General features: G+C 56.3%; 1 protein-coding gene across 1 annotated transcript; it reads left to right on the top strand.

Moving 5' to 3' along the window:
* Window positions 1-48,384: 48,384 nt before the first annotated feature.
* Window positions 48,385-60,398, top strand: LOC119114554 (homeobox protein DLX-1; the record flags this gene model as incomplete). Its single annotated transcript, XM_037238647.1, is given in 3 exon segments — window positions 48,385-48,405; window positions 48,800-49,187; window positions 60,220-60,398. Coding segments are annotated over 3 exon segments (588 nt in total), but the record flags the coding sequence as incomplete, so codon positions are not given.
* Window positions 60,399-67,044: the final 6,646 nt, after the last annotated feature.

Genomic DNA, 67,044 nt, shown 5'->3' with positions numbered 1-67,044 from the left:
ACCCCGGACCAGACCGAACCGAATGGACCGGACTGGACCGGATCGGACCGGACCAGCGCCGTCGCTGCGCGCAGTCGCGGTCCGCGGCTGTGTCGGCCGGTCGGGTTTGGTCAGAGCGTGGAATGGGTCGTGTTCATGGAACGTTTCATTGAACCGGACCGTACATGGCTATTACCTCGGAGCGCTGGACCGGTCCCAGCTGATCTGGAGCGCGCTGCCAATGAGCTTGTCCAAACCACCCGGTAACGGACCGATCACCAGACTAGCGGACAACCGAACCGGCAATCGGAGCGAACGCGAGGCTTGGAGCAAACAGTCTGCTTCACTGCAAGGTCAAGGACGATAGACGGAATACCTTCAGTACAATGTTTTGGGCGGCGTTGCACCACGGCCACCCAATTACAGCCACACATCACATATGTCGGTTCTAACGCTCAAAATGGGTTGCAAAATACAAGCTCAAAAGAGCACTGTCAGGTGCACGTTTTTCTCACCAGAACACGTGACGAGAAAACCCGGCGATTAGTTTTGTTTGTCAGCGCTTGCTGGTAAGTAGCAACTTTACTTGTTGCTTTGCCTGACATGGAGCTCATCGGCGACGGGGGGAGGGGGGGGGGGCGGTCGGCGATCGAGCCCCGGTCCCACGGGGTTATGAGAGACCAGCTCGGCTCCGCGCGGCCCGGGAGCTTCCAGCTCGCTTCCGCGCGGTCCCGGAAGCCCCCAGCCTGTCTGCTCGGTCCTGGGAGCCCCCAGTCTGTCTCCGCGCGGTCCTGGGAGCTCCCAGTATGTCTGCTCGGTCCTGGGAGCCCAGTGTCTCCGCGCGGTCCTGGGAGCCCCAGCCTGTCTGATCGGTCCTGGGAGCCCCCAGTCTGTCTCCGCGCGGTCCTGGGAACCCCCAGCCTGTCTCTGCGCGGTCGCGGGAGACACAAGCCCGGCTTCCTGGGGTGCCGGCTGCAGGCTCGGCAGAACAGATGATGTCTCACACTGATGTGGCCAGGAGGGCGAGGACGAGCCCAGACCTGGACGTGGTCAGGAAGGCGAGGGCGAGCCCAGACCTGGACGCGGGACGGATCATCGGTCTCCAATTGCTTCCAGTTGTGCGTAAATAGGGACACGCAGCTGGAGACAGACTCTTTCTAATCCCCGGTAGAATCTGACGCAAGATCTGTGTGAGAGCAATTTATAGGCACTGAATCGCAGTGGGCATCAAATGACTTGCAAGATTTGTCCACAAAAACTTCCTCAACACAAAAGAAAGCCCCCAAGCCCTGTACGCCCCTGTGTGAGGAGTGCCTACATGCACCTTCCTCTGACGTCAGCTGGTGGTGCTTGGCCGCACGGACCTGGGAGGAGGGGAGGAGGCAGCCCCGCCCAGCACCGGCGAAAGGGCACGGTCGTGCGGGGGCGGGGCCTGACCTCGTGACGACCAGAGCCCGGCTCGCTGTACCTGCCCGCACCCACCCCGCCCCGCCCCCTCGCACGGGCAGGTGCACTCCCCGAGCCGCATTCAGGCCTAAGAGGAGCTCCTTTGTTCGGGCTGCATGGACACATCTAGCTGGAGCAGCAGCTGTGAGTGGGCGAGCCGCGGGGTACGTCCCGGTGTGCCGTCTCAGATGGCAGAACCGTCCGCCTTCTGCCCGCGCTCACCCTCGACGGACGGAGTCATCACCCTCCGGACCCTCCGAAGGGTGACCCTCCGGACCCTCTGAAGAGTGACCCTCCGGACCCTCTGAATGGTGACCCTCCGGACCCTCTGAAGGGCGACCCTCCGGATCCTCCGGACCCTCCGAAGGATGACCCTCCGGACCCTCCGAAGGATGACCCTCCGGACCCTCCGAAGGGCGACCCACCAAACTCTCCGGACCCTCCGGATCCTCCGAAGGGTGACCCTCAGAACCCTCCGGATCCTCCGAAGGGTGACCCACCGAACTATCCGGACCTCCGGATCCTCCGAAGGATGACCCTCCGAACCCTCCGGAACCTCCAAAGCGGTGACCCTCCGAACCCTGCGAAGGTTGACCCCTCCGGGACCCTCCAGACCCTCCGAAAGGTGACCCCCAGACCCTCCGGACCCTCGGAAAACGATTACGCGCCAGGGGCGGACCAGTGCCAGGGGCGGACCAGTGCCAGGGGCGGACCAGTGCCCGTGATGTTGCGGTAGGTCACCTCGCTGACGCCTCGCTTACGTTGCATACGCTAGGGTCGAAAGATTCAGACACTCGGGTTGTCAGATAATCTTGTTTTCCAGGAATGCAACAGGTCAGATGTTATCTGCTACTACCAGTTGTAAGAAAGCTCATTGAAAGGAAATTCCCACCACCTCTCGACAAGCAACAGTAGATTGAATATTTTTTCGTTAGCCACATCTCCCATTTAAGTTGCCATGTTTCTATCATTGGAACATGCTCTGGAAAATTGCTTGGTACATGTCTGCCATTTGTATTTATCCATCTTTTATTTGTCATATTTAAAGCGTTTGCCAGTGAAACACTTAGAATACTCAGGTGTGTGATGCCTGTACCTGCTGCGCATACATTAGAGCTATAACTATCCAGTCTCCGCACAGAGCATCACGTCTTACAGAGGCATAAATCGTCATGGGTAAACGAAGAGTAGAAATCTGCGCACCAATCTACGGGAGTGACGTGTGATGGGCGGGAGCTGTATGATTGGCCCGTGGGAAACATCTCAACGCGAACGGTCCGCTCGCAGCCACGTCGTCGGCTTCTTTCTTCTGGACTCCTGTCCCCATTACACAGGCCGTATGCGAATCATCTTCCGGCAGGATGCCTCGTCGCAGGTCAGTGTGCAGTGTTCTCATCCACCTGGCGGCGGTCATGTCGTGAGCTCGGCCCGGCGCGGGTCGCGGCTCTGGCGGCGCCCATCCGCTCTCACAATACGGCGGCCATCTCAAGACGAGACTCTCACAAGACGGCGGCCATCCCGAGACGAGACTCTCACAAGACAGCAGCCATTCCAAGACGAGACTCTCACAAGACAACGGCCATTCCAAGACGAGACTCTCACAAGACGGCGGCCATCCCAAGACGAGACTCTCACAAGACAGCAGCAATTCCAAGACGAGACTCTCACATGACAGCGGCCATCACGAGACGAGACCCTCACTTGACAGCGGCCATCCCAAGACGAGGCTCTCACCAGACACCGTTTATTTTGGAGCGGTCCCGGGAGGCGACGGCCTCCCGCTGAACCCGACAGCACGGGCCCTCTGAGCCTAACATTTAGAGCGGGTGGGCGGAGCCATGGGGCATCCGCGATGTCTTCAGTGACTGAATTAGTTTCATAGGCGTTTCATCCGGCGCCGTGTCAGTGGCACCGCCACCCGAGAAAATGGCCGAAATACGAGCCACAGGATATCGAGCTCGGCGTCTGCGCGGTCTGCCACCCAGCTGCGAGCGTTCTTGGAATTTGAGAAGACGCTGTGGCATCGGGCTGGTTACCGCGCGACGGATCTGCAAACGGACTGGTCGGGTCAGCCGCCTGCGGCATCGTCTGCAGGGCGGCGCGACTCCTATGAGCGCAAGCTAAAAAGTAGGAGAGATCACTGGCCCTTTGGCGAAATGAATGGCGGGGAATCAGCAAGGCGGTGCCTACCCAAATCGCCTTGAGAAAAATACACAGAAGTTTCTCGCATCGCGCCGATGAAAATGTACTTCCGCGTAGATGGAACAAGAGATTGATGGTCTCCCACTGCATTATGTCTGTCAGCATTTGTGCCCACCCATCCTTTCACACAGCGCAATGCATGTCTTGAGCTACATGATTACAATGCAGGTTGTAAATGAAAAAAACACGTAAGAGTAAATGTTCGTGAGTTCTTAACTGGTAAGCATCCAATTGATGATAACCACCAGCGCACGACAGATCGTTATGAGGGATGCTCCGGAAAATGATCGTGGGGGACACTCCGCCAAGCAGCGCGACTAATAACTCGATTCCCTTTAATCTCTTTTCGGATTTCAGGGTGGGTGAATATCAGAGTTTAGGAAGATGAGCCATGTGTGCATTGGTGCGACCTGTCTGTAGATTTCGCAATTCCAGTGGGGCTCCTCAGTTGCATTCTATCTACCCCTTACACAGCACAACTCAGCATCTAACAAAGCTGTGCGGCTGATGTCATATCTCTTCATGGCTCCTGCAGCACCTTCATGGTAGCTGTTGGCTGCAAGTGAGCAGAGGGGCGCGCCTGAATCTAACGCAGATCACAATATCTTCCAAGCGGCGCTCGCTGCAGCCGGCTCTCCGCGGCTGTGACTCCATACCCTCGCCGTCCTCTTCACGCCCTGCGCCCGGCCGGCGGCTGCTGGTGCCGCGGGTCTCAGAGCGCGGTCCGTGCCGGCGCCGGCGCGTCGGGCCTCGTCGCTTGTCCGGTGCGCCGCCGACGGCTGGCGCCACCGTCCGACGCTGGCCGCCGCTGATGATACCCCTGTCAGCTGGCGCGGCCGCCGCCAACGCCTTAATGCCAGCGGAGCGGCGACGGCCGGCCGGGCCGGCGGCTGCGCGCGGCGGTTACCCTGTGATTGGCCGGCCGTCCCCTCCGATCGACGCATCCGGCCACTTCCTGCCTGCGCTCCGCGAAAAAAACCGCCATCGACCGGGCTTTTTAGCATGTGCGTACTGCGTCGCTTGCGGATGGGCCCGCCAGTGGGGTAATTGGGCAGGGCCGCGGTCGGGGCAGAATGGGCCGGCACACCGGAAGTGGAGCGGAGCGGCCCCTGACGAACCGGAGCTTGCTGAGTGGCAGAGCTGACGGCTTAAATCGCCGTACGCAACTGCGGCAATCATGGCACCTCGTGTAATTGGATCAGCACACACCACCGTTTCGCTCACGGCTGCAGGCCCCAAACGGGGCGAGCCGATGACCGCTGGCAGACTGCTCGTGCCTACTACGGCTCCGGGCAGCGTTCGTCCTGTGAGCCCCGGGGAACTCAGCGGAATATCGTGTGCAAGAAAAAGCGGCGCGGTAACGTGAGCTGCCGCCGATGCTGACGGTTGCTGTCGTTCAATACTCACGGTTTGCAGCTTCCTGTAATCGCGGCGTTGGCTTAGGACTTTTAACATTTTCCACAGCGCAAACTCTGAGGACACATATTTATTTCGCTCTTTCCATGATGCATACTTATGGGTTCGTGAAAAACGGTCTCCAAGCACATGATCACATGAGTGCCGAAGCTTATTTAGTATGCGGTGTGTCACATGCCTTGCCAGCCCAAGGACTTCATATAGGCTGCATTTGTTTTCGCGTGTGATGCCACACGGTCAGTGACACACGAAGGGGGGGGGGGGGCACATGGTCACGTGCTACGGCCCTAACTCACAAGTTAAGTCACAAGTGACTGGAGGCTGAATGACGGGTCCCGGCCCTGCGGGCTGGCCCTCAAATGCCAGTCAGAGGGTCGTTTTGCGCCGGTCGGGGGTCGTAAGTCGATGAGGGACTCTGCGTCGGTCAGGCACCATGAGTACCGAACATCCGACTCCGTGACAGTTTGGGCCTGAGAGACCATTCTCCAAGCAGGGACGAGGTTGGGGCCCGCGATATACACTGGTCGGAGCCCCTGAGTCAATGGGGGCCCTGTGTCAGGCAGGGGTCCCTGCTACCTCGCAGGACGTCCTGTGTTGGCAAAGTGCCTCGAGTTGTCCAAGGGCAGTGTTCGAGGGGGGCCCAAAGAGGGGCCCGGTTGGCTCCTAGGGATGGACGATCATTGGCTCGATTGGAAGGGCCGACGGGCCCTAAGTGACCGAAGGGGCTGGCTTACTCACATTAAGGGTCCTGGCCCGCAGGGCCGTGGCCCCAGATATCAGCCAGAGGTCTTCTTGCAACCGATTGAGAACACCCTATAATAATGTGGACCTATATTTCGGCCAGAGACTACCAAAACGGAACAGCTGACTCCGTACTGGTCTGAGCCTGGCGGGTCCATTTTCTGACAACGAACAGGACCGAAAGCCGTGATTTGTATTGATCGAAGTCCCTGCAACAATGCGTGGTCCGTTTTCGGTCAATGGTCTGCAGTGAGGAACAGGGACCCTGTATCGGCAAGGGACCCTGAGTCAGCTGGAGATCGTGTTTGAAAAGACTCTAAGGAGCGGAGTAAAAAGGGTCCGAAGGGCCACTCGGGACCAAAGAGCAAGGGCCGATTGGGATGTTAAAGGCCCGGAGGGCTGGCTGTAGGTCACATTAAAAACTTCCGCCGTAGGGTCGTGACCTCAAAGGCCAGTCAGAAAAATACTTACACCTATAGGAGACCGCTGGGACAATGCGGGCCCTTACAGCGGCCAGAGAGCACCAACACCGAACAGTCGGCTCCGTGTTTGCCTGAGTCTGAGACCAACGCAAGAGCTCCCAATGCCAGGGGCCTTTTGCGTTGATCGCGGCCCTCTGGCCATGAAAGGAGATATGAGAGCTTGTGATGAGTCCACAATGAAGAAGTGTATCAGCTAGGGCCTCCAGAACGGAACGGGGCACATCCACCCTATTTCAGCCAAGGATCCGGTAAGCCAAACTGGAATATCTGTGCCAGTTATCGGACCCCCTGCAGCGATAGGGCGCCAATGCCAGTGTTGCGCCAATGAGGGTTCCGGCATCGATCTGGGGCCAACTGTCCGAGTCAGAGAGCCTCCCGCGTCAGGGAGGGGACCAACGTAAGACGCATCCCTCTGAGGGCCTCCGGATTGACCAAGGATCCTGCGCCCGTATCGCAAGAATAGCAATCGGTAAGCAGCCCGCGCTGGGACGGAATGGCCCTTCAGCGTTTGGCCGAGAGCGATTATGGGTCTCCAAGTGCTCCACCTACGAGGCGCTTCGTCCGGGAAAAGGTAAGAGATCTCATCCATACTGATGAAGTGGATCGAAATGAGGTAAGAAATGAAAAAGCTACCTCATGTTCCCCTGAGAACGTCCATCCCTTGGCAGAATTTAGTCGCAACAAAATTACAAAGAGAGTTTTGATGCTGCGAACCAACAGCCTTAGGGAAAATGTCAGCTATGTCCGGGGTTGCAGTTTCCATAAAACCGAACGCCGTTGGCCGCTGCGGATAGCAACATGCGGCGGGCGCCAGGCGCGTGAGAACGATCATCGTGAAATGATGCTTATGAAAGCTTTTCAAAATTAATCCGTACTTCCCAAAGACTGTATCGGGTGCACGTTAAATCTTTATGATTTTGAGGATATGCTTCGAACAGATGAACAGTCACAGCAGCACAAAAACCGAGATTTTGCCTGTTCTCTTCCAGTGCTACCAATAAATTCCAGCACTAGTTCCCTGCGCTGGAAATTATAATATCTTCCGATTATCAATCTAAACATCGCGCTGGTGAAATACCCGCCAGGAAACTGGCAGAAAGGAATGCCCAACACTGCTGAAACTTGTAACGGGGACGTTGAAAGTAGGGACAAAAAGGAAATCAGCGGGGTGGTGATCAGACAAAAAACACAAACAGGAAAATCAAGGAATTAGGCATCAGTCCAAGCCTGGCAACAATGGAGGGTGAGGGTGTAGCCCTACCAAATGGCTCAAGTGCGAGCAGAAGCAACTCTAAGAAAGATCAAGATCTCGGTGGAACATTCTACAGCCGGAGATGTAGCCACTGACTTTAAACAAGCTGCTGAAGTTGCGAGCACGATCGCCAAATGTCATCATGCAGCTGGCAATGCCGACAGACCTACCGGACCCGCCGGTGAGGAGCAGAGCGAAGATTCAACCGCCGCTGCCCCCCGCCTCTGCCAGCCGGCGAATGCTCTTCAGCACCCTTCGATGACTTTACATCAGCACAGCATTCAGCTACTTCAGCGTCCAGCAGCGACTTCATTTCGGATGGCGAGGGCGAGCCGCCGCCGTGGCTGCCAGCCGACGGACGCTCTTCAGCCCAGGGGTAGGCCTCGGCGTCCCCCGAGGAGGATTCGCTGTGCGCCTACCTCAAGCCGTGCGCGGAGCGTGCGTCGTGGCTGCCGAAGGTCTGTGCCCAGTTTGCCGTCGGCGTCAAGTGTCCCTGGAAACCATGTGGCCTCCTGCACGTCTGCGCCAACTTCTCGGCCGGCTCGTGTCCACGGCGCAAGTTTAAGCGACCCGCACACGCTGCACTCTCGGTCGGCTCGTGTCCACGGCGCAAGTGTAAGCGACCGCACACGCTGCTTTCTCGGCCGGCTCGTGTCCACGACTCAAGTGTAAGCGACCGCACACGCTGCACTCTCGGCCGGCTCGTGTCCACGGCGCAAATGTAAGCGGCCGCACGCACTGCGCGCGGCGCACGACAGCATGCTGCTGGCTTCGCTCGGCTGGCGGCTCGACGACGCTGAAGATGCGCTCCGGTGGGTGGACGTTCACCGCCGCTGCCGCTCCCTCCCGCCGGCTGGCCTGCCGTTAGTCTGGTTGGACGGCATGCGCGGGTTTGCGTGAGACCCCCCCCCCCTGCAAAGAGCTCCTTGAAAGGTGCCTGCCGCATCGATGGCTGTCCTGATGGGCGCCTGCCGCATCGGTTGCAGTTGTTCTGTTGGAACAACTGCAACCGATGTGGTAGTAACCGTAAAGGAGACACTGGCTGTTTCAAGGGACAAAGAGTTGTCATGTTGCAATCACGACTTATTGCGAAATAGCCCATCTAAGCGGATTTGATCTACATGTAATGCGTTCAGCTTGCTCGCGATGCAGCACACTTTATGATAAAAACACATAAGCACAACTCCTCACTATGCGACACAACTGGTGGGGGGGGGGGGGGGGGGGGAGGGGGATACATGATGGGACAGGCTGTCTCATTTGAAACAAGTTCTTCAGAAGTCCTTTACCAAAAAAGCCGAACACGTGCTCTCTAAGAGCTTGCATGTACACATGAAGGTGAAGGTTATGGCTGTCTGCATACGTAATAATTTTTGTCCATCCTCAGCATTTATAGTAGGACGGAGCTCAGAGTATAAACTGATACAGCTTTTCCTGATCTTCCGTACTTGGCTAGTTCCACCACTAAATCTCTGCATTTGTTGACTAATGCGTGCTTATGATAGATATAAAAATAGCACACGTGAAATATGCTCACGGACTATCTTCTAATCATCCGAACTGACATCCAAAAGCGTTTCAACGTAAATCTCTCAGGAACGATGTCGCCTTCGTCCGCCCACTTTTTAATGTTCGCCACAGAGCCGACGTTGAGCGGCCTAGAGACTGCAACGCCGGGCGTCAGGATTTTTGTTCTTAAGACTTGCGAGCGCGCGGGTCAAAGGTATGTTATGTAATTCTTCCATCACTCGATTCTGGAAAAGGCAGAACATTCCCACATCTGGAAACAAGGCGCCGAATCATCGCGAATGCACAGCAGATGCACTCTTCTAAATGGTGTCTGAGAGGCACTCTGTGTCGGCGCTTGGAGCACTGTTCCCAAATCTACGCGTCGCCTTCACCCACACTTTGTCATGACTCCAGCACTATTTTTCAGCAGCCCAGGGAAACCTCGAGGGCGACTTGTGAGTGGCTTTTAGTCACATCCCTGACGATTCGCGCGGTCAAGCGGCCATCTTGCGTTGCAGCTTGTTGATCGCTACATCGCCGCTGCCGGCCTTGATGATGACGTACGGGTTCCAAAAACCTCTCCCAGCTCGCGCCCGCGAGGACAGCCAACGATGCGGCAGGCGCCCACCTGGACAGCCAACGATGCGGCAGGCGCCCATCAGGACAGCCAACGATGCGGCAGGTGCCCATCAAGACAGCCAACGATGCGGCAGGCGCCCATCAGGACAGCCAACGATGCGGCAGGTGTCCATCAAGACAGCCACCGATGCGGCAGGCGTCCATCAGGACAGCCAACGATGCGGCAGGTGCCCATCAGGACAGCCAACGATGCAGCAGGCGCCCATCAGGACAGCCAACGATGCAGCAGACGCCCATCAGGACAGCCAACGATGCGGCAGGTGCCCATCAGGACAGCCACCGATGCGGCAGGCGTCCATCAGGACAGCCAACGATGCGGCAGGCCCGCACCGCTGGAAATTATGGATTTAGATAGGTAATACAAACGTCGACGTGCTGTCATGACGGGAATAAGCCATGACAATTATGTCAGTCAACCAGTAAAATCAGTAACATATCTTCGATTCATTGTGTCGCTGGCACATCATGCCTCATACACAGCTGATAGAACACGCACCAACCAATATCTTGGTGGAAAATTCACGCCATCCGAAATCCTTAGTTAGCAAATGCTAAATCATGTACCACACAAGAGCTTTCCCACTACTTAGCATGGGATTCAAGATGGTCTAGCTATGCCTTAAGCCGCTAAACGCACATTGACAGCGGTCTGTCTCGTTTTCAAGGATAACTAAAAACAGACTCTTCGCGCTCACCCCGAGACGGTTGCACGTTTGCGGCCGGAAGCACGCTGAAAAGTAGAGGGAGCCACTGAGCTCAGCCCATAAAATGGCGGTTGAGGCCCGCGTGACCGTCATGCCTTCCTGAGGTGACCGTAGGGAGCCTTCATTTCCGTTTCGGCAGATCAAATATTAAAACGTCTTAATCTTTTATATTATGGGTTGTTAATCTGTCAACGAAGGGGGGGGGGGCATTATTTGTGCACTCGTGCGCCTACATATGCCCCGTGGTTTACAGCCACTGCGGCCACCTTACCCAGCCATGCTTAGGCTGCTGAACCGTCACACTACCGGGACCCAATACTGTCAAAGCTTGTTGCTATTTTACGCTCTTCGGAGCAGTAATTATCTTACATCAAATTATTAAAAAGCATGTCTAAATGTCGTTGAGTATTTGATTGCGATCATAGCGTATGCAACATATGTGATTTAACACGTTACACGACAAACATATTATTGGCGAGAAAAGAAGTAAAAGATCTTGGAGAGTATAAACACGCCGTACGCTGCAGTCCTACACAGCACGAACACCATTGTTAGGAAACTCATTACGCGTTCGAGAGCCAGTGGTGGCCCGCGGCAGGCAGCTCCGTGACGAGGTTGTGTGGAAAGAAAACACAGCGGCTCAAATACGTGCCAAAGCTGCCCGAGTGGTGCGCTTTAACGTAGCAACTCGTGTGATGAACGAAGAGCAGATTGTCTCAGGAGCCTCAGCGCCCTGAACATGCCGACAAGGTCACAGTGAGTGACCACGTCACGTACACCGTACCAGCCCTGCGCATCCACTGTCAGCAAGGTGCAATCAACGCCTGCCCCAAACCAACTCCGGACCCGAAGGATTTGTTTGTCCGTTGTTTGTTTCCAGATGACGAAAGCGTGCATCGGGAACTATGAGGAGAGAAAAACATGCTGCCGGACTATTTATGCCACAGAAATGTGTAGTTAAATTTGGAGCGGCTCGCGGTTGCTAACCCCAAGAATTCAGCAAGTCTGAAGAACGGCAGCTCAAAATCGCCATGGTAGTTATGGAGTAAAGCACGTCATCTTTTACTTTTGCATACGCCATGGGCATAAATGTCACACCTTCAGCTATAAACTAAGAATTGAATCTAACAAGTGGTTAATGCACACCGCATCTTGAAAAGACGCTTTAAACCGCAAGGCACGCGCAAGACTGGGCCACGCATTATCATCTTTCCTAAACGCGACAAAAGCGCTCAAGTTTAACTGCATCCAAAGATATGGAAAAAATAAGATAGAACCAATTGCATCACTGCATGGCTCGGGCCTCATAGTCCTTAACATCACCAAGTCAAACACTGAATGGAGCCCCATTGCAAGGCTAGGCCACAGCCCCTTATTTTAAACACGAAATAAGCGCTTAGCGATATAAGTTCATAAGACCACTAATAATAATAATAGACACACATAAGACCACTAATAGTATTCTGTGTGAGGCCCGTCTTGACCAGACTATGCTCCGTTCTTGCTGAGAAGGCGGGAGACATTCTATCATGTGCTTGTGTTGTGTTAATTAAATGTGTTAATTGCATTTGTTACTAATTAATATGTTGTTAATTAGGTCAATATAATGTTAATTAATTGTTCATTTTATGCGCCTTTCCATTACGTGCCTGTATTTTGATATCTCTTCACACTGCTGGGGAGAGCGGAGCAAGAGAAGTTGTGTGCTATAGAATAAATTTTCTTCTTGGCTTTAAAAAAGGAAATTCTACTCCGACCTGATGTCTGTCGTTTAAGTAAAAAAAACGCAGTAAGCTGTACGGCTTAACCCTCACTCTCATAGGGGGAGAGTTCAATGCGACCCCCGCCCCTCCCCCCCCCCGTATTGTTTTCAGGGAGTACTTATCTGGCATGTGGTGCAATCGTGTCCGAATTTTCGGTAGCCTATGGAGCATGCATAGCACGTATTTGACACCAAAAAACGTGTTCTTAGCATTTCTGGTCTCGGAGCAGTATTGGTTTTCAAGGAACACCGCGCGGCGATCTAGGACCTGAGCAGGTGGCGAGCGGCAACGTAGGATGCCGTGGAACGCGCGCGGCGGGCCGACATAATTATATCAACGGAACCATATATTACACATATATGGTCAAAACGCATACAACTATAGACCATTGCACGCAAGAATTGTGCAAGGGACAAGCCTGTTTGGGCTTCGTACTGTCCTGCGGTACGGTCCCGTGTATATGGGCATGTAAAGCTGACGACAGTTGAAATTTCGGGAAATTTTGACCTTCGACCTGGAATAACGGGAACAATCATTGTCAAAGAAAAAAATGGCAACATCCTGTTAAGACCAATCCACTGGCGTTTCACATTCGGCTCTACCTTTCTTACTTTGGGAACGGTGGGGGTGGCGTCGACCCCACTCCCCCCCCCCCCCAGCCCCCATCAGCCCGCCTTATGAAAAACGGTGAACTACGGCAAGCGTACCTTGGATCCCCACAGTTGTCATAGAACACCTGGAAAAATTAATACTCGATTGAAAATCAAATTTCTTCCATCAAATAGGTGCAAGTGATGTGCACTCAAGCATCGAAGACATAAGCTGCGATAATTGGAGTGTCTTTCCCGGTCCAGCTCCACGTCCGCTCATGCCCCAGCTGAACGCAACAGCTTGACATAGCGCGTGATGTTTTCGAACGACTTGCAAAGAAAACGCGGCATTACTTAATAGGATACCTCGCACCACCGCGGCCCTCGGTCCACACTTGGCCCCCGCCGAACTGGTCAGCGTACCCCACCCCGCTGGCCACCTGAGCTCCGGCGGCCGTCCATTGGCTTAGCGTGGCCGTGTTCCCCTGCAGCACGCTGCGCCGCCGAGCCCACGCGCAGGATGAGGCCGCGTGTCACGGAGCACAGTACGACCTCAAACTTCGTACAGTCTCGAACACACACAATAATATGCTGATATGATATTGATTCGTTCATGCAAACTTTTACCATGCATTTGCAATGTTGGTATTTATTGTCCATGTAACTAAACATCTGCAATACTGCAATATATTCAGAAGCGTTGTTAGACGCTAAAGCTGTCAGTGATGTCATGCTGCGAATGCGCACACCACACTCTGTTCAGGATCGAGGAAACTATATGTAGAAGCGTTGTTAGATGCTAAAGCTGTCAGTGATGTCATGCTGAAAATGCACACATCACACTCTGTTCAGGATCCAAGAAGGTTATGCCCTCGGTGTTTTTGTCATCCAGAAGATTTTGTGTTCCTAAATTGTGACTGGAATGTTAAGTACGATAGCAGAGTGTCGCACTCTAGCACAAAATTAGGAAAAAATGCATTTTGGCAAACAGTTATTTGCATTTGAACTAATCACAGTCGTAGCATGCATAATTTTTAGGCAGAGAAACGACGGAAAGCACTAACATTCTACAATCTTTCAGAATCTCAGTATTTTACCATCAAATAAGTGGGAGGGAAGGAGCAGTGAGGTTAAAGTAAAGTGTGTTGTTTATAACAAAAAGACTAGCAAACAAACAAAAACAAAAGAGTCTAGCACTTGGGTATTATCAGCATAGGATACTGGACGTCCATGAGGGAGGGGGGGGGGGGTAGGAAGGTATGTTGTTTCTAAAGTCGCAGAAGAGGGTTGAGCCGACCGAGGACGGCAGGCGAGTGCTGCGAGACAGCAGGAGATCCATCTCTCCTCACCTGCCGCCGATCACCAACAAGGGCGGATCCAGCGCAGGGGAGGGGCAAGGGGTCATGCCCCCAAATGTCCTGAAACCATGATCCCCCCGCGCAAACACCAACACCGCCGGACATATGCTGTTATGTACATACTACGCCATGTTTGCTACAATTACTTGCACATGTTTCTTGTGTTACTGCTGCTGGGGCAGTTAGATGCGGCAGATTTGTACTTTTTGTAATATACCAGCAAATAAGAAACTGTTTGATCCTACCAGCCTACCGGTCACAAATTGTCCTGCTACCCACACGCAGCAGTTATATGTGCTCAACCCCCCCCCCACAGTGAGCGGAGCGTAAGCCAGCTCGGGGCCAAGACATATATATATATATATATATATATATATATATATATATATATATATATATATATATATATGTACATGGGTGAATGTGGGAACCGCCAGATATTTTCAATAGTATTCTATATTGACGATGGACGTAACGATAACGACATCTGCAATCCCAACGTACGGCGCGTGGCCTATTTAACAGGGTCGATCAGGGCGTCCTCAGCCCCATGACATTGCCAGCGCGCGTGCTGTGAGCGCGCCAAAATATGGGATGTGACGAGATATGAGGACAGTCGATTGTACGCAATCTTTTTAGCGTATTCTAGATGCAATCGGCAAGATAGAGATGGGCCTAAAACTTACCCTGAGGGCCACAATTAGGCGGGGACGGGTGTCGCTCAGAGTAAGTGTTGCTCTGCGTAAGTATCGCTCTACATTATTTCGGAAGTCGGTGGCGTAACGGATGCGACGCCAACGCTAAATCACGTCAGAGCAGACCCCAGACACTGCTGAGTGGACAGCGTAGGCGTAGACCGCGCATGACCACATGCCGCCGTCCTTCCGTCGGTCCATCCATCCGTCCGTCGTCAACCCGTCCGTCTGTCCGTCCGTACGTCCATCCATCCGTTCGTCCGTCCACCCGTCCGTCCGTCCGTCCGTCCGTCTGTCGTCAACCCGTCCGTCTGTCCGTCCGTACGTCCATCCATCCGTCCGTCCGTCCGTCCGTTCGTCCGTCCGTCCGTCCGTCCGTCCGTCCATCCATCCGTCTGTCGTCCACCCGTCCTTGCGTCCGTCCGTCCGTCCGTCCGTCAATCCTCTCGTCCACCCGTCCGTCCGTCCGTCCGCCCGTCCGTCCGTCCGTCCGTCCGTCCGCCCGTCCGTCCGTCCGTCCGTCCGTCCATCCGTCCGTCCGTCCGTCCGTCCGTCGGCGTGTCGTCGGGTATTCGTCCCGTGCTGCGGTGCCGACGGGCATCGACGGCGGCTCCGCTGGCTCGGCGGCGGCCCGTCGCGTGCCGACGCCGACGGGCGGCGGACACAGCAACACCGCTGAAGGCCCGGTCGCGACCGAGCGCCCCTGGCGAAAGAGGGACACGCGAGCTGACGGGCACCTCATGAAAAATACAGCGCGCCACGCACGGGCTGCCGGGTCCCGTGGGGAAGAGTCGGGGACGGGCCGGTGGACGGGGACAGCTGGTGATTGGTGTGCCTCCCAGGGGACGGGGAGCAGCTCGCGTATCGTCAGCTCCATGTCTAGTATGCAGTATGTACACCAATATGCATTTATCGTCTTTACCCTGAACGTTGTTTTGGCCTGTTTTTACGTGACGATTCGTCGTCTGGGAAACCAGAGGCACGCGGTTCGATCCCCCGCGGTACCCGCCCTCTGGGTGATGTGCAGGCGACGCCATGTAGCCTCAGCAACCGAGTGCGTCGTAAAGCCCCCAATTACACGATGTGACCCGCCGAAAACCTTTCCCCGTATTTTGCGGTCACGTGCCATCATAGATTTCATCTGATCTCATCAGACCCACCAGACCGGATCTGTTGGAGTGCATCATCTACACGCCCATCACAGCGTGTGGGCGTGAACATGCAAATGAGTACATCACTGTGTGTTCACTTTGCTGGTGGATGGAGACGGGTTCATTGTCAAGCTTGAGAGGGACCTGACTCTAATCACCTTACTTAATCGCCGCCTATCTAACCCCGCTCTCGAGTAACCATAGCACGCATTCTCCAAACGCTGCATACGTAAAACTCTTCCCTCCGCCACGTGGAAACGGGCGCGCTCGGTGCGCTTTAAGGCGCCGAGTCAGCAGCCGGCGGCTGAGCCGTGCCGTCCCAGTCGCCGCTATGCCACCTCTCGGCGGGACGGGCGATACGGCCGCGCCGCGCCGCGCCGCGCCGCCCGTCGCTCCGGAGACTGCCGTGCTGCAGCGTGCGCCATCTTTGCCGCCACCGCGCCGCCGGCGCCGCCCGGTCAGCTGCAGCGCCGACCGAGCGGCCGGGGCGTCGACTGCAATTTACGGCGCCTGATTCCACAGGGGCCACTATAAATCAGCTGGACGCGGCCGGAGAGCATGAGAACAGGGCGCGATGGCGGCCGCCGACACGCCCCCCGGTCGGGGCGCGCCGACCGACACCCGATAAAGGCCGGCCGACCCCGGGCAGCCCGACACCAGAGATAGGCCGGCCGACCCCGGGCAGCCCAACACCAGAGATAGGCCAGCCGACCCCGGGCAGCCCAACACCCGAGATAGACCAGCCGACCCCGGGCCGGCCGACACCTGAAAAAGGCCAGCCGACCCTGAGCAGCCCGACACCAGAGATAGGCCAGCCGACCCCGGGCAGCCCAACACCCGAGATAGGCCAGCCGACCCCGGGCCGGCCGACAGCTGAAAAAGGCCAGCCGACCCTGGGCAGCCCGACACCAGAGATAGGCCAGCCGACTCCGGGCAGCCCGACACCCGAGATAGGCCAGCCGACCCCGGGCCGGCCGACACCTGAAAAAGGCCAGCCGACCCTGGGCAGCCCGACACCAGAGATAGGCCAGCCGACTCCGGGCAGCCCGACACCAGAGATAGGCCAGCCGATCCCGAGCCGGCCAACACCCGAGATAGACCAGCCGACCCCGGGCAGCCCGACATCCGAGATAGGCCAGCCGACCCCGGGCAGCCCGACACCCGATATAGGCCAGCCGACCCCGGGCTATTCACACCTGGAAGAGGCCGACAGACCCGAGACTGTCCAACACCAGGAGAGGCCGACAGACCCCGGGACTGTCCAACACCAGGAGAGGCCGAAAGACCCGGGACTGTCCAACACCAGGAGAGGCCGACAGACTCCGGGCTGTCCGAAACCAGAGAGAAGCCGACAGACCCCGGGCAAAACCAAAGTTTGCTCGTCTATTGAGCAAGCCTTGCTGATACTTTTGGTTGCACACATCATAAAATCAAAAATGTTAGTAGAAAATTAAGTCCCACCGGCTGAAACAGAATCATGTTGAGGTACACCACCTGAACCCTATCACATGCGCACACACACACACACACATACACACCCACACCCACATCCACACCCACACACACACACACCCACACCCACACCCACACCCACACCCACACCCACACCACACCCACACCCACACACACCCACACACCCACACCCACGCCCACACCCACACCCACACCCACACACCCACACCCACACCCACACCCACACCCACACCCACACCCAGCCACCCACCCACCCACCCACCCACCCACACCCACCCACACCCACACCCACACACACACACACACACACACACACACACACACACACACACACACACACACACACACACACACACACACACACACACACACACACACAACGGGCTTTATAGAAATGCGAGGAGCCTTCTTCCACCGTAGAGCTCGAAAATGTGGGCTGAAATGCATGCCTACAACCACATATAAGGTCTGTGGAATACGTAGCACCTATTCGTTAAAATACTATATTGCACAGACCTAATTGCGGAACTTGACCAGCCTCCGTGTCTCCAAGTACGCTGAAAACCGAAATGATTTCTCTTTGGGAATACGTGAAGCCTTGGTCCTTGGCAGTATGCCCGTAAGACTTCTATCCAGGCAACTAGTAGTTCCTTGTTACGCCTGTGCAACTCCTCATCATGCACAAAGGCTCTCCCGTGTTTTATACCTTTGATATTATCTATTCATCGCGTATACCCATAGCATACTGATCATATACCACCAAATCCTAAGTTTGTTTTTCGTATGACCGAGGTATTGATCTTGGTCCGCCGGTAGTTTCCTTTACTGATGATCGTCAATAAAATCATGCATGCATAATATGTTATACTCCACGCATTACTCGTTCGCTTAAACTAATTCACGACACTCACGTGAACTCCACTTCATGTGGGAGCCAGCAGCCTGCTGGTCTGATGAAAACTGGTGCGTCCGACATTCCTGCAATCTGCAAATGCTATTATGTTTGCAATATTGTTACCCTTACTCCCTATTCCACGGCGCTATGGCAAAGCTATTAAGCTCGTCATTTGGCGTCTCGCCCTTTGTGGTCTCATTTCTTTAATGCATTTTCTGCCTGGTGCAATGTCATAACTTTGAGCATTCAGGAGATCCATGTGTTTGGAAATGATATCGCCGTGCATGCAACTATTACGGGCTCATGCGTTCGGCATTCTTTTTTGCCTCGAGCTAAGACCGAGTTTAAAGCCCTCCCTAGGAACAATCATGAATGGATCGTACCCTGACGAAGTGAGTTGGTAACACGGTGTTCCAACGGCCGTATCTTGGGTGACATTGCGCTCCAGTGACACTGTATCTCAGTGACGCCGTATGCATAACAGTGCACTGTCAGAAGTCCATGATTTATGTGGTGTGGATGTGGGGTAAGTATATCTGTGATTCGCTTCGCCATTTTGCCGGGCCGCAATGACAGTTCAACGATTTGAAGCGAAACGAGCACCCACTCCATCACGTTTGCGCAACTCCCACTTCTGGTTAATGAAGCTATAACGTACTCGTACCCAGAACTTCCACCGGTAGCCTGTCGCCGTACTTCCCGTGTGCGGATGTGTGAACCCTCGTGGTGAGCCATTTTGGGCCATTGGCTGACCCCAGTAGGAACCAAGGGCGACACGGCCCGTCCAGGTGTACAAAAGCAGATATTTTATTCCCCAAGCTTGCTTTTTCAGGCAGTTGGCGCAATACTCGCAGCTTCGCCCTCGCCGCCAAATCTGGTGCTGGATCCGGCACCGTTTTGACGCACCCTCGCACGCCGTTTGCATTTGACGCGTACCACGCCGAGACAAAAACCACGACATCACCCGAATGTCGCGTAAAACGATAAGTTAAACATCACTTCATTCTTTGAGTGTCTCTTATCGTCACATCGGCACAATGCACTGTTGTAACATCGCATAACTGTGGACGGCTCCAACATCAATGCGCATCAGCGCAATGAATCGCAGTGACTTTAAGCCATGCATTTCAATGCACGTCAGGCCGGAGGCTGGGGTGGAACATCACTCTTCTACGCGCTCGGCTGTGTTTCACTCACTAGTGTTGCACCGGGCACCTACCAATCTCCCTCTCAATGATGGCTTTAATAGTCAGCAGTACCCGACACGTCAGCTCTTTCTTGATTAAGTCGAAACACCCGTGGCGACAATTCAAACAGCGCAGTTCGTGGCCCCGTTTGTGAACCCGCGCGCCGGCTGCGGTCGGACCTTTGCTGTTGTTGACGCGCCCCGCACCGCGACCCGCCGCTGCGTCCCGGTCGCTCGGCTCGTTCCTGGAGGGACAATTATTTAGCGATTTCGGGTCCGTTTGGACGTGAAGGCCGGAAGTGGGTGGGGGGCTGGCGCCGCAACAGGGTGAGGCTCCGATCCGCCCGGTAAAATACGATTCCAGCCGAGCGGGCGCCGATTATCGCCGCCAGCCGACTGTACAATATTGATGCTCGGGGCCGCACAACTGGCGTAGACAAATTATGCGCGCGCCCGTCCGACGGCGCTGTCAGCCCGGACGTGTCACATCCGCGGGTGACGTCAGCCGTGACGTCAGCCGTGACTGACGCGCGGCCGGCTGTCACCCGCGGCGCGTCCGTCACTCAGCGTGCGGTCGTCACGCCCGGCGCGTTACGTCAGTCGCGCCGTGGCGTCAATCTTGGGATTGGTTTTCGGCCCCGGGCCGCCTGTCCGGCGGCGGCTGTGCCCGATGGACCGGCTGCCCTCCTCGGCTGGTCGGCACGACAAATATCCCACTGCCAGTCGTCACCACCCACCTGCAGAATCACTCCTGGACCGGGAGCGCCCTCTGGAAGAGCTGTCCCTCCTGGAGGGACGTTCCTCCTGAGACGGCCATCGCTCCTGGGCTGTGGTATGGCTTCTGAACCCGCTGGATTTCCTAGCCCGACTGCTACTCCTCTAACTACCGGCTGTCGTTACTGAACCGGCAGCCAATCGCTCACAGCAGCGTACCTCCCTGTCTGCGTTCGGCGTACGAGCCGCTGAATGCAGCATCCCAGTTCTAAATCAGCTTACCCGTCACTGTTAAAGTTTGATGCGCCGCTGCTGCATAAGCGCATTTCTCTCGGTAAGTTATCGGAAGGTCATTTCGTCGCCTGAGCGGCGAACTTTGCTCACACTTATCGGGTTAATCCGTCTGTAGCTGGCCAAGCATCATCATCGCGCGGAGGACCACACGTAAGACGTCGGTGAAAACCGCGGGCAGGAGCCCGTGCATGGCCGCCATTGGAGGTCGCCTGGGTTCGCTGCGGTTGCTGGAGGTCAATGTCAAGAGCATGACCCCACCACACTCGGCATATTTTGTGGGTTCTGCCGCGCACCACCAGAGGCCGTCGCCAGTCGTGCCCAGGGGCGGGACTCGACGACAGGGCCCCGCAGCTCTGCTGACCGCAACGCACCCGTGGGCGCCGGCGGGTCACGCCGCGGTCGCGCCGCTTCTGCCGCGGGCGGCGAGCGCGGCGCACCGCGGGGCGCCGCGCCAGGCCGTGGATTTTTCTCATCCGCGTAACAGGCCCGGCTACCTATAATTACGGACATGAGATAATAATAGCGTAATGAGAGACAGGTTCCCACGCCTGCGAGCGCAGATTGACAGGTGGAGCGGGGCGGAGTCGGCGGCGACGCGACCGTCGGCCACCCGCTCGTTACGCGTCGAGCGGCTGCCGACGCAGCTGCGCCGACCGGCCCCGCGCGCTGCCGCCGCAAACAAGGGCGGCCGCCCCCGGCCGGCCTGCCGGCCTTCGGCGGACTGACCCCAGCTGACCCCGGCGGCCGCGCGGCCTCCGCCGCCGGCCCCGAGCGTGCCTCCTCGCCTGAACTCTGGGCCGATCGTGGGCGTTAGGTGCTCAGGTCCACCCGACCTGAGGACTTACCATGCATAGTCTCCCTTCTCGCGGGGTGCCAATGCTTGCTTCGCCCGGTTTTTTTCGGTGGGGTGCATTATCGTATGACAGTGGTGGAGCTGACTGGAGCTTGATTTTTACATGTTGCACGCATTCTATGCATCATCTCACAACTGTCGTCGGTCCCTGGCAGCCATAGTCTGCTGTCACGGCTGTTGTGGAAGTCTTTGCCGGTAGACAACAGATATTACTCGCAACAGTGAACAGTTTCACTTGCAACATGGAGTTTAAGTGTGTGATGGAAGTATCCAGCTCTTTCGGGCACCAAGAGCTCGGGTATGGGTCGGATTGGCGTAACACTGTGGTGGGCGTGACAACTACCTCGCACCTCTCCCACATCCAGCTGCCAAGCTGCTAGTGACATCACTATGGGTGTGCCATCTGGTGGACATCTCTCTGCTGCTGGCGAAGCTCGGAGCCTTAAGTTGGCCATCATGAGCATAACAATCAGCGGTACACGCTGCGCGACACCAACTGTTTGCACCAGGAGTCGATTCTGGCCGCCAGTCAGAGTCAGAGTCGGGCACGAGTCTTGCGTCCCCATGCGACCCAAGGGCCTGATTGGCAGGTCCTCGGCACCTCCGTCCACAGGAGTCCTGGAGACCAGGAGGCGTGGTTAGCCGGTCCACCAGAATCCTGTTGCCAGATCACTATGGGTGACAGCTGCTTCTCATGCAGAGCCAGAGTAGTGCTTAAAGCAAGCAGTGTGCTATATCCGATGGCAATGGTTTTAAGCGGCGCGCAAAAGCATACGTGTCATAAAACAGGGTGAACGGGATACCTTGACCCTGATTTCCTGGTGCTTCATCTGACCATCTTGTGTTTTTGATGAGGTTGAATATCTGAATGCGCGGAAATGTATACCACTTTGTCGCTCCTTCTTCAAGCATGCGGTCCACATTGCGCGGCAAGTCACCAAAAGCGGGAAAAGAGCACTTTTACAGCCGGTTCTTGGACCCTCACGACACCTTTTCACGAGTATCTACACATATTTCTGAATACCATGCGGCCACGCACACATGGACGTATGAAAGCATGTGTCTCATATACGGAAATCAAACTGTGTCGGAGACTCAGGTATGCGAAGGAGGTCGGTGATATTACATCCTCAGCCGCTGGCCATTTTGAAGCCAATCTATGCCGAACAACATAGAATCTGAGCATTAGTCATAGACACCTAGCATATTTGGGCCAAATACGCACTGTATGAACACCTACAGAGATTGGAAATAAGCCACGGACACTTACAATAGCGGTTAAAAGCATGCATGGAACTGCATCGAAAATATATACATGAAACGCGTTTTGGTAGGTGTATATACCGCATCAGGTTAAATGCGAAAGCAAAAATGACGTCTGGCTAGACAAATGGCCACTGTGCCGTTTATCTCGTCATTTTCAGGCATATCGGTATCGCCTCCCAGCTGTTGGGGGCATTTACATATCTCTGGGGCCAATCAACCGATCTGGCCGAGCTCCCTCCCTCCCCTCCCACACACACACACGCAGCGAATAATAACGCTCGAGCCAATCAGCTGATCTGGCTGATTCAAACTGCAAACGATCCCTTGCAACGCACAACCCAAGTATATGCACGCAAGTTTGCCAATTAAAGTGCAAGTAATTAGTAACATCACACGATAGGGCGAGTGAACTACCTAAAGCATCGCTCTAAATCGGATGTCCGCTCAGTCGTCACAATGATACAACAAATCAAACTTTAACGGGGAAATGAAGAAGGCTGCTGTGTCATAAGCGTCCATTGCCGTGTTTAAAGGCCAGTACGTTCTTAGCTTCGATCAAACTGAAAAGTTCCAACAAATGTGCGCTTAAATATTCTCGTGTGCTTTTCATTGATTCAGTACTTGTGCTTATTGTGAGAGACATACCTAGATTCTACACATATATTTCACATTAAGCACAAGTACCGAATCCATGTCGATCTTCACGAAGATGGACCGTGGCTGCAGAATATGCCTATCATTTGTATGCATCCGTTGCATGGTACCTATGCCTCTGATAGCATCCTAAGCAAGACGTTTAGCATGAAATCGGCTTCAACGTGGGATACAATCCGTGTTTCATGGGCCGGCTCGTGATGCATTTTATGTAAGTAGTGTATAGTCGCTAGCCTTTTCATCCAGTTGGTGCTGGCTGTACGAACTGTAGGGTGAGCGTGCTTTCGCGAACCAGTGACATGCCATGCGCATAGCCGTGACGTGCTGCAGCCATAAGCCTTCACGATCCAGCGCGAAATGGCTCTAGAACTAAGAAATGATTCGGGCTTCTCATTATGCAGCGCCAATCTGTCGTGACCTTATATGAGCTCGGGCGTAGGTTAAGCTATGATCTCGTAGCACAGGCTGTGACGCGACAGCAAGTGGGAGTCTCAATGCGGCATGAGAAAACCTGAAAGAAAATGGGATGCAACTATAGCAGCAAGAAGCCAATTTCCGATATCCTTGTGATGTGACCTGAGGAACCTGACCTATTAAGTAAAACGTTTTGACTCTTTGGTACTAAGATGGCTTGATAAGGGGACTGCAGCCACAAAACAGGATTTGGGGCAAATTTAGGACATTTGGTGACCAAATATCTACGTCAACGGGCAATTTATGGAGCTATCTCGATCTGCCTTATGTGCTGGATCACAATGTTTAACTTACCCTAGATGTGTGCCGAGTAATTTGACCTGGCTTGGCAGTTAGTATGACTGGAACTTATTTTGATGACAGAATAGGCCTTTTGAATATCTACTGTGACGCCAAAATAATTTACCGATGACTTCATTCATTCCACAGTAAAGCTTGAGACAAACAACCAAACTGAAGTGATGGAGCATTGCCCCCTCCCCGCGAAGGACGGCATAATCCATTTCTTGCTCACTTACGTTCCCCTCCTTCGTAAATGACGGGATATTCCACTCCTTGCTGACTTACATCCGAGCAGATGCGTGCCTGCACCGATTTGCAGCAGGACTGCTCGTGCCGTGGCTGGTCGGATGATAATGGCGGCGGCGGAAGGTGTGCAGCGCCGAGCCGCGGGTCCGGAGGTCGTGACGCTCCAGAGCCCCGACACGGGGGCGGTCAGCGGCGGAAGGTGTGCAGCGCCGAGCCGCGGGTCCGGAGGTCGTGACGCCCCTGAGCCCCGACACGGGGGCGATCGGCGGCGGAGCGTCCGGAGAGCACGCCACCGGGTCACTGCGCTGCTGCTCCGCCTGCACAAAACCACCAATGTTATGAATTATCAAAGAGGTGGGGAAAGGTGGGGGTCTACATATGTACTTGCATTTTTTGTCATTGTAGCTCAGTTGGCAAATCGTCACGCTCCTGAACGATGTGGGACAAGCACACGGTTTTGCGTCACAAAGACCGCCGCTTAGCTCGTCTTCGATGGTGGGCTTGCAGCTGACCAAGAGAAACAGACTGAGGCAGCACGACGCTGTCACGTCATTGCGTGGCCCGTTAAGAATGAACACAAATTATTGGTAGCATTTGCCCCATACATGCTGGGATTAAGGCGCCGGGGACTTCGCAACGAACTTATGCTTAGCAAGTGATCTAATTCTAAAGGTACATATGCAAAATATGCGGTCATATAAGGCATTGTTAAGATTCCATTCCTTGGCCTTCAGTGGATTCCCATGCAGTATAAAGAACTGCAGTTTGGAAACGCACCTGCGACTGTGTTTCAGTTATCTTTCCTTTATAAGTGCTGTAACAAATTACAGCGCTAATGATCAAACCACTGGTCATGACTAAAAAAGATGTAAATGCCTTCAACATCACAAAACCTGGAAACAGAATGATATGATATAGGGCTTGCTACTGGAACCACCATCAAGGAATGTTCTTTATTATTTTCAGCTCGTAGATATATGCAAGCCCCCGTTTCACGCATGCATGTGTATGGGGACATGCTCGCATCTGGCGCACGATGCTTTCGAAAGCAGCAAATCAAACAACAACGGCCAGGATCGACTCGCGCGTCGGAGTTTGCGCGAGGCCGTAAGTCATCTTTGTCCGGTTATTTTGTTTTTCCGATCACCTGTGACGCAATGAGTCTGCATAGCACCTAAAAGTTTCTGTGGGACCAAAACTGGTTTCTTCGTAATCGGGTATGCTGGTTAATTATACCTTAACAGCTGCACATGATATTCTACACCTTGTTGTACAAGTTTTGTGTAAGTAAACACCTCATTGTCACCGTGCACGAGCGAGAAAGGAACACCGATGCATTTCCACTACATGCGAGTAATGTGATGAACACAAAAATGTGCTGCCATATTCCTATACATTTTGTCTTAAACACACCAAGCGTGCACAGATAAAGGAGAAGAACCCAGGTATTATCCTGAAATCCAGACGGTTTTTATGATCTGCGGCAGTACAGAATGCGACATTTTACATTACATCGTAGCCAACGTACTGTACCAGTGGTGGACCCATGAGCTTTTGACGTCTTTGCTTACACCGGTACATTTGGCATAGCATTTAATGATCTATACATGCCGATTATAATCTGTGCCGAACCATTCATGCCTGATAAGGAGCATCCGCCTATTTATTTACTGCAGCTCGAACCATTCGTATGACCAAAACCTTCCCCAGATTCAGCCATCGTCACGTAATGACAGCTGGCGTGATTGGAAAATCACAAAAGACCTGAAATCGAGCCAGTTGTGCCTCACTTATGTGGAGGACCCTTTGGACCGTCGAATGGATGTAAAAAATCCGTAATGGCTGATTCAATAGAACCCGACGTTTAATACTATTGGAAAGCTAAAAGAAGGACAGATGCAAGCGTGCACTTATTAAAATGCAAGAAAACAAAAAAAAGTAGTCAGAATAGAGCTGCAAGTGTTAAGAAATATCAAGTTTTAAGCAGCATCCCCTAAACATGGTAAAACATATTTTCTCCACCAACGACTCGCACCTGTCCAAGTACGCACCAGTTATACATTTGAATAACTGCATCACTTGCATGGCATACATTGTCTTGACACTCATGCCGCGTAGGCTGAACACATCTAAATAGCTATTTTGCTAACGTAGTCTTCGTTTTAGCGTAAGTTAGGTATCAGGGAGGGGGAAGCAGTTGGAAGGAGGTCGTGCCACTTAAAAGTCTCGTAAAAATATCGGTAACGCTCTCGTGATGCGCGGAAGACATTGAATTAGAAAGACATTTGTTGCATTGAGATGGGATCGATTCTAAAAAGCACTATTTCTTTTTGGAATGATTGTAATTGCCTTCAGTGGAGCTGGAAAATGAAACACAAATGTAGGCGTACATGCAATGCATACACTACACGTAAAGATGAACCCGCCATCTATTGTGGCGGCCATCTATTATAGCCTGACATTTGGCTCCGGCAGTTCAACAAAGATCAAGCAGGACCTTCACATCTGTGAAGAACAGTGCTCCGCAATGAATAACATCGTCAATAGCGCTCCTCTTCATTCTTTATCTGACCTGGACGAGGAAGCGTAGGCTCAGTCACGGGCTGCAAAATTGCTGAGCCGCCTGCCAACCGCCATGCACTAGGCACGAATCGCGCTGCAAGGCAGATGTGATGCCCCATCTGCTCCGGGTTGACCAGCTGAGTTGAGTGTTCGTTGCTGCGCTGGTTTGTGGATTGTTATTTGTTTGAATTGTGAGACTTGCGAGTTCGTTTTCCCTTACATGCTGTTTATTTTTGGTCTTAACTTGATTTGGTTCACGAAAAGTCTGGAAGTATTCCAGGATGTGACCAAAATAAACTGAACTGAATAGAGCCTCCATCCCCAATGTTCAAACGTACACCCTACCCGCTTGTGATGTGTGACAGCGTTTTGATGACATCGGATGTTTAGCATTGCAACAGCAAGGTGACAGAAAGGATCGAAGCCTACCCTGAGGGTGGAATGTACCACCCCTGCACTCATCGGTCAAACCTCTGAATCTCTAGCTGACGCCTGCCTCCAATCCCGCCGCGGGTTGAGAAATGGCCCGCCCACCAACGGCGCAGGTCAATCGGCCCTGATTGGCCGGCGCGCAGCGCGTGGCTGACGGCTCCGGCCAGTGATTGAAGCCGGCGTATCAGCGTGCTCAGTCACTCAGAGGGCAGGTGTGCGCCGGGCCCGGCCGAGCGTCGCCGCCGCTCTGCGCGACCTTCGAGACCCATCCCGTCAAGGCTTCGCCGCCGGTGCCGAACATTATTGGTGCTTTGTTGATGGGGATAACCATGCCGTTGCACACTGACGACGACAAGCCGGTAATTTGTGCGGCGCCCTCACCCCGATCATTGACTGGCCGTGACTCAAGCGGCATATTTTCACTGGCGCCCTAGGCTTTAGTCTTTCTGTGAAAATACCCTCAGGCTGGTGTACCGATGCTCTCATATTTTGCGCTAAATTATAGTATGGAGACCGACCTTCAGTCACCGACCGACGCCGCTTTGCATTGATATATTGGACAGGTAACAGCCAATTTAGGGCTTGACCGAGCATAGACAGTTTCCGGAAGACCGGAAAGCGGTAGAAAGAAGTTCTTTGACGGGGTATATTTCCAGCTCGAGAGTCAAGAGGTCCATGACACGCTAAGTCCCTGATTGACGTGTCTAACAAAGAGAAAGCATTGAACTAATCTGAGTGTTTGGAGGGTGTCATGAGATTTCGAAACATGTCGTTTTGTCAGAGCCAGGGACGCTGCAGGATTTTCAGGGAGGGGTCGGAGCTCAGAGAGCACGCATCGCGCCAATTGTAATCTTTTTATCAGGAGACATCTTACGTGAGCATCGAAAAAATCCGGGCTTAAGGGGGGGGGGGTTCCAGGCCCCTAGGCGTCTTCATTGCCTGCGCCCCTGACAGAGTAAATGGTCACTTGCTTCCCAGTCGGGTTTAACTGAGCGCAGGGCGAGAGCCACAGCCTGGGATCCGCAGCAGCTGTACGTCCAGTGACCATCAGGCCGCGTCCGAGGTCACCGCCAGGCGCGTTCAGCGGCGACCCGGCCCCTACTGGCGGCGCTGCGGGTATCAGGTGACGGGCGCGGCTCGGGCGACGCGCGGTTCCGTTAGCGCCCGCTCCGTGATCGCCGAGCACCCATTTTGTGGCGCGGCCATGAAGCTGTTTGGGTCGGCCGGCATGGGTGGAGCGGCGCCTCCATTTCCGACGGCAAAAACCGGCCAGCCGAAACGTAATGCGCGTAATGTTGGGGCGGCGCCGGCCGACCGGCGGAGCGGACCGGCCTCGTCGCCCGATGAGGAGGTCGTCCGGAGCGGGACCGTGCGCGGTCCGGCCCCCGACAGCCCCCCCCCCCTCCCTCCCCCCGCCCGGTCACTCAGCCGCACAGGATCCGTGTCGCCCAGCCGCGCCGTCTCCGTCCGCCCCGCTGTACTGTACCGTCTGTTATGTCCGCGCTGGTCATCTGGCACTCTGGCACGCCGCCGTAATGCGCGAGGGTTTGCCCGTCCGTACGCCACGCCGGCACGCACTCCCCAGCGATGCCAGCCTTCCTCCCCCTGTATACACGGCGGCACCGACTCTAGCCGATCCCTCAAGTCCCCCTGACATACTGGCCACAGCCATGACCGATCCCCCCTCACGAGGCGGACACACGCCGCCCGGTCACGGCTGGCCCCCTGTCACAGGCGACGCCCCGGCCGGCCCGGTCGCCGGCCCGGCAGTGCGGCCGGGGCACGTGACGTTGACCCGGCCGCGCTGTCCTGGCCCAACAGTGATTATAGTCTCACTCCTTTCAGTCGGCGGCCGGGCAAACACGGCTGATTGATGGCCGTCGACTCGGGCTGCCATTTTGTTGTGGCGCGCGTGTCACCGCGCGGCCGCGCCCGGCCGCCGCCCGTGCCCGCGGCGGCCAGACCCGCCACGGTGGCGACCGCACTTGGGGGCAGCCCTGCGACGGCACGGCGCGGCGCGACGCGGCGAGGCGTTTCTGTGGCGGGCACGCGGGCCAGGTGTTTGGGGGAGTAAAACGCTGCTTCAAGATAGGACTGCTGCTGCTCGATGTGTGAGATCTTTCGCCAGTCATGCTCGGCAGCCGTGCCTCGCACTTAATAAGACTGAGCGAAGCAAACAAAGCCCAGACGTGCGCGCCCAGCAGAAGTATGCTATTTTTATGCGGCACCGAATTTTGCGTGAACTTACCGCGCCTGGCAGACCTGTGTGCCCAGCAGAAGTGCGATAGGTATGCGGCACCGGACTTTGCGTGGACCTTTCCGTGTCGTGTATTTATGCTCAGTTTCGGGACGCAGTGAAGGGTAAAATGAAGGACTATTCTTTCGTGCACTTGAACCGTCTTTCTTGTATGTCGGCTATACGATAATGGTGAAAAGGACAAGCAGCGCGCGTAGCTTTGATACTTAGTCTGACGCGTGGAAGAGGCAACATTTTTGTTTTGTCTCAGGAGTACATCAATTTTTCACATGGCGCCCAAGTTAGCGCATAACGATATGATGATAAAGAACGTTTATGGGCTCAAAAAGTGTTATATTTTACCACATAGCAGGCAGTTTGTATGGAAACAAGAGAGGTTGCAATAGGCTACACGCCACACTGGATTAATGCACTGGTGTATACAGCTACTATTAAGAATACCCTTTATCTAATCAGAAAGGCCTACATCTCCTGTTTTTTTTTGAAATTGTGCGTTCAGCGTATACATTCTGAGTTATCGATCTCTAATACACCGGTAAGTACCGGTTAAACGACGGCATAGAGCAAACATTGTGTATATGGACAACACTCGAATTTCGGACTGTAGTTATGATGACTCAAAATCATAAGCGCAGATTGAAACGGCGAATAACCGCCGACAACAATTAATAATTATTCAGATAATATCATCACTCATGATCATAGCACGCCGAGTCCTGTCAACAATACCAGGCTTGCTCTAGTATGCCGTTTTACCAGTACCTCCTGGCATGCTGAGGGCCGATAGCTCAGCATAAGAACTCTGAACCCGTAATAGTATAATGTGTGCAAAAGTCGGCACCGAACAGCAGAACCAAGAAATCGCGCCTATTTTCTGTTTTCGTTAGGCATTAATATTTTCTCAGCGTAGTCCTAAATCATTATACGTTGCTCCCCTTTTAGTTGCCTATTTATGCTTGTTTATTATTACGCAAAACAGTGAACTAAGCTGCTTCATATAAGCAGCAGCCATGTGTTTCAATGGATATTGACCAGAATGCGTGCTCTGCGCATTTTTCGTCAGCAGATAACCCCTTTCAGTAGAATAATTGGGAACTTTTTCCACCAACGCCGGCCGCCACTCTCAGCCCCTCTGTCCAAGCGTTCGCGCCGCTACTGGCTCGTGGAGCTGATCAAAGCGCTCGGTAGATCGTTCTGAACCCCGCGGGTAAGAGGGCCTCCAGCGGTGCACTCCCGGCCAGCCCAGCCCGGTGCGGTCCGCCGGAGACGGCCCCGTTTAGCATCGCCACGAGTTTGGCGGAGCCCTTTCTGGACCGTTTCCGACCATTTGAGAGCTATCAGATTCAGGAGGGAGGCATGACGTTGGATAATGCTGAAATCCGAACACGGACCGCGAGTCGTGCGAGGCGAAGCACCCTGTCGCTCGTCGGCGGGGCTCGCAGTCGCTGGAGCGCCGCTGCGAACTGGGGCGGTTCCAGTCCGTATCCTGCATGTTTGCGGCTAGCCGCAGGAAAATACCGCTACGGCGGGGTGCACTGGGGGATGCGGGATCATTCACGAACTCGGTGGGAGACCGACTGAACGTGCGGCGCCGCCCGACCGCCTAATAAGGCGGGCGATTGGGTGCGGCTCCATCACCGAAAGCCGAAAATGCTGGGCAGTGAAAACGATGCGATATGAGGTCCAGCATCTAGGGGTTTACCTTGAATTTTGTCGCTGCGTGAGCAGCAGTTCGATTTATTGAAATATTGGTGTAGAACGCTCATAAGTCATTTGAGCTTGAACACGAATGAGGCCTAAATTCGTCGTAAGTTGACGCATAAAGGTCAAACGAGTGGCTTAATGTGCATGGTCTGCCAACGAATAAAGCGGGAGTGAAAGTAAAGGCAGCCTGGCGGGATTTCGCCGAAGAATCGTAGGTAGGCATCCATGTTTACTAGGCTAGATACACGCACACTCAGAAATTCTGACGTTCCCCGCACATTGCCAGTTGACACCACGTGAGCAGTGGTAAGCGTCGACAAGCCAACAAAGTGCCAAGCTGAGTTCCACACCATAACAGGGAAAAACGAGGAGCCAAGTTGTCTGTCATGAATGTGTCGTCTCTATGATGACGTGGTAATTCGGCTTATCACATTGCAAAGCTACAGGCAACACTTTCCCACGGCATCATATTTAAGATGTGTACACACTTTTGCCTTTTAGATAAAAAACGTGCATAATATAGACAGTCCCTAGCGCTCAAGCTCAAGACTCGGGGGATGTCTGCGTTGGGCTACCTCAGCTGTATCCAGAATGCTCCTGAAAGCACACAAAAACCAATAACCGCATCCAAATGACAATTTTTGCGGTATCAACGACGAATATCGCGATGCTGATATTTGGGGTAACTTCACATGGCGGTACGGTATGTTATTACCAAATGGGCCTCGGAGTGGCAGTGCAGTTGAAGGTCACAGTGCTGCTTCGTCTCTGTACTGGTTTTGACAGGAGACAGAACACATGGCAAATGGCGATCGGTTCGGCGCACGAAGTATGTGGGTCACGTAAATCAGCAGCTTCCCGAAGCATGCGATGTCGTCCTCATGTACGCCGAGGACAGCCGGTCTGATATCGAAGGAGCTGTCAGACTTCTTGCTGTATCTTGAACCCAGGGACGGATGCAGCATAGCGTCAAGTTCAGCTTCATCTGCCTTCCAGGGCCGTACGATGGACTGAGAGTTGTGCAATGTACGATGTGAACGCGACCACAAATGGTGTTTGCCTTTTCTCGAATTTGGGAACAAGGCCATGCACGCTGGAAAAACATTACCTTTGATAACCTCAAGCGTCTAGGGCACGCTTAAGCCTTCGCGGACCCAAGGTGTTCTTGGGGAGCCTGACTTATCGTGCGTTAGGCACGATATTTCCCCTCCTCGTGAGGCCGCGCATAGGCCCGGGGCTTTGGCACGCCCCCCCCCCCCCCACCCACCCATGGCCACTCTCCTGGATCTGCCCTTGGCGGATGTCTACCCTTTCTGGTGTATGTGCAAATCTGATGGTTGAGGAGCAAACAAAGCAAACAAAGCTACAAACCAGGTCTGAAATTCTGGGGAAACAAGCGGCCCGAGTTGTAAGCTGGTGTATTTTTTCGTCATGCATCAGTGTTGCATCTTTTGCTTCTTTTGCGTAGATGTTCTCCATGTTCTCTACATACCGAGCCGTCACTCTCGCCCTCCTCGCAACTTGAGACACAATCTCTCTACAGCTGCTCGGGTGGCTCGCCGATCATTTCGCTGCCTGGATTGCATGTGGGCATTTCTGCACAATAAATTATGCACTTTGTTTGACTCTAGCTCACGAGATGCACTATATGAGATACAGGACGCTGATACCGAGCCACATGATTCATCGTCTCGTAAATGACCCTACCCATGCATGGCCGAGGCCCTGCTGCAATAAGTAAGCCGGCCCGGAGCGTGTCTTACTTGTGCCCGAGCCATAACCATCGGGAGCGGGCCATCGACGGCAGAGAGGAGCGCATGGCATGCGGCTGAAGCCTGGTCGGCCGTGACCTCCCTGGCCACCTGCGCTGCAGCTCGGGCCACGTGGATGGCCGTGCGAACTGACCCGGAGCCCCACCACGGCGCCGCGCCACTCCTGTTGACGGCTGGATGTCCTGTCACCGCGCTAGAACCAGAGGCGGGCTAAACTACCAACAAAGCGATGCTTAATAACATGGTGCTTAGCTTAAGCAGGATGCTATTTTTGTTGTGTTGTGGCTGGTGAAATAGATTGGTGTTAACTAAATGCATCTAGAATGGCCACAAGTGTACCTTCCGTGGCCTCACGCCTAAGAAACATCAGAACCACAGCTGCTGGCCTTCGCAGCAGCTGAGAATAGTTATATTTAAGGGGTTAGAATCATCTAAGGTGTCGAAGTTTAACTGTACGAGCACGCATGTAGATAACACGCATGCGGTTCGGCATGCCGACATTTTCATCGCCGCTGCCATCGCGAAATAAGATTTGCGACCTGAAATTATATTTTAAAGATTTTCCAGTTAGAGGCCTTACTCCTCACTGTAAGAAAATAGTAATCCATGGAAGATATCATTTGTCCATCAATTTTTGAGCTGCTTTCTATTCCCTAAGTGGAGACATGGCACACGTTATGGCGTTATGGTCATGTTTGCTTTGCAGAATTGCCATGACAACCTGCAATACCCAACTTTGATAAAAATATGCGCCTCGGTTCGACCAAATCCAGCGCAATTGCAAGCCTTGTAAGTTATTTTCATAAAGTGCATTCTGTACCTCGTCAGCGGCGGCAAAATTTGTTGACAGCCTTCCAAAGGCCCGTTCTAGGATATGCCATCAGCCATGACACTTCTGGTGTCGACCATACCTGCAGTGCCGTCAAGTTGTTGGCAGTGCTGGTCGGCTGTTTTTGGACGTAAAATACAATCGCACTGTTCATGCATCCGTTGCGGCGTGTTCGCGGCATCCTCGAAACGTGGCGGTCTGCTTTCGGAGTGTGCTTTCGTGCCTACCGTACTCACGTGCACGGCGGGACCACCACCGGCGCGGCACACCTGGCCGCGTAACTCACCTATCGCAGGAATGTGGAGTTTGCCGAAAAAGCAGCGGTCGCCGCACCAATCTGGTCCCGATTGACAGCGCAGAAAATCTGCGAACAAAGCGGGCTTTCACCAACGACTACATAATCTCCGTTGAAGGGGTGTGACCGGGCGATGGGCAGGGGCCAAGTGTCAGGGGTCGCCCGACCCCCAGGATAGCCGAGGAGGGCTGACCCCCCCCCCCCTCCCTCCTCCGACCGCGCCGGACGACCGCTCAATGGCCAGGATTAGGACTGCATTAGCGCGGGCCCTCCGTCAAACGACGACCTGCCGCGGGTGACAGCGTGGGTGGGGTGACGTCACGGCCCCGGCCCGTTCCCTCCGTGGCGGCTGAGCCCTCGGCCGCGATAACATCTCCTTCCGTCAGGCTGGCGGGCGGCGGCTCAGCGCGCTGTCAGCTCCAGCGCCGCGCCGGGGCGTCAGCTCCATCACGACGGCGACCTCCCGCCGCCGCTCTGTCCGGTCCGGACGTGGGAAGCCGTCGCCGGCGGCCGCGGGGTCCGCGTGCCGGCGCCCAGAGCCGGGCCGCAGTACCGCGAACCGGCCGGCCGCCGACGGCCCGCCGCCGGCGTCGCCGCCGCAGGATTTACGGCCGCTGCAGCCGGCCGGGCGCGCCGCTAACTCATCAGGGACCGGCCGACAGCGATGGCGAACAGGCGGCCGACGACGGCTGCAGCCCCGCGGCGGTCCGGCTCCGGACGTGGGCTCCGCTGCGCCGCGGGCACGGCTGGGTGGACCGCGGTCAGGGCACGGGCCAACGTGGACCATGGTCCGAATACGGCTGGGGGAACCCGGGTCTGGACTCGAGCTGAGTGAACTGGGTGCTGGACGTGGACTGGGCAGACTTGGCGGGGTCCGGACACGGGCTGGACGAACCGGGGTCTTGACACGGTACACGCGACACGCGGAACAACACCGACCGGCAGCTGCCTCGAGCCCCTCGACTGCGGCGAGCACGACTGCCACGTCTGATTACTCACGGCCAGTGCGGCGCCCCCTCCGCGCGGGGATCGGCGCTGACCCGACGTGAGCGGACCCGCACCGCAGATCGCTCGGATTCAGCCGTGCCGTGCCGTGGATTATCGCTGCGGTGTGAACTATCGAGTCCGCCACCGCGTAATCCTTTCGGAGAATCGGGTGGGTGGCACTGTTTAGAACTGAGCTTGAAAACCGCACGGTTTCCGGCGCCTGTCTTAATTGATTGTTACCGATACATGGCATGCATGGGTGAGGCGCTGTATCGCTTTGGGAGCGACTTGGCTCAGCCCGTGCTTGTCTCGGAAGGCAGCGGTACGGAGCCGGAACCGCCAGTTAAAGAGCGCTGAAAACTGAAAACGACCCCGGCGTTCGAGGAACGTCAAGTCTTTGGCTCCCAACGACTTGTACGACCCTCCGCCACAGATTGCCTGGGCTTCTGAGAAATGTGTCATCGATTTCAATCATCGGTGACTAACGAGGTGTCACTCTCAGTCAGCTATGAAGTTGGGATAATGAGCGCCCGGTTACCTGATTCACTCAGCTTTTGCCAGTTGTCCCCACAAGCCTCGTAATATTTATTAAGTCTTAACATGTTAGATGAGCAGACATAGCTGTGAATGAGACACGTCACGGAGCTTTGGTGTGACTTTGTCGGGCTTTGGTGTGATTTTGTCGGGCTTTGGTGTGACTTTGTCGACTCCGGCAAAGCAGCAAACGCTAAAGAACGACCGGAAACCAAGCGTAGGTGCGAGGCCGTCCCCGAAGTGGGAGGGGGAGAGGGAGGACCGCCCGTCCGACCACATCAAGTTCGAGAGGGGAAAGGGGGAGGGGGGCGTCAGTCGGACGGACGAAGGAATGGGGATGGACCGGCGCTGAGGGAGCGAAAGGGGGTGGGGGTGGGGGAGGGGGGTGGGGGGAGCTGGGCACTGGGGCCGGTGACCCAGCCGGCCGGCCAGGTGAGATATGCCGCTGCTCTCGCCGGCCGGTCGGCTGCGCCGCGCCGACTCTGTGATTAGCGTGATGGACGGGTTCGGCGGGCGCTGGCTCCGCGCCGGCACGGCCCGCCTCCCTGCAAAAAGCCCGCGCCGCCGCCGCCGCCGCCGCCGCCGGAGCCCCCAGCGGAGTGGCCCGGGGAAGCTGCGCCATCTCAGCGCCGTAATTAGCGCTCGGCGCGGCGGCGGCCGCGGCGATGGGCGGCGATACGCGAGCGGCGCGACGCGGCCGTAAGTAGCCGCTCCCCGGCGGCCGGAGCGGTGCTGCACGCGGGCGGCGCGACAGCACCGGCCGGGCCCGCCTGACGGCCCTGGTCGTCAGGCGGGTGATCCTGGTGGTGATCCTGGTGGCCAGCTCAGGGCTGAGATGGCCGGTCGTCGGTGCTCGGATCCCTGGCCGTGCCGCCCCGCCCAGCCCGATAGCCACCGGCTCCCAGCTGACACCCACAGGCGTCGGTGCTCGGGTCTCCAGCCCTGCCGCCCCCCCCCCCCCCCCCCCCATCCCGATGGCCACCGGCTCCCGGCGGACACTCACAGTCGTCGGGTCTCTGATCACCGGCCACGCCCGCTCCTTCCAGAACCCGTCTTATCCAGGACTGCGGGCGTCCCAGCCCCCACTCTGGCTCCCGATGTTCCCCAATCTCAGCTCCCGACCCTGGCTCCTGAGCCCGGCCTGCCGTCTCTCGCCCTCGGTGCCCAACCCTCGGGCCCGTGCGGCGTGCGACGCTCCCGGCAGACCCGATGCGCGCCTGCAGCAGCCCTGCGTCGGCCGCGTCGACGTCGGCGCCAGCTCGTTTGCGCCGGCTCGGCAGCACGCAGCGCCGCCCTAATGCCGGTGATGTCGCGTCGCCAGGCGGTGATTAGGCGCCGACTGTGGCGATTTAATCCGTATCAAGTGACACTTGCGACTGTGTCGTGTGCGAGTCCCACCTGTCTCGTCTCGCCGGGCAATTTCGGGGCAATTATCCTCATTAGCCGTGCGCTGCCGGCCGGTCCACACCTGCATCGGGGCCGGCTTCGGCGGCGGGCAACCCCCAGCCCCTACCCTCGCCACGCGCGTCCCGACCGTCCCCAGGCTCACCTGCTGGAGAGCACGAGGCCACCAAATCGCCCCACTGCAGCCGCTTACGTAGTTCGTCTCCGTGCATTGCAGGCGCATGTGGAGTGAGGGGTTTGGGGTGCATGCTGGATGCTGTGAAGCAGTCAACAAACCGTCTCGAACGGGTCAGGGAAAGCCAAGAGCCGTCTTCAAACGGACCGAACCGCCGCTAGGACGGACATTACTGCAACAAAAGCACTGTCAATGTGCCCCTTTGAGCAGACACAATGCATCACCCTATCACCATGACGCATTCGGGGCTCACGAATACGGCAGGGTAATTTAGATGGTAATTCTGTTAAGTTATGGGCGTTGTATAATGCTGATAAAACTGGACACTTTCACCGCGGGAGGCGGGCACCGCAGTGGAGCCATGTTTGCAGCATCCTCCCGTAAACAAGGACCGTCCACATGCCGGCATGCAACCAGCATCCCACCCTCCTTTTTTGGCCCAGCGCCGCACATTACATGCGCGCGCAGCCCGGCATAATCCTATAGAAGGACCGATCTGCCTCCAGTGCTTGGGTGGTGAGCGTCTCGTGTCCATGCCAGCGACCCGGGCCCCATAGCGGGAGCGATCTGCCTCCAATGCCTGGGTGGTGAGCGTCTCGTATCCATGCCAGCGACCCGGGCAGAAACGTTTGTTGATCAATGTGCTGTGGCGCGTCACCGTCGCACTCCATCACTGCCATACATTCACGTCACGGAGCGCCCCGCGCCCTAGTCACGTGACAGCTCCAGCGAACGGCAGCGGGAGCTGGCAGTGAGCTCCCACGTCTGCCGGGCCCTGCCGGCCGGCACACAGGGGACCCAGCTCTCGTGTGCCGCGCACGTTATGGCGATAACGCCAGCGGGGCTAACGCCCTGGGTGAGTCGAACTACTGGGGATGCGCCCCGGACAGGCAACGGAGCCTGCAGATACACGTACCAGCTTAACGTCCTGCAAGAGCAGTCGATCCTGGTAACAGTCCTGGACAGATTGCCGATGAAGGCGAGGTACGCCATGGTGTGAGTGCCCATCCCGTCCATGTGTGTGGCCGAATGTGGCACGTATGCTGAGCACACCAAAGCTGAAATAGTCCCTCCACACCATTCATGAACAAGTTGACCATTTTCTGTAGATGGATGACATGTGACAACAGGTACTTTGCCGACGCAACACGCTTCTGCGTCCCTGCCCATGAGCGATGAATGTGCACGCAAAGGTAGGGCAGTGCTATCATTAGTGGCCTGTTTAGCAGCCAAACAGCGATCCGTCATCCGCCAGCCCAGGTGCACCGCTCGGTCGTGCCGCCCGGCTGCCGAGGCAGCAACGCACCCACTCCGTATCCTGAGTCTAATGACGGCAGCCGCGGCGAGGCGCCCGCCGGCACACAGCGCAGCCGCGGGGTCGCGCCGCACCGCGCGGTCCGCCCGCGGGGATCGACCGGCGCTTCGGCCGACGCGAACACGGGCCACTGTCCCGGCCGCGCCCGGAACAAACGCACGCACACGCGCACGCTGCACAGTGCGCACAGTCGTGCACCGCGAGCGGCTATGAATGCACTCCGCGAACCCCTCGGCGACCGACAGCGGCGCTGGCGAATATGAGGCGCGCGGAGCTAGGCGTCCGGCATCCGGCGGTGTCGGCGGGTATTCGAGGCGCCTCATGTCCGCCGCCCATTTGCTCCCGGGGTGGCGCGTTTACGTGCTCGTTATGGTGTTCCGAACGTTGGACTCGGGTCGTTAGCACATGTCCGCCGGGCCGGGCATCGATCGGGGCTTCGATTGAGTGCCTACATGTGACGACGCTTGCATTTTTCCGTACGCTCGTGAAGGAATTGCTGGCAGCACCCACGCTGCAAAGAAGCATTTGTTTGAAATTTTATCTACGTTTTATGGCTCAGGGAGCCTGGGGCGGGAACAGCGCGTAACTAAAGATAAAGCACAAAATTCCTTCACTGCTGACTTCCCCATTCTCGGAGCCTGCTCCGCGCATCGCTTTTGGTGTGCACAGAGGCTCTGTGAATTGCTGTAGCCAACGTGTGATAAAACACATGGAAATAAAATATCAGACCGCCTCAATATGCAGTGCATGATCAGCGCATTGCCTCGGTGACCAGCCTCCTGTTGCCGACGGCGAGTAGTACTGAGTACATCTGTGGACGGGTAAGTAGCTCCTCTTCAGCCTTGAACGGGGCAGACAAATGCATACCTGCGTCGTATCAGCGGGTGCATCCTCTTTGGTGCCAGCGATGGGCGATGGTCGCGAACCTCCGTGATACCAGCGGCACGTCTCTAGTGATGACAGAGGGCGATCATGACGTCCTCTGTCATGCCAGCGGCACGTCTCCCTGGCGATGACAGAGGGGCGACGACTGCCCCCCCCCTCTGTCAGCACATTCTACTTGGCGCCGTGTGTCCTTCTTGATACTAAGTGAATGTCCTTCTTGATGCTGACAGAAGGGGGGGGGGACAACTGTGCCCCTCTGTCAGCAGGTGCGACTACAGCCGCCTCTAGGGCAGGGCACGCGGCCGCGCCGGCTGGTCGGGTCTCTTTACGACCCCGTGTGGGCGCCCGTCTGTGACCAGCGCCCGGGCGCTCATGTAAAAATGCCACTGGATTACGCAAATCGTGGGACGTGAAAATGAGTCCGGCCTCGTCGCTTGATGGATGGCCGGGGCCTTGCAGTCAGTCAGCTTGATGTGCCGCGCCGCCGCTGCGCGGTGATGTACTGGACAGCGGCGGGCGCACAGGCCGTGAAGTGTGGGGCGATGTAGCCACGCAGGTGCACACTCGCATACTTGTAGGTCACAGCACCGACTTTGTGCTCTTTTGAGGGCCTCTCCGACAGTGTCCGCCCCCTTCGTGGGAGGCGCGGGGCCTCCTCAAAAGCCGTGCTAAAATCCGCCTGAAATGGTCAACACAGATGTACTTACCAGAGGCCTGTGGTTTGACCAATAAATGAGTGCAGTTAGGCAGCACGCAGTTAGGCATGTATCTTATGATACATTTGTTTTTGCACAGAGAACAATGGCGTGGGAATAGGGCAATGGATCAATCGCAGCCTCCAGACTGATTTGGACGCTAGTAGAATGAGCGCCCATGACGCGCAAAATTTGCAGTTATTTGGGATGTTGGCAGGGAATGAGGTACCACCGCTTAAACCAAAATAGACGCTGCTACGGTAAAGCACCGAAGTTTGCGCGGCCACTTCGCAGGCACCGTGTTTAACCAAAATAACTAAATTCATTAAAAAGAACTGATGCATTTGGATTTGGAACAGCACTAACGGGCAGCGAGAACGACAACGAGCTAAGCACGAACAATAAATACGAAAGACGAAGGAAGTCGAATTCCTTCAACAAAGTGACGCATTTGTATTGAGGATGGCACTGAAAGGCAGTGTAAACAGCAGCAAACGAAATACGAACAACGAATGCAGATAGAACGAACGCACAACCCAGGCTGCGAAACCGTAAATGGCAAAGCTATATGCGCAGATAGACGAGCCGTTCGACGCTAAGCACAAAGTTGTCCTCAGAGTAAGGTAGGGCGCTGCGTGTGTCCTGCTGACCGTAAACGGCAAAGCTATATGTGCAGATAGACGAGCCGTTCGACGCTAAGCACAGAGTTGTCCTCAGAGTAAGGTAGGGCGCTGCGCGTGTCCTGCTGACCGTAAACGGCAAAGCTATATGTGCAGATAGACAAGCCGTTCGACGCTAAGCACAGAGTTGTCCTCAGAGTAAGGAAGGGCGCTGCGTGTGTCCTGCTGACCGTAAACGGCAAAGCTATATGTGCAGATAGACGAGCCGTTCGACGCTAAGCACAGAGTTGTCCTCAGAGTAAGGTAGGGCGTTGCGTGTGTCCTGCTGACCGTAAACGGCAAAGCTATATGTGCAGATAGACGAGCCGTTCGACGCTAAGCACAGAGTTGTCCTCAGAGTAAGGTAGGGCGCTGCGTGCGTCCTGCTGTGGCTGCTCGTGGGGGCCGCCAGAACTTTGTGCATCTTAGAGGCGACATATACTTCTCTTTAATCCAGCCAGCTCGACTCCGCTCCGCAGGTTCAACGGAGAAAGATTTACATTTTGACAAAGTCATGTCGTTACTTAGAGTGACATGAGTTTTCACGATACACGCAAGGATTCAGAGACGAAGGCATCCACAAGTTAAGACCGGAGGGGGGGGGGGCAAATGAATTTGACCCCTTTTCAGCCACACCAAACCATATCAGTAAGAAGCTGGGTCTACTGAGAACAATTTTTGAGTTAGATATGCAGAAAGTTGCAGCGAGTATACCCTACTGATTCATTTAGCGCCTCCCCCCTCGGCAAGTGTTTTATTTTTACGTCTAACGACTCTGCAAAGTTTTGGCCCTCATGTCCAGGCTCTTTGGGAGACGAGTTGGTCCAGATAGATAAACCCGCCCTCACTAAGCCGGGGCGTGGCTCCACATCATTAACGTTAGAGCCAACAAGAAAGTGCAAAAGTGGCAATATTTCAATTCTTTAATGCGCTTTGAGGTTGAAAACAACTTCTTTTGAACAGTTGTTCTTTCCTCGTCCTACAAAAAATGAAGTTTGAAACGTTTTCAGTTGGTCCAATCCGTCACGGTATTTTCAATTGCAGGGAGCAGTACCTGCATGGCTCTTGTTCCAATGCATCAGTTTGGCTCGTTTCTTTTTTTTTAGCATAAGTGACATTGGTCGTACATGTGCGTTATTATTTCCAGTTCATTGGGTACACCGAGAAATAGTGCCTAAACTGTGGGGAAATCTGCCCAATCTTCTACGAGGCGCATAAGCAGACGCACCACTCGTGCTGAACATTAAGCCGACTGGACCGTTCTGCCTAGAATCCTAGCTCAAACCAGACGAAGGCGAAGCACCCTTATTCCTCCGCTAGTATGAGGCAGGTATGAGACAGGTATGAGGCATTGTAGATTGCACTTGCGCATGACATCGGGTAGCGCGTAAACAAATATCGGAGCTATTATGCGGTGACATGTGCATGATGCGACGCGTGATTTATCTTCGGGTACAGAAAAGGTCATCAAAACAGGCGCTTCAAAATGACAGGCTCAAAACTTGCTGCCACATTCACGGCGGTGAGCAAGAGCAGAACCCGGCCCACATCCCACAGCGTGATTCGTCACTGACAAAATGACTCGATGTCCCGCGCCAAGTAAGCGTATAGCGTAACGACACATTATCCGTCATTAGGTCATCAGCCGGGCAGACATGGCGCGTGCGCAACCGCGGCTGGCCAATTTCACAACCTGCCAGTCGCGGTGCTTCGACGCGCCGCAGCGGACTTGCCAGTGAAGTGCATTTCTCACGGCGTTGTGCGCGTCGAGAGAGTCGCGATAACCTGCATGAGATGGGTGATGCTCAGCACGGGGCCTTTGTCAGCGGTGCTCCTCGGCCTGCCGGAAACTATCGAACTACGAAACAGGCCTTTTAGATGTCATTAGGTGAGGAGGACATCGTTCCGAGTCTGACAAACGGAAAGCTTTTCATGTATCGGACGTTTTCTTTTGACGATGCTGAGTTGTGACCGATAAGCTTCATACATAAGGACATAGGTGCAAAAATATGGACATGCCTGACCTTGGAGACGTGATGAGGAAAGACCACGGAGACGAGGAAAGAAGATGCGAATCCGAGGTCACGTGTATACTCTTCCTCTAACAGCTTACTCGTGGAGACAAATCATCACTAGTACCTAAAGCTTTATGAAAAGGGAAACGAAATTGTCTAAATTCGGATCGACATTGCATTCTGTTTTTTTTTGGGGGGGGAGGGAGAGAACTGGTTTCACCTAGTCTAGAAAACTAAAAGTAGATGTAAAAATGGGACGGGAGGAAGGCACCAAGACCCCCTTTTTAAGAAAGTTTGATGTTAGCACTTTGCTTAAGTAAACAAAGTTTAGCTTCAAAGTTGGGCTTGATCCAGCCCCAGGTTTCTTCCAGGGACGATCCTATAGCCCAGTACAGGGAGTTAACTCCATTTCTACCATGCTTGACTGGCAGGTCATGGGTTAGTCAGTGCAAAGCTGACTGGAAATCATTTGAACCACGGAGCCCTCGAAATAACATCAAACAGTTTTCAGAAATAGAGGATTGCTCGCGGTTATTGTTGCTTGCATAGTGTTGGCTTAAGTTGTAACCGACTCTTTCCTCAGGCCTGACCGAAACTGAATTGCTGACATACTTTGGAACTGAGTTCCTTACAAAGGAAAGGTTTGCTGGAAAGCGCTGGAAAGCTTTTTTCACACTTCCGCGACCCGCTGAATGACCTTAAGCACCCAATTTGCCTCTCCACGCGCCGATCAGCTGGCGAGCCCTCTCGTGCCGCGTCGTTGGCGCTCACGGCGCGCCGCCGACGATCGCGGCGCGCGCATCGATCACACCGGCGGCTCCGTTCGCACGCGGCCGGGGCGGCGGCGGCGGCAGCGGCGGCGCGGGCCCAGCCGCCGCCATCTGGCCCCTGATGGATCAGTTCCTGGACGGCCGGCCAGGTGGGCGGCGGCCGTTGCAGCAGACGTCCGGGAAAACGGTACACCGAGCCACGGAGCGGGAGGTGATGATATCAGCGGCCCTCGCTCAGTCCGCCGGCTCGAGCAGCACTTTACTCTGTGGCTCCAAGCTGAGTGGGTACGGCTGAGGGTGGGGGCGGGGGAGGTGGAAGGGGGGACAGGGACATGATGCCACCCAGGGCACCGAGACTCATCTGTCCAGTCATTTCAACTCCCTCATCAAGCGGCGCTGCACACGGTGCATTTTCTCGACCCGACTCCCGGTGGAACGAGCGCCGTTTCTGATTGGGCCTCGGCACGGTTATGACCTGCGCTAGATTGCCCCCACCCCCCTAAAACGGTATCACTTCGTGACGCCGGTGGTGGGCGCATTTGCAGTAACGCTTTCGGGGCTGGTCGGAGACGTGCTTCGCCGAACGCTTGCCACCTGGCGCTGCCTTTCTCACGGGGTCTCCGCCCGAAACCCTGATGGGAAACGCGGCGATGTCACGCTCCGGGCTGACGGCCGTCATGGTCACCGTGCTCAACAGCTTATCTTTGTTCAATATTTTCCTGGGTAATCTGCGCTTCAGATGCCTATGCAGTCTTTTTTGTTTTATATATTTATGCATTCATTTCGTGGTTAATCTGCGCTGGAAATGCATTGGCAGTCTTTTTTAGATGCATGCGGAAAACGCTTAGTGATAATTACATACGCTGTGATTGAAAAAAACAGGCAGTGTTGGACTGTAAAATGCACGGTATGATATTTAAACCACGCCACTGGACATGCCCTCAAATGAAATGAGCTCCACTCTGCTGAGCGGGGAGCTTAACACAGTACCTCATTGGTCTTGGTGTATGCCAAAATAACTGTTGTTCCTGTTGTTCTTGTATTCATGATGGCATTACTGACAAAAATAAGCCTGAGGAATCATACCAGGACAAGCCGCGTCTGCAGCACCGATTCCTGAGGCGGGGCGGCCGTTGACACCACGGCCTGTGAGGCGCTCTCCATGTTTTAGGAGCAGGAGCTGATGTTGCGTTTGATAGTGAACTTTCGCCTCTTAAAAACAGCGGTGTTTTAGAGGCATATGTGTGCACGAATCACTTATCAACATTTCTAGAATGTTAACGAAATGGTCGAAATCCGATGATGAGACGAGAAGAAGGGTTTTGGTTACGGATTAGCTGAGTTTCGGCGTTCGAAACTTCATCAGAGCTCTCACAGATGTGGGTGCCGCTGGTGAAGCCACACAACGCAAGCATTACTAAAGTAGAAATGGACAACCAGTGGCGGAACTGGAACTACACTTGGAATCCAACAAGGCTTGGAGTCGGTGCGGGCTTTGCAAAATCTTTTGGGAAAAGGGCTCAGCCCTTGGTCAATCAATTTGGGGTAAGCCCAAGTGCTGACTTTTCCCGGATTCAGGCTACATCGTGTCGCCATTTTGAGCAAGGCGAGGAACTTTTTCCATGCTTTTTGCGTGATCATTTAAGAGCTACCTGGGAGAATGGAGACCGAAATAGAGACAAAATAAATGCATATTATCTTGATTTCTCCATATAGTTTCCATTGCTGCTTCCCTCGAAACTTTCATGACGTTGTGCTTTACAATGCGAAAGCCCGTTTCAATTTAGGAGAGTCCACCTGTAAATCTGGGGGGGGGGGAGGGGGATTAACTACCAGTTGCAGGCACTACCCCCCCCCCTTCCCCCCTACTGAATACGACCCTCGCCACTGGAACTGACCTAAGAAATCTGTCTTTCTCCCGCCTTCGATCACCAAGGTGTTTTCGACCAGTAGGTTAACCCTGCCAAGCAGGTACAAAAGTCCTCTTAACATTCGTCATGCTGAACATGCTCGTCGAAAAGACGACAGCATGCGTCCTTGGCTGAATGCTGAGGTTGAACTTTAAACGTATAGACCGGTCCCGCAGCTCACACCAATTTTCCTTGGCTGAAGGCTGAAGCTGGATTTTGGTCCTCCAAATGGTGCGTTTGATCCCGTCAGCACCAGCAATGAAGCATGACGCGATGCAGGCCCCGCTGTTAGCAGCAGCCGTTGGACGGCTCGGCCTGCCGCGTCTGTCGGGCGGCCGGTGCCAGCGCCGTCTGGGGCCGGCCACGCCGCTGGTCCGGGGCTGGGTCGTGACCCTGGCAGTTCGTCACCGGGCGCACTTGTCGACGACCCGGCCACTTGTCCCACCGACCTGCACGTGTTGGCCGCACCAAAAAACGCTTGCCTCCACACTCGCCTACTGATCAACTGGGAAGCCGTCCAATCTGCTGAGCGACAGCAGCTATGCCCCACTGTCTTCAGACAGAGATGACCGCCAGAGATGGGACAGAGATGGCCGCCGACAGCGAGCATTTCTGTGTATTTCTAAATAGTCCACTTTGGTACGCATTCGAACGCATTTGGTACGCATTCGGAATGGGTGAGTGGCCTCGGCAGCTGTTCGATTTTTCATGCTCTTGTTTGTGTGAATATTTTCGACAGCCCCGGCGCGGCCGCCAAGCCAGGGGCGGTGAGCGTGGTCGGGCGTTTGTAGCCGGCCAAAGCCCGGAAGCATCGGCTCAGCTGCCGACGCTGTGACACAAACCGGTCGACCCTTAGGGCCTAGTGGCAGGTCCGCATGCGACACGGGCCTAACAGGGTCTGGTGGCAGTTCCGCATGCGACGCGGGCCTAACAGGGCCTATTGGCAGGTCGGCGCAGTGACCCATGATCCCATGGCCGGCGGGGCTGCCCGTGCGACACAGGCCGTGGGCCGTATGTGCGCTTTATCACCTTCAGTTTCACGATGCGGCTTTACTGTTCAACTCAATGGCCCATCGGAATTCCCTCTGTGCAGTGGATTTAAGTCATCCTCGTGAGAAAGTGCTTTGTGAAATTCGTGCTTGAGGTTTGGTCAAGCAGCATTATGCCGCTAATGCCCGACAAACTGGCGGGTGACTAACCGGCGTTTAAGTGCCGGCCTTCTCGTTACTATTCATTCAAGCACCAGCGCGTGGTTTGGGTCCATAAAACCTCCAGCAATTCATCACACCGTCTTCCTGACACCCTCTGGTGCTATTCCAGAAGGAGCGATTGGTTTCGCCGCCGCTCCGCCACGCAGCACGCAACTTTCTCAGCTTTTCGCCTGTAACCAGCCTGCAGCTGACCCCGGCGCCGCTGAGAGCGACCAGGACGCCCTCCGGACCGATGTAACCAGCCTGCAGCTGATCCCGGCGCTGCTGAGAGCGATCAGGACGCCCTCCGGACCGATGTAACCAGCCTGCAGCTGACCCCGGCGCTGCTGAGAGCGAACAGGACAACCTCCGGACCGATGTAACCAGCCTGCAGGTGACCCCGGCGCCGCTGAGAGCGACCAGGACAACCTCGGACCGATGTCCGCCAGCCGTCCGCCAGCGCGCGGCGGAGCCGGGGTGCACAGTCGGAGCCGGGGGTGTGCAGCCGGAGCCGGGGGTGTGCAGCCGGAGCCGGGGGTGTGCAGCCGGAGCGGGGAGTGCGCAGTCCTCACAACCCGGCCCATCCCTCGCGGCCCTTCAGCTGGGCGCAGCGCGCACATGCTGGCGAGCTGCACCAGCGTGTCTGACGCTCCGTGGGCGCCGGGGTGCGGCGGCCCAGAGCCCATAACGCCCGCCGCCGCCGCTGCACCGGCACCGTAAACGGCTGCCACCCGCCGAGCCAATTAAGCAGCCATGCCTTTAATGCACCATCACAAACCATTACAGTTCGCCGGCAGAAACAGTGCTATTCATCGCGCTAATCATATAATCGCCGAACACGGCACCTGCCCGGCCGACCGATCCGACAAAACAGTCTCCAATCATCCAATTTCGGCGTGCGAAACATGACTGACCACTTATCCTATCAACACTCAGTCGCTTAAAATCGCTACAAGCCACGCCGGTAGCCACTCCGGTCAGTGGGCCAAAAAAGCGCAGCAGCACGCAGCTTGTACGCACGCGCGCGCGCGCGCGCCTCGGCGGCGCCGGCGCGCGCAAACCGCGGCCCCGGGCGCGCCGCACGCAGCGCGGCACGCCGGCGTGCAATCGATGGCGTGCCGTGCGCCGTGCACTTGTGGCGCCGGCCGGTTGCGTGCGGCCGCCGCCTGTTTGGATGCCTGCGGTCTGCGCCGGGAGCGCGGTGCCGACGCCGGCTGGCGGCGCTGGCGAGCCACCCGGAGCCCGTCCACGGCTGGGGCTGCTGCTGGCGCTGGTGCTAGGGCTGGTGCTGGGGCTGGTGCCAGGGCCGGCGGGAGCTGGGAGGACTGCGCGGAGAAGGGGGCGGAGGCTTCGAGGCTGTCCCCCGCTGGCACCGGGCCATTGAGGAACACTGATGAATTCAACCTGGCATTTGGGGACAAAGCTGCATCCTTTCATCTCCAAAAACTAGCATCATGTCTTTGGCATTGCATTTAAAAAATAGACTAAAAACGGTCTTGGTACTCTTAATAGTTTTTGGAAAGCTTCATTTCTGCTTAGAAGTCAGCTGCAACTGAATGGTTGAAGCTGGGGACTGATTTTGAGATGAAGCTGGGAAGACGGAGAGCCATCGAGAGCTGGGGCTGAAGAGCTGAGCTGCTCCGGTATGCGCGGTACCATTTCGCAGTCGGTCGCTGTGGGACGGAGGGCGCGGGATGGACACTGATACCCCATAGTCCGCTCTGCGGAGCATGCTTGGCGTGGACGGCTTGGTAGCCAAAACAGTGGCCGCAGGTGTTTGCAAAGCGGCCTGCCCGGCGGCTAATTATTATTTGTACATCGGGAGCGGCATCCCGAGGTTGATGGAGTATTATTTACATGGTAGGCACCTGCGGATGGAGCGGTTATAATTTTTATTTCGCCGGGCGCTGTCAATCATGCGGTGATGCATGGTGTCGGTGTTTTTGTGCAGCCCTGCCCGCCCACCTCGCCGTCGTGGCGCGCTGGGCGGAGCCAGCCGAAGGAAGGCGGGGCCTGGCCCCAGCGCCGCTCCCATCACAGCGGCCGGCGGGCGTCGGCCAATGGGCGCACGGCGTCCGGCCGCGAGGGCGGAGCCTGCGCCGGCGGCCGCCAGCCGGCGCCCGGCCGCCGGCCGTCGCCCACCAGTTGCGAATTGGCCTTGCCCGTGAGAGAGTGTGCGCGTGTTTTATTCAGTTCGTCGCCCGACCAGCAACCACGCTGAATTTCGGTGACTTAGGGAGCCCGTACTCGGGTATGTCGGGCACCCCAGAATCGCACGAGGAGCTCAAGCAGCCCTCGTTCATGGAGCTGCCGCAGCAGGGCATCCCTGGGATGCACCCGGCGGCGTACGGGCGGCCACTCGGCTACCCTGGCCAGCAGCACGTCTCCCAGTACGACCCGACGCACGCCAACCGGACGCTCAGCTACCACTTCCCGACAATGCACGGGCCGCTGCAGAACTCCTACTCGGGCTACCCGTCGCTGGGCGCGTACCACACGCCCACGTGCCCCTCTCCGCCCATCAGGGAAGACGGTAAGCGCGCCGGCCGGCCGGCCGATCACGGCACAATCTCGCCGCGCGTGTTGTCGGTGTCGCGCGCGGCCCGCCCCGACCGCGTACTCGTAATGGACGGATGGCTGGCGCTGGGCGGCCGCTTTGGCGGCTGTCCGCCCGCGCCCGCGTGTCGCGGGGCCCCGCTGGGCGCTCCTCATGGGATGACCCCCCAGACGCGGACGCGGTCAGGTCCACGGGCCATTACCGGCGCCAGTGGCGTGGGAAGGCGCGGGAGGCGGTGCGACAATCGCCGACGTCGCCGCAGCCGTCCGCCGCCGAGCGCCGCAGTCCGCGCGAGCCGTGTACCTGTTGCTGCCGCCTCCCGGCCGCCCGCAACGCCTTTGTTTTCCCCCTCGATCCGCCGGCGGCGGCGCGGCAGCCAACAAAACAAACGGTCCGACCGTAACAGTGCGCGTCGGGCGGCGGCCCGGGTCCGGCCGACTTTCCCGAGTGGGCGCGGGTCCCGCGTCGGGTGTCTCGCCGGGGCCCGGGTCCCACGCGGCGGGCGCGGCGCGGCCGGCTCAGCACCGCCGCCGCCGCCCGGTCTGCCGATTTATCGCCGCCCTGGGCCGGCAGACCCGACGACGGCCGCGGCCGGCGAAATTGATGGCCCGGCGGCGGGGCCGGGCCGGCCGGACCGCGGCCGCGCGGCGACACGCCGCCGGAATGACCGCGCCACCTGTCGCGCGCGCCGATCTTATCGGCGCGGCTATCTATTAGTCGGGCCGCATTCCCACAGCGTGTCGGCGCTGAGCGGCCGCGCCGCCGTCCCAGGGTCTCCGCAGCTTCACACAGGCGGCCGCCCAGCCACAGCTTGGGGCAGGCCGTCCGGCCGCCGCGCCCGCTGCGGGCTTCGCGCGGCTCAGTGTCTCGCGGTCCGCGCGCCGTCCCAGGTTCGGGGCTCACGACTGTCACAAGTTTTGTGGGTACGCGCCGTTCCTTGTTTCGCGGGGCCAGGCTGTCGCATGTGGCCGGGAGGGCGTGCGCCGCCGTCCCGGCCGAGGTGGCGGCTCTCCCGGCCCGGGCCGCCCGCCGCGCCGCCCCGCTGCGGGCCTGGCGTCACGGACCGCGGGGGTCTGGTGGGAGGGCTGCCATCCTCCCGCGTGCTGAGCCTTCCTCGTGAAGCGCCACTCTCGCTGATGCAGAACTCTCGGCTACGTTTGGGCGGTGAGGCTGAGGATGGCGGTACTGCGCGCGCGCAGTGACTACCCGTCTCGGCCCACGGATCCCAAGCCGGGTTATGTGCGTGACATCGCCGCTGCCGTCGCATCGACTCACACCCAGTGACAACGACAACCCTCATAGTGGCTCGTACCAGAGCATGCCGAAGCGCCGCTGGCCGCGGCGAGCGTCGCCGGCAGTGCCGTCTCTGACGCTGCCTCCCCGCGGCTCCCCAGGCGCGGCAGCCGCTCCCGCCCGGCTCCCGCGGCCGCTCCCGGCGCCGGCTCGGACCCGTTCGGTTCAGGAGGGAGGGAGGAGGGAGGGCCGCCGCGCGCCCTGTCAAGCCCCCAGACGCCTTGCCGGCCCCTCACGCCCACCAGAAATTACTCTGACGCCGGCGCACTGCCGAGAGTAATTGTCTAATGAGGTGAACGGCTTGTGTCGGATTGGATGCGGGCCCGGCCGGTCGACCCACCTCCCTTTTACGGCCGGCTCATCTAGGTGGGCCCGGACGAGCACGCCGGTCACCGGTCGCCGGCGGGCCGGGCGTTTATTGTGCCGGCTGCGCGGGCCGGTGTGACCGAGTGGAACTTACTCGGTGGCTACATTGCCAGCAAAATGCTGTTTTCTGAGCAAACAAAATAAGAAACCCATCTTTCTCTGTGCACTCACGTGCTACCAAACACGTCCACGCATCCCGGACCTGCGCCGGTCACTCCGCTCCGTCGACTGACTGTCGTGCTGCGACTGCACTGTAGTCAGCCGTGGCGCTCCATGTCGCGCCTATGTCAGCTGCCACGTCGGCCCCACGTGCGGCGTGTGAGGCCGGCGGGCGAGGACCCGACGCCGCCCGACCAGCCTGGAGCCGACATTGCCGTGTCGGCCGGCCGTGGCCGTGGGGCCCGAGCCGCCGACGCTAACTGCTGCGCGGCGGCGGCGCCGGCGCCCGTTCGCCGAACCGGGCTCGGTGCGGGCCGCGGGTTCCGAGTGGTGCTGTGGGACTGCCCCTGGGACCGGCTGGGACCTCCCAGGGAGGCCTCAGCGGCGGCGGTGGCTGGCAGTTCGGGCGGGCCGGGCCGCCTGGCGCTGTGACTTTGCTGCGTTTCCGCCGCGCTGGACGGCGTTGTGTTTTGTTGTTCCATGTTTTGCTAGTTGCTCATTTACCTTTGTTATCTTCATCTCATTTGCAGTCAGACAATGGAAATGACATCTATGCCCAGATCAGTACTCGTTTGAGGTGCACATATTCCGATGTGTACCTACAAGCTTAGTGACGTGCTCGCTGTTTCTTTCAACTGATAATGCGTTCCTAACAATCGCGCCACAATGATGACTGTTTTCTCTGCTGTTGGGGTGTTTGTTTTAACAGGCCAGTGGAGAGGCTGGCCACCATTATCCCCCCGATGGTCTTTACCGTCCCTGGGCATTGTTTATTCTTCAGCTAACAGAGCTGAACACACTGCCGAAATCTCCCCGAAAGATCCCCGCTCGCTGGTGTCTGTGACATGTGGGACAAATCTGGGGAGCGGAGTACGGGAGGCAGGCAGGCGTCTTTTTACATTTCAACGTAATGTAGAAATATCACCACGACAAAGCAGACGAAAGAATGACGAAATACATGTATCCTCGCGCGACGTTGTTTACTTGATACCAAGTCTCTTCGAAACGACAGTTCTGTGGCTGTACCAATTGACACAAATTTACCGCATTCAAATAGGATTCAAATTTACAAGTTGACTTACGCGAGGAGTAGCATTTGCCATTTTGTTGTGATAGATTATGATAGATAATGAAGATTTTGTAATGGTAGATAACCTTATGAAGCTCGAACCTCCAGCCTCATGGACGTCATGGTGGGTTCCCAAGGATATCGCAATATGTGTTTAATGCCAATGTGTTAGCGAGTTTTTGGGCTGCCTGTAAGTCACATTGCGGGTCCAGACAGAAGTTAGAAGGAGAGCGAGGCACTCCTAAAGAATATGTCAAGCGGCGCCCTTGCCTTGCGAGCGGTGGGGGTAACTCGAGCCCTCAATCGCGGACTGATTCGGTTCGGGCTTCAGGGCACCACCAGTGCCAGGGCATGTTCGGTTCGGGCTTCAGGGCACCACCAGTGCCAGGACATGTTCGGTTCGGGCTTCAGAGCACCACCAGTGCCAGGACATGTTCGGTTCGGGCTTCAGAGCACCACCAGTGCCAGGGCATGTTCGGTTCGGGCTTCAGAGCACCACCAGTGCCAGGACATGTTCGGTTCGGGCTTCAGAGCACCACTAGTGCCAGGACATGTTCGGTTCGGGCTTCAGAGCACCACCAGTGCCAGGACATGTTCGGTTCGGGCTTCAGAGCACCACTAGTGCCAGGACATGTTCGGTTCGGGCTTCAGAGCACCACCAGTGCCAGGGCATGTTCGGTTCGGGCTTCAGAGCACCACCAGTGCCAGGGCATGTTCGGTTCGGGCTTCAGAGCACCACCAGTGCCAGGGCATGTTCGGTTCGGGCTTCAGAGCACCACCAGTGCCAGGGCATGTTCGATTCTGCGTTCGCGAGATACGGTTAGGTCGTACAACACCTCAGACTGTACGCAACTGGCTGATTTGCTTTGCTTTGACGTTTGCTGTCTTCTCGTGTGTGAAATATACTCTCGATTTGACGGCCAGCATACCCACCTGAGTTGGATAATGTCTCATAACACCTGAAGGAGATAATGTTTTATCTGTTGTGACAACGAGTGTAAGGATTTTCCTCTAGACAGCTTACACCCAAATCCCTTCCGTCGCTTAGTAGGTACAAACGTTAAACCCTACTTAGTTCTTATGACGCCGCGCTGCGGTCAGACCTTGGTCAGGAGATCTCCTTTGGATGTTCGTCAGCCACCGTCTGCTTGTGCGGTTACACTGCGCGCTTTTTGCGCGCGCGGTAACCCTTATCAACGATGTCTTCAGAGGCCTGTAGACGGTGACGCAGGATCCGGGGAAGGGAGGAGGGGGTGGGGTGGGCGAGGGGGGGGGGGCAGGGGCTGAGCCCCAATTATTGTGAAAACTTGCCCCTGACCGTACGTGTATCAACTGGAAAGAAATACTTCAATGGCTATCGGACGCCAGACTTCGCAGCCCGACCAGTGCCATGCCGTTGTCTGTAGAACTCACTTGTGGCGCGGGCGCAGAATCGGCCGGCTAGCTGGGTGATTACAACTACAGTTGTGATTGTGGGGTCCGCGGAAAGGCCAGCACAGGCGCTGTCCTCGTCTGGGCTGCTTGGCTTGTGGCTGCGGGAGTTTTAAGAGATCGTGTTGTTCCTGAGTCTTGAATATAATTTTCAGCCAATGTTGACAGATAACATGAATTTTGCTGATGTGTTTACGCCCTTCCTTAAGTGAGGACACAGCGAATTTTACACCACACGACACCTCGCATTGTGACTGAAATCAATGCAGAAAACTCTAATAAATGTCACAAAATGGATGCAGTGACATTTCCATGGCATATTTTGTTTGTGGCTCGCACTCATTTGGGTCGTAAGTCAGTGTTTCTGATTACAGTCAACGTTCCCTGTACGAAAAAAAATACTGACGCTGAAGACACCGGGCAAATGAAAAGCAGAACAAGCCCCTGCGTCGATCAAAGATGAAACCACCCTCAGAGGCTACATATACCTAGCTTCGTTTATATGCACTGTTGGCGGCAACTGCATCCTTATTTTATTGCTGCCGTGCATTCTCATGAGTTATTCTACTGAAAATAGTCGGCCAGCAATAAATTAAGACTTCTGGTTAAACGTAGATATGAAACAAACATCCGATTATATTAGAAGTATACTGTCTTCAAATTTCAAATGTTCTTATGATATATCTTAATGATTGCTTTATCTCTTCGATTACCCAATACCATCTCTATGCTGATGATTTGATATTTTCGGCAGACAACTAATAATATCCAAACAACGGGAGCTTGAGGGCTTCCTCGCTTCATGCAGTTATCATGCGTTAGTTATGCGTACTTTCATTAATGCTGCAATTGCATACACGACCACGGTCGCACTGTGGGTGTAGTAGCGCACTAGGGCTGCACTGGTGGGACCCACACCACATAGACTAATTGTTGTCGCCCAATTTGAGCTGTTTACGCAGTGCACACGTGTAAACAGCTACCATTTCACGTCGTTATAGCAACAATAAAGCCCTCACACCGTCTGCACATGCAGCCACGAAGAACTCTGCCTTCGCCCGAAGCTCACATTATTAGTCTATTTTGTGGTATCCCTCGCCAAACTAAGGCTATTGGGAGACACTCGGCCCTTTAGGTTCGTTCTCACATGCCTCGACGTGTACTGCATAATTCGTGACACCGGTCCTTCCTGCATGTACGCGGTACTGCATATTTGTTACACTGTGTCTCCGAAAATGGCAGCGCACCAAAATCACGAGACATACCACGGCTCATTGTTGCGTTCTCCGCGCAATACATGAAACGCCCTTGAAGCCGAATATAGCGTACCATCTTTTAGGTATTTTGCCAGCGCGCACGTTGGGGGTTTCCATCTTCGAACAATTCATGCAGTAAGCACCGGATGCGACCCACACATTCCATGCTCGGGCGCCGATACTCCTGTAATAAAGAAAAACGGCCTTCGGTCAGCTGGAACGTACTGCGGCAGTAACAACAACGCAATGGCGCTGCGCCCGTCAGAGATACGACCACTTGTAGCGGCGCTGCCGCCCCGTATTGGTGCGTTTACCGCCGCCGACAGCAGACTGGGTCACGAGAACTGCATGATGGGGTCGTACAGGCGGTGCGCGCCCGGTGCTGGCTGACGCGGGACAAGCCCAGTAAATCGTGGTCGCCTATGTGAGCTCCCTTGTCCGTGACGATTTATGATGTCGGTGCACAGCAGGTGGAGCCTGGTGGAGCCCACGCCTTTCGCGCGTTCTTTTGTTAACACATGGTGTTATTTTAGCACATACAGAATGTACATACGTGAATGTGCCGAACGCGGACCCACCACCCGAAAAGATGTTAAGGTTAGGAAGACATGGCTTTACGAGTACAACGTCCGTCGCTTTGCTGGTATTGGTCGAACCTTCTGCTTATAGTGGGTATTGACTATTGTTGCCAATTCTTCTGTGCCACATGGAAATCAATTACGCCTCTCGACGCGCGCATGTGATTGCGCTGGCAGATGAGGCGGGGAGGGGGCAGCAGACCACGTCTCTCTAAACATGGTCCGGCATTGAGCAAAACTACTCACCCTATATCTCCTTCGGTTTCCGTGTATTGACTCAGCTGAAGACACGGTGTGCGATGCTCGCGTCGCGGGAGTCCGGCGCCGGATTCGCCTCTGCCTCATCTACTTGAAAGCGTCGCAGCCTCCCGACTGATAAGCACGACATATCAGGGGTTCAGTACGTCAAGAACCAGAATCGAGGGCTTTCAATGTCGTGCCTACATCCTCATCTGAAGATCAGCTGCGTGAAGTGAATTAGAGCATAACCTTCAACTCTACCAAGCCCACAACAGGTGCACACACACACACACCCGCATCAATAATTCTTCACAATTGCAGTGTCATCATTATTCAACCTTACCAAAACCTAGGCGCGTAGAACCTTTCCTACAACTAACACGCGTTTCGTCCCAAGATGTAACTTAGCTCTTTTCAAAAATAAGGGCCAAATTGTGTGTAAGACCCTCATGAGTCTTATTTTTATCACACACAACTGACAGCAAACCGAAAATCAGTGGCATCGTTAGGTTTAACAGCATCGCTGTTGGGTCAGTTATCGCGCCAGCTCAATAAGCAAACATTTGGCACCGACCTTAACTTAGTCGCTATGTGATCAAGCGATGACCTTTGGATCAACCACTGACCTTTAAGTGCACCTCGCGACCCCTCATGCTAAACAAATCAAGTCCGGTTGTCCGGGGGCATGTGGTGAGGGATCCCTGCATAGAGCGAGCCGTTTGCTCTATGCGGGGATGCGCTATCACATGCTCCGGTGCAGTGCCACTGCAACTGGGTGCAGTGCCATTGCAATCAGTTACCCAAGTGGGTCAACTCCCGGCTCACCCGCTGGCCGCTGGCATGATCACCGTTGTCTCTCGCGGTGCCCCGTGCGGGTTTGCGGTGTGATACACGGTACACCTGATGAGTGCCTCGGTTTATGCGTTCATTCATCCAAGTCATTCCTAGAATGAGCTTGCTCCTCATTTTTGGTTAGACGTTATTTCATCAGTGGTTGGCCAAATAAATAAATGATATTTTGGGAGCACCTGAGCCTTGGTACGATATATTATAAGCCGACTAATTTTACAATGAAGCCCGCTGTACAGCAAGACCCATCAATAGCCGTAAATTGTATCGATGTTTGATGTCGTTGGAACTTACTGCAGCCTGTCTCGTGTTTCCTGCTGATTTAGCATTATCCCGTTCATTGCAGTCGTGTTATTCGATTTGACTGAATTGAAACTAGCTTGACTTGGGTTATCATTATTGGGTGGATGTTTATGTAACAGAACAATAATGCTTATTGACACAGTTTATGAGATACAACATAATAACTTACCTCGGTATAAGAATCGTATTGGAAAAGACATCAGAGACGAGCAGTCGTCCGTTTTCTCCATATCTAGCTTAACAACGAATACCCTCAGAAATGGATTGTCTAGAATAACAACGCTCTTGACTTTTCTTGTGAAAACTACGAGGCGAATTGTACGGTCTCGTGCTGTCAGTGCGAGCGTATGCTGCACGGCCAGGTATGTCTCTACGTTGTCATAAATCGGACCCCACGGACCTACCATGGGCGTGTAATGGAACTGATAACCAGGGTACAGCTGGTAAGATAGTCCAATTGTTAAATAGCTTACGATAACAATTCGGAACGATTTCGAACAGAAACCGTCACGAGTGCTTGCAGCATACATTTCATTTTACTGCGATCAGATATGTTTGTACAACGCGTCTTTTCCACGCCAAAACTCGTCACTTTTCGGCTTCATAATTTATGGAAGGAATGTCCTAATGCGGCGTCAACACCTCGCTCAAACTCGCAGGAACTGTGCTGGTGAGACTATGGATAAAGCGTCCTCACTCGTGCAATAGTGATGTTACCTCTTCCTCAGCAGACTGGTTCGATGATCGAAACCGAGAGTGATATCGGCCCGTGGGAATGACGCGGCGCGGCCGTGAGTTGCGCCAATGTTACCAAGCAACGGCGTGAAAACGGACTTTTATCAAACTTCGAGTGCATCAGCACAAGTTTTCTAGCCTCACCATGAGTCGTCCATTCTTCCCGTTGTGGCTGAGGAACTTAAAGACGTCGTTTCTCCAGGAAGTAACGCATCGAACTTAGCTAGCGAACGTTCACATGTTTGCCTTTTGAAACATTTGCCTTGTAAGCTACGCATTTCACAGTGGCTAGAATCTCACGTGTACACTGAGAAAAAGGTGCAGCAGGCAGCTGATCTCGGTCTTCGATGATCAACTTGGGTCGCGTCATAATTTTCCAGTTGGGTGGACGACAGCGAGCAGGGGTAAGGCAAGTTCTCCCAGGCTGGTGTGGGTCGCGTCATACTTTTCCAGTTGGGTGGACGACAGCGAGCAGGGGTAAGGCAAGTTCTCCCAGGCTGGTGGATAGCATATTTTACTAATTTTTTCCGGGTAAGCGCCCAGCCCATAGTTGAACGTTTATCACAGCCCGTATCATGTTTTCAAAAAGTTGGTGTCAGAGCCATTTTCAGCCCCTCCCGGTTTCCGCGCTCCCAGGCGCAAATTACGCTCTTTAAGGTTAAATTTGCGATTGCCGGCACTTTGTGGGGCCATAAGTTTTAAGGATATTTCAATGGATACTGAGGTCAGTTGGCTTGCCTTGAATAGGAGAATGTTGATGCGTGGAAAATATACCTTTTAGATGCCGGTGCAAAACCGAACGAGCGTAAGAAGAGCAATTTACGTCCTACCCGAACCGAAATGACTTCATGAACGTTGCAGGGTGCCCCAGCTATACGTTTTCCATCAAACTGAACACCTTTATCACATTTTGTAACATGGCTGGTATACGGAGTCTTAATCAGAGCACACCTTTGAGCATCATCGTGTTTATCCAGAATTCTCCGACATCGTGAGGAAAAAAGTACTTTCTGATCACACGGTTGGACTTGGACACCTACAAGTCACCCCAAATTTTGAAATGCATTCAAGATAAAAACAAAGATAATGTGATAAAAAATAAAGATACATGCTGCCCATCTCCCGACAGCTCCACTGATGGACAGCAATGTAGGTACTGCAACAAGATCGCATCTAATCGGCCAACTGAGCGGTTCTTCCGCAGACATGTGCTCGGTAAACCTGTGAATGTGCATCGTTCTCTAGCCTTCCATTCCCGTCCAGGGTGATCACATGATCCTATCAAATCACCAAATCCGAAGGTCTGTTTCTAGTTCCGGTCGAATAAGCTCCCACCGAATCGCTAGAATCAAGACTTGTGTTTTCTTGATTCCCTTGGGTGTTTTCTGTAATTGAATCGCATACACAAGCATTGTACGTTCGTTGTATTCGGTACTATCCAGAAATTCACTTTCGGTAACACGAATACAATTTTTGAAACGATTACCTGTCCACACCAATGCACATTTTGGCATAAAAGGGGAAAATATGACGCACATTTCGAAGGGTGCTAATCCCTTTCCCAACTGTGGCATCGACCTAATGTTCCTTTTCCTGCAACATGGCAGATGCTTCGTATCCCCCGAACAACAACGTTCCTATTAAAACACAGACCTTCATTCTAATTGATGGTTATCAAAATGACGAAGGAACCTCTTTAAACAATGAAATACTCATGGCATACGGGTAACTGACTGCTCGTCTGTCACTCCCTTTCATCTTACATTTAAGACATGTTCTTTGCTGGGACAGCTTGATTTACGCTGGCAAAGTGCTTAGAAGCTTTCAAAAAAGTGGGAGACACTCACAATAATCTTACCACAAAAACAAAGGAAACGATTTCATTCTAACTGAACTAAATTCAGACGATTCCGAAGTTGATTTCGACTTCAACCGGCGTCCAGCACCAGTAAAGCAGCAGCCTTAAACGAGTCCATGCACCCTCGCCTCAGACGTCTCTTGCGGTGACTCAGAATAGCTTGAAACCCATGCTGAAAGAATGCAGGTACCTACCGACTTAAGCGCGATGACAATTTTGAAATGAAAGCTGCCCTACCTAACTTGAAGCGTAATTGAACAGCAGATGATATAGATCACTGCTGTTTCAAGCCTTCTTCCCTCCCTCCCGCTCGTGGAGAGGCCAATCAGGGTCCTGGTCCATGGCGTCATCTGGACCATCATGCAGCTCAGTTGGCTATGTGATGCAGGTATAGCCAAAGACCTCAACGTAATCGCAGACGGCGAAATGAACTTCGATGACTTCTTTGAAACGTATGGATGCCTCCACACCTCGTCAAAAACGGATAGCGAACACAATGGATTGTTGGTACGCCTCTTTGTCATTGTCGTCCCGCCCAAGGTCGTGGTGAAAACACTCCATTACGAATGAGCGCAGGTGCCGCAGGCGGCTCGCTCCGGCCGTCCCGCTCCCCCGACGAGACGAAAGCCAGCTGACCCAGGCTCGTGGCGCGCTCCCTGTGGCGGCCGGCACCCGCTCCGTCCATGGTATCTCGTTTGTTTGCGCGGCTGTCCGACGCACGGCAATAGCTGCGACGACGAGTGCATGTGAGTGACGTGGCCCATCGAAATGGCTGCCTTCGACCACCAGCGCGTCGACTCCCCACCGCCACCCCTCCCCCTTGCATCGCACGGCCTGCCATGACGCCGCGCTGACACAGCTCTCCTTGCAGACGACAAGCTGACGGAAGGCGTGCGGGTGAACGGCAAGGGCAAGAAGATGCGGAAGCCGCGCACGATATACTCGTCACTGCAGCTGCAGCAGCTGAACCGGCGGTTCCAGCGGACGCAGTACCTGGCGCTACCAGAGCGGGCCGAGCTAGCCGCCAGTCTAGGTCTCACGCAGACGCAGGTCAGTACCGGCGCCGGGCCGGGGCGAGGCGGGCGGCAGCTGGCAGGGCGGCAGCACCGGGTCGCGACCGGCGCGGCCAGCTGGCGGGGCGGGACGCGGCGCCGCCAGCGGATGTGGGACGAGGGAGAGCGCCTTGCTTCCGGCGGTGCTAGTCTCAGCCAGTGACGGGCAGGAAATGCTTTTGCATTCCAGCGCTCGACGCCCAGCACCAGGGCTGCTGTCGTGGTGAGCGCGGCTCGATCAAATACAGGGGAATGAACCATCCACAGAACTGCAAGGTTCTGAGCTCCATGGCTCAGCCTGATCAGGGTTCTCTCGATCGCAAGTTTTCATCACTGCCGTCTGTAGAAGCCGTCCTCCATCTTGCCCGTACGCCACGTGAGCCGGCTCCACCGAGCAGCGTGCCCTATGACCCCGGCGGCGCCATTTCGCCAAATCGCTCCGATACCGGCCGCCTCGCGCGCGCGGCTGGTCCGTATCGGTCGCGCGCGGCAAAAAGCGGCGCGCGATGTGATCTCGCGCGATCCGCTCGGCTAGCCTCCTCATTGTTCCTGTCTGGGCCACTCCTGACGCCTCATTGTCGGCCGCGCCGCTCAAAAGACGACATTCAAAGCGAAACGGGCGCCGGAGGTGGCGGCCACAAAGCCGCTTTCAGCTCGCTAGCCGGAGCCGCCGCGCGCCGCCCCCGTCCGCCGCGCACCGAGACCGGCGCATAGCTGCATGTGCGCCGAATGTGCCGCGTCAGCGGCGCCGGCGCCGGCGCCGTCTGCGGTGGCGGCTGGCAGTAAATCCAGCAGCTCGGCGGCGCCGCGCCGGTGTGAACACATTCCCGGCCGGCGGCCCTCGGACCGGGCGCCGGTGGCGTGCCGCCCGCGCCTGGAGCGCGGCCCGGGGCGGCGGCGGGCCCGCGCCCGGCTGTACGCTGCCCGAGGGGCGCCGGCGCCGCCTGGGAGCGCTGATGCCTGCACGGGGCCTGCAGGGGGCGGGACGGGCGGCTGCCATCGCCTGGAGCGGCGTCGCCTGTCACAGCGGCGGCGCCTGTCACAGCGGCCAGACAGCCCGTCCGCTCTTCATCGCTGGGCCGTGTTTACGATGCAGTAAACCGGTCTTCCACCAAATTACTTGCTGCCGCAGACCCATGACATCTGCGAAATCCATGAATGCTGATTAACCGCCGGCTCCCGTCAACTCTGGCCATATAAACTTTATTTAACGCGTTTGTGCTTTTGGGAAATTGGAGCGGAGGCCGTCCAGATCGGCAACTTTGTCGACCGGCGTCTCCAAGTGCGGCCCGTCACGGCACGGCGCCGCCTGGCGTCCTCACGTGCCGGCCCTGACATCCCCACACCTGTCACGACCAGGGCCGCGCAGCCAGTCACGTACGGTCCGCCCCGCCCCGCCCCGCCGCCGCCGCCGCCGCCGCCGCCGCCGCCGCCGCGTTTCCAATAGCTCAATGCGTTCCGATAGAGTAACCCGCCACGAGGATGCGCGATTGGTCCACAAAGGCGCGTGGCGGCAAAATATTTGTCAAACGTCGGCTGGCTGAGCGCCTTCCGCGACGAGCGCCTGTCTGCCCGGCGCGCGTCATCGCCGAACGCAGCAGCGGAGGCGCGCGGCCAACCTGGCGCCGGTGAGACGAACCGGCAGAGCTGGCGGCGGCGGCGACGGCGGCGCCGACCTGATTAGCATGCGGCCTTTTGTCGGCGTCGTCGTGCGCTGTTGACCGGCGGCGGGCGGCGGGGGGCGGTGCTGATCACAGGCCGGCCGGGCGCGGGCGGGCCGACCCCTTGGCCGGTCGGCGCCCATCTATCAACAGGCGGCCCCTTTGTTCTCCCTAAATATTCATTGTCGGCCGGCGGCGCCGGCGGCTGTGGGCCGCGCGGACTCGCCGCTGTCGCCGCCGCCGCCTCCGCGGCAGCCACGTGCTAACGACGCGGCTGCCGTCGCGCGCGACGGGGCTGCCCGCGGCGCGTCGGCGGCGGCGGCGGCAGTGTTGTTGTGCGAACACGCCGCGGTCGACGGCGTGCTCGCCGGCCACACCACGGGCTTTATTGTTATTGGTCGTATCTCGGCCGCCCTTGAAAGCCGGCTCGGCGGGGACAATTGGACGGCACAGTTTCCGTGGGACCCCGTAAAACGGCGTCATTACAGGTGCGCACCGGCGCACTTCGCCGGCGCGCCGGTCGTCCAACGCTTTTTACCGAGTCGGGTAATCATGACTGTATAGTTTTATTCGCTGCTTTAATGGCTTCCACATAATGGTTTTATTGGAGTCGGCACGGCGGCACCCAGAGCGGTTGCAGCGGCGGCGGCGGCAGCGGCGGCGCCGGAGATGAGGCCTCCAGATAAAGAGGCGGCCCAGCCTCCGCAGCAGCCGGGAAAAACGTGTGAACGTCTCCTGTGGGAGGGAGCTCAATATCGAGTCTGATTTACGCGCCGCAGTCGGACGTCGTGCGGCGAGTGTAAACAATGGTCAATGTGATTGGAAGGAGGGCCGGTGAGTCTGTGGCGCCGCAGTTTACTGCCGGCCGGCCCGGCTGCCGACGCCACCGTGCAGGTGCTCGGAGGCGTGCCGCGCCGGCCGCCGGCCGCCGGCCCGCCGCCGCGGCCCGCCGCCGCGCCATGGCCCGTGCAGGGGCCAGCTCTGACCGCCGCAGGACGGGCCCGGGGTGAGCGGGAGGTGGCCGCGGAGGCAGGCGTGGGTGTGGCGGTATGGTCCGTGTGGAGCAGACGGGTCGGACCCTCAGGCAGCGTCCGTCCCACGAACAGTGGCGAGCTCTGATCTGTCACCGGCCGCAGGCCGTCCGTCGCTCTGGGGGAGCTCAGCCACAGCCGCGGGCGGCTCGGTCCGTCCCGCGACAGTGACCGTGCCTCAGCGACTCTGCAGCCACAGCCGCCAGACGGCCACGACGAACCTGTCCTGACCGTCACACCTCGTGGACCTGTGATCCGGCTAAGCTCGCTGCATTGACAGGCATTACCAGGGGGCTACCTTTCAGTCGCGGCCACCGCACACTCCATTCACTTCAGTCAAACCCGGCTTACGCTGGCTTACTGTCCTGTCAAATACATAATTCTCTTTCAGCCCACATCGCAGCCTTCACGCTTCGCTCCTTTTCAGCCAGTGCCGTTATATACTTCGTTTCCCTTAAGTCGACGGCCCCGGCCCTATAAACCCATTCTACCTCGTTTCCGCTTTGTTCTTGTACTTTGTCATTCCGTTCCTTCACTGTGCCGTCCGTTTCCCATGCCATGCTCTCAACCTTTCGATTTCACTCTGCTGTCCTTCGTTCACGACCACTCCGTCTCGTTACCACCCAGTTCGATGTCGTTTCCACATCGCTCCCTGTTGCTCCCGCCCGTTCCCACTCGTTCCCACCAGTTGCCTCTCGTTCCCACCCGTTCCCTCTCGCACGCAGCGTCGCTCGGCCGGGCCGTTGCCCGTGCCAGCCAGCGCCGGTTTGCCTGCGCCGTCTGTCCCGCCTGAATACATAACAGTCTCGCCTCCTATTTTTCATTATGGCCCGCGTATTTTGTGTTATTTTTCCGTTCATTCTGCGCCACAATGGGGTGGGTGGAGACCCGTCAGCGCGCGGCGGGCTCATCTGATGGCGGCGGCCGCTGACGGCCGCTGCCGACCGGCCCTCTCTCCGTCCCGGGCCCGGACCGGTCACGTGGTCCACCCGGCCGACCCGGGTACGGCGGGCGGTCTGACCAGGCCACGATCACGTGGTCTGCGACACGAGGTCGGCGTCGTGACGTTCGCGCTGCCTCGTCGAAGCGCGCCGTCGACACAGGCGCTGTCGATAATTCACGTGTGCTCTCGGGCCTCCCGGCCTCTCGCGTGACGCAGTGGGGAACTCGTGCCGCGTCCACCGCATCTCCAGCCGCTGGGGTGCGTCTGCGACATGGGACTCAGCATGCGTCGAGTACCCATCGCAGGAGCGGTGGCGTGGGACGCAGCGCCAGTTACAAGTGAGGGGCGTGCGACCCGGGCCCTGCCTGTTCAGGCAGCCGTGCTCACCCCGAGCTCAGCACCCGTGTTTAACAGCACACCACGACGGCCAGCGCTGCTAAATCGCCGTATGGTGCTGCTAAATCGCCGTATCTGACTCCATCTTCAGCGGCTGCCTGCAACCGCCGCGCTTCCTGCGATAAAGCAAACAGCGAAATGGAATCTGTCGCCCGGCGGCGGCTGCAGGCGCCCGCGGCCGTGCGCCGCTCCCGCGCTCTTACCGCCGCTGCCGCGCTCTGCCCGCGCGTACACGGCACATGGGCGCCTTTGTCGTTCCAATTTTTCACAGTGTCGGCGTCCGCTGGCCGGCGGCAGCCGCCCAGGGCCGGGCGGCGGAGAACAAACGGGCCCCGCACCGCCCCGGCCCGGGCCTAATGACAGTGGGCGGAGGCGGCGCGGAGACGAGATGGTGTAGCGATAACATTCTCCGCGAGGCCCGACTCTGTTTGTTTTCATCGCGGCGGTTTCGCGGCTAAGGCGATCGGACAGCTGTCATTTTTGCGTCGGGACCGACGCTCGGAGATCTTCGGTCGATGTCGTCGACCGGTGGCGTGCGGTGCGGATCCGACGCGCCGTGGCACACGACGGCGAGTTCGCCGTCTGTTTTCGACCGGCTGCTCGGCGCCTGTCATCTGAGGAGTCACGGCAGGCGGGGGTCCCCGAGTACGGACGGAGTGCGAGCATCTTTTGCGGTGGTCTTTTTCTGTTAATTACTGCAGTCTACGGTGCTCTCTTCTTGTGCGAATCATCCTACGTGAAGTCTCCGATGCGTCTTGCGCGTTGCGATGGCAACCTGCGCTGAAGACTCGCGGTAGGCAGAACAAAGGCCGACGCTTCACTTCGCATTTTCCGGCGAATGGATTGCCCTAACTTTTGAGTTCTTCAAATGATTTATATCCGTTAAACGGGTGGCGGCGGACATTCACCGACTTATTCATGGCAATGCCGTGACTTTATGCCAATGGGGAGACTCCGAGCCCTCACTCCGACTCTCACGAGCCCTATAAATATTCTCGTTACTGTATCAACGGTCCTAAAATTGGACCCAAGCACCTTTGTTCTGCCGTTACTTTCGACGTGCCGGATTTGAATAGCCTTGTCGGGACCGACGCCGTCGCCCAGACAAGCTGGTCACATCGATTCGTCCTATTGAATTTAGTGTAACCGCTAAAACGACTCGGCAGCACGCAACTTTGTCGATACCCGCTGCATTTTATGGATGGCTGGGGCTTCGTGTTTCATTTTATAAAGGTGTTTTTATGGCCGGACAAAAATAAATGGGCGCTGGCGCCGACTCTACTACGGTTGCTCCCTCGAGAGGCACAATTACCTGCAGTCGGGGCGGTCGGCGGCGGCCGTCGCCGGCAAGCCGGCTGTTTTTTCGGCCAAACACCTCCCCTCGCCGGCCGGCCGGCCGGCCAAACAACTGGAAAACAGGTCGGCCGGGCCGGCAGCGCGGCGCGGCGGCGGCAGGGTCGTCATCGCCCGCCTCCTGGGACCTCTCACATCGCTCTCGGCGCGGGCAGCTCGGCCAAAACTTATGCTCCACATCTGCCAGGCTCATCAACGAACTGGCCCTGGGTTCGAAACTTGTCATTGGCTCCTTTTTTGTTTCTTGCTACACCAAGCGCGCGCAATTGTGACATTGTAACCATGCGCGATATCACGGCCTATGGTGTCATGGTGTCATGGTGTCATGCGCGTCATGCAAGCGTGATACAAGGCTAGAAAAAGAGGAGCGAAGCTCCTGTCACGCCTGGTTATAAGACTCCTTTGAGATGGGCGATTCCAGGTGATGGTGTTCGCCTGAGATGCCAACCAGTTCCCCATCCCGTGCGACACGCGCCTCCGACACCGCGACCGCCTTCCGCCGGGCCGCAGCTGCCGTGTCGCGCGAGCGGCGTCGGTTTGCACGGTCGCGCGCGCCGCAGAGGCGGGACGACGCGGCCGCCTGGCCGAGCGCCGGCCACATTCCCTTCATTGGTCGCCCCTCGCTCCAAATGGCGTTCAATTGGCTGAATTGGATGATGGCTGTTTAATTGATGCACTCGTCTGGCCGGGAGACGGTGTGCGGGCCGGCGGCCGGCGCCGGTGGCGGCCCACGGACAGCGGGCCCGCGTGCCGCGGCCGCCCCCGGCGGGCGGCTACATCCGTGTCGCTGCCCGATAGGCATCATTTGCATGTCTCCGGGCCGCCCGAGCCGGCGCCTTATCCGGCCATCGCCCAGCCGGCAAATTCCGTGCAAGTGTGAAAACGGCGCGGCCGCGCACGCGCCGCGCTGGCGGGGGCACCTCCGCCCCGGAGATCGGCCGCCGCCACCTGATCCTATCGCGCCCAGTCGATCAACGCTTTTATCTGCCGGGATGACTTGATCTTTCGGCTTTTAAATCCAGTAGCTGTGGGATGCGTGATCGCCCGGAGATAGGATGTAATTGGTTGCAATATCTTTAACACACTTAGTCGGGGCCGACGGCAAGGTCCCTGGTGCGGCGCCGATGGCCGGATAGCGGCGCGGGCGGCGCCGGCGCGGCGGCGGCGGCGCGGCGGCGGCCGGCGCCGCGCGTACCGCCGTCGGCCGACTAGCCTGCAGCGGCCCCGGGGGCGTGGCCGCACCTCGCCGACCACCGGCAC

This window comes from Pollicipes pollicipes, unplaced genomic scaffold, assembly GCF_011947565.3.
Source record: "Pollicipes pollicipes isolate AB1234 unplaced genomic scaffold, Ppol_2.1 Scaffold_2653;HRSCAF=3107_pilon_pilon_pilon, whole genome shotgun sequence".
NCBI lineage: Eukaryota > Metazoa > Arthropoda > Thecostraca > Pollicipedomorpha > Pollicipedidae > Pollicipes > Pollicipes pollicipes.
The sequence above is the reverse complement of the archived record's forward strand: the minus strand, read 5'-3'. Positions and strand labels throughout refer to the sequence as shown.